Genomic DNA, 71,837 nt, shown 5'->3' with positions numbered 1-71,837 from the left:
ACCCCAAGAGCCACGTTGGATGCGTCCATCTCCACGACGAAGGGACGGTTCGGATTGGGGTGCCTCAGGACGGGTTCCGTGATAAAGGCCTTCTTGAGGGCCTCGAACGCCTATTTCTGCGGGGGACCCCACTATTAAATCATCTCATTAATAATACGGTATCCCCTTTAATAAATCAATGCCATTATATATATTGTCTGGGTCAATCAATAAAGCAAACATATTCATATTTTTTCTTTTGGGTCTAATTTTTTAATAGTAGACAAATCCTTACTTTCAACTAATTTCCAATTTTAAATTTAATGACCCAAATTCCCCTTATCTCAACTTCTCACTTTAACCCTCTAATTGGTAATATGAAATCCCCTCTAATAAATCAAAACCCCAATTTTCTTCAGCCTCGTTCTGGCTTTCTTTGCCAACTAGCCTCCCATGTCAATGCTTTTAGATAATCAAATAGATCTCCCTCTATTATTATACATATTATTTGAAATAAGGGAGATCATTTAGTTGCCAAATATTCAATTTCTTTTATTGTTTAATTAAATTAGTCCTTCGATTGACTATCATGTTATCTCATTTTTCTTATCCACTTTTTCCCTTGCCTTGCGTTTCATTTCTTTCTTCATTCATCCTTGTTTCATTCATCCCTCTTAATCCTTCTTTTTCTAGTTTATTGTTTATTACGTAGGGAATACACCTCAGGAAGATGTGCTTGCAAGGAGGAGACAAGATGGCGACACATTAGCAGCTCCTGTAATAAACGTTCTGGCTTGTGACAGGCCTTATCTCTTCTGGCCTACCTCTATGACCCAAAAATTGTCATTCAGAGGCAAGAATCTGGACTAGCCACAGCAATGATACTGGGACCCATCAATCCATAGATCAGGAATGAACAGAGAAAAACTAAAGTACTAATTCTCCTTTAACTGCAAGACCTGAAGATTCCAATGGTTTGAAGAGATTCTTCTGGATTTGTAGGTGACAATGCAAGAGGGGGAAAAAGAGAGATTTAGCTACAATTAGTGAAAGAAAGAATGTAGATGGAGAGAAAAAAGGGTTTAAAAAGAATTCAGTTTACCTCTCTGCTCTTTTCAGTCTTACTGTCCAGTTTAACACAGAACTGACAATTAAATAAAAAGCTTCAAACATGAGCTTCTCAAATCCTTCCAAAAACTTTCACGTGTTAATACATTTTTAAAGCAACTAAAGAGTTTAATACATGAGTATAATACATGACTCGAACATAACCACAGCATTGATATTTAATTTTATTTAAATCAAATTGACTTCTTCTCAGCCCTCATCACACTATAAAATAGCAAAATGCTTGAAAAAAGATTGCACAATCACTTGTGGGGCTTCTGGTCATTCTGGCTTCGTTTTTGAGAGAGGAATTCTTCATCGTTTCAGTTCTTCCCAGACGCTAAATATTGATGGGCATGTGACAATTCCCTCATACATCTTCAGGCCTTGGAATGAATAATGTTCCCTCTTTCTCCATAGATACTGGTTGACTCAGGTCTCAGTTGTACACTGAGAATGCAAATTTGATTACATTTGGGATCCCCCAGTTCTACACCAAGGGTATACATTTGATTTTTCTTCTATTTTTTCATTTGTGCTTAAGGAAGCAGCACCTTTTGAATGTCTTCACATCCTTTTGAGAGCTATGACCAAGTGGGAGAAACATGTTCTGTACCAGCCTACCGGCCCTGCAGAAAAGGCAGGGACAACCCCTTTACAAAACGGCAAGAGGCTGGAACTAAGCCTGCCAAATTTATTGACATAAAACAGAGCAAAACCAAACACGAACCATGAAACAGGAGCTATTCAAACGGTTGCCTTCAGCCAACCAGCCCTCCCACACATTCCCCTTTTAAACAGTTCAAGGTGTGGCTTCTCTCTGCCTCCTTCTGAGGTGCCTCATTGCCTTCCTCTGTTTATTCCTGATTGACTGCCTCCTGCGTCGGGCGTCCTTGAACAGGGCCAGCTGTGGGTCATCTTCATCCACGCTGTCAGGCTCTGCGAAGCATCAGGGCTATCCTCTGCAGGCTCTCCAACACCCCCCTCCTCCTCCTCTGAATCGTCCGACCCAACTCCCGAACCCACAGGCTGACCCTGAATGACAACAAAACAATTGGGGAGCAGGAAGCGCATATCTAAAAAATAAAATAAAATGAACCTATACACACATAAATTCAAAAACTTATAGATAATAATTATAATGGCACATGCCCATTGTTTTTATTTTCGTTACTAAATTCATCTCTCTAGCCTTCTAAGTTAGAAGGATGAAACAGAAAAAAACCCCAACCCTCTTTTCAGAATTCAGTCTGTGTAAATTGGAAATCCGTAGACTGAGCTCTATAATTAGCATACATTCTCACCCAAATGTATGTTTGTTTTGGGAATTGACTTCTCACATCTACGCATCATGTTATGGGAAGTAAGAGTATGGTGTCGGCCGAAGCCCTTTCCACACTTCATTCATTTATATGGCCTCTCTCCCGTGTGGATTCTTTTATGGGAAATAAGATGACCCTGTCGGGTGAAGCCCTTCCCACACTCCATGCATTTATAGGGCTTCTTCCCTGTGTGAATCCTTTGATGGCATGTACGGCCACCGCTTGTCCTGAAGCCCTTTCCACACTCCATGCATTTATAGGGCTTCTCCCCTGTGTGAATCCTTTGATGGCATGTAAGTTCACTGTTTGTCTTGAATCCCTTTCCACACTCCATGCATTTATAGGGCTTCTCCCCTGTGTGTATCATTTGATGGGATGTAAGTTTATTGTTTGTCTTGAAGCCCTTTCCACACTCCATGCATTTATAGGGCTTCTCCCCTGTGTGTATCATTTGATGGGATGTAAGTTTATTGTGTTGACTGAAGCCCTTTCCACATTCCATGCATTTATAGGGCTTCTCTCCTGTGTGAATCCTTTGATGGCATGTAAGTTCACCGTTTGTCCTGAAGCCCTTTCCACACTCCATGCATTTATAGGGCTTCTCCCCTGTGTGTATCATTTGATGGAATGTAAGTTTATTGTGTTGACTGAAGCCCTTTCCACACTCCATGCATTTATAGGGCTTCTCCCCTGTGTGGATTCCTTTGTGGGAAATAAGAACATTATGTCGGGTGAAGCCCTTTCCACACTCCATGCATTTATAGGGCTTCTCTCCTGTGTGGATTCTTTTATGGGAAATAAGATGAGTATTTCGGGTGAAGCCCTTCCCACACTCCATGCATTTATAGGGCTTCTCCCCTGTGTGAATCCTTTGATGGCATGTACGGCCACCGCTTGTCCTGAAGCCCTTTCCACACTCCATGCATTTATAGGGCTTCTCCCCTGTGTGAATCCTTTGATGGCATGTAAGTTCACTGTTTGTCTTGAATCCCTTTCCACACTCCATGCATTTATAGGGCTTCTCCCCTGTGTGAATCCTTTGATGGCATGTAAGTTCACTGTTTGTCTTGAAGCCCTTTCCACATTCCATGCATTTATAGGGCTTCTCTCCTGTGTGAATCCTTTGATGGCATGTAAGTTCACCGTTTATCCTGAAGCCCTTTCCACACTCCATGCATTTATAGGGCTTCTCCCCTGTGTGTATCATTTGATGGAATGTAAGTTTATTGTGTTGACTGAAGCCCTTTCCACATTCCATGCATTTATAGGGCATATCTCCTGTGTGGATTCCTTTGTGGGAAATAAGAACATTATGTCGGGTGAAGCCCTTTCCACACTCCATGCATTTATAGGGCTTCTCTCCTGTGTGGATCCTTTGATGGGATGTAAGATGACTCTGGTTGGTGAAGCCCTTTCCACACTCCATGCATTTATAGGGCTTCTCTCCTGTGTGGATCCTTTGATGGGATGTAAGATGACTCTGGTTGGTGAAGCCCTTTCCACACTCCATGCATTTATAGGGCTTCTCCCCTGTGTGGATCCTTTGATGGACTGTAAGATGACTGTTTGTTCTGAAGCCCTTTCCACACTCCATGCACTTATATGGCTTTTCACCTGTATGGAGTCTTTTATGGGAAATAAGAACATTATGTTGGGTGAAGCCCTTTCCACACTCTATGGATTTATAGGGCTTTCCCCCCGTGTGAATTTTTTTATGGGAAATAAGATGACAGTGTTGGGTATAGCCCTTTCCACACTCCATGCATTTATATGGTTTCTCTGCTTTCTGAGTCAATTGATGGGATGTAAGATGACAGTGTTTCCTGAAGCCTTTTCCACATTCTATGCACTTAAATGGCTTCTCTCCTGTGTGGATTGTCTCATGGGATACTAGATTACCATGTTGGGTAAAGCCCTTTCCACACTCCATGCAATTATAGGGCTTCTCCCCTGTGTGGACACTTCGATGAGATATAAGATAACTGCTTTTTCTGAACCCCTTTCCACACTCCATGCATTTATAGGGCTTCTCCCCTGTGTGGACACTTCGATGGGATATAAGATAACTGCTTGTTCTAAATCCCTTTCCACACTCCATGCATTTGTACGGCTTCTCCCCTGTGTGGATCCTTTGATGGGATGTAACTTCCCAGCTTGTTCTGAAATCCTTTCCACACTCCATGCATTTATATGGCTTCTCTCCTACGTGGATCCTTTCATGGGATGTAAGATGACCTGGTTTCCTGAAGTCCTTTCCACACTTCCTGCATTTATACAGCTTTTCCCTTGTGCTTATCCTTTTATAAACAGTCTTATTTCCATCCTCAGTGCATTTATTTGGCTTCTCTCCCATGTGAAATCTTTTCTGTGACATAACTGAACAATTTTCTTGAGAAAGTGTGAAAGTCCAATTGTAATTTTTTCCATTGTCTTTGGATATATAATCTTGTCCTTTGCCTTGGGATAGATAGTGCTCATTTATATCTGTTATGTATTTGAATAGTCTTAAACCTTTCCCAATGTATTTTTTCTTTATTTTTCCTCGTTGATCAATAAAGTCCTGCATCTGAGCATCAATGGAAGATGAGCTTTCTTTATTCCAATTATTTGAAGTGTTTCCTTCCTGCCTTTGGAATCCCGTCTGAATTGCAGGCTTCTCCATTACGTCTCTTTGTTTGAACACTTTCATTAATTCTCCAGCGACTTTATTGTCATTATCATTATCACCTTCAAAGGAAAAGAGAAATGAAAGTGATAGAAATGTTAGGGAAAAAGATCACCCTGTCAGAAATCATATTACAGATAATCCCTGAGTTACAAACCTTCCGTTAGTGAACGTTCGAATTTATGCAATAATCACCCAGTAGTGTTTACGAAAAACTCCTGAAATTACGAATGTTTCCACACTACGGCAGTATTCACCCTTACGAATGAATGCAGTAGCACTGCAACATTCACCCTAGCTATTTCCTCCCCCCACCCACCCCAGTCTCCCTAGACACTAGGTCTTTGGATATGCACCTTTGCTTTCTTGGCTGATCTAGGCCTTTGGTGCTTTCATAGAAAATGGAAGCCTAAAGTAACGCAAGATCACGTGCGATCAGTAATGTGAGATCTCACACTACTGATTTCGAATGATCTCACAGTAGTTTAGGCCTCTTTCTCTGCAATAGAGAATGGAAGGTTCTGATTGCCTCTGGAGGCCGAATCTTGGCATCAGAGGCCTTTTCCAGGCTGCTGCTGCCCAAAAAGGAGGCCAGGGGATCTACAGGAGTCCACCGGCAGAACAGAAGCCAGGGGCAGTGGCCATGTGGCTCGAGTTCAGGGTGGGGGAGAGCAGGAGATAGGCACCACAAGCATTGTGAGAGGTCGGGCACCCATTCTCTGCAAAAGAGGATGGGTGCCTGAACTCGCAAGATATTACAGCACACAGGAACTTCCATTGACTCTCCTATCCTTGTAAAGCAGGAACCCGGCAGAGAGGAGATGGATCTTTCAACGTAAGTCAACCTGCCACGGCAGAAATGGAAGTGGAAGCATGAGATATCTTTGTGAATCGTGGAGGCCTTGGGGGCCTGTTCCATCACTAGGCCCTCCATGGCCTTCCCCTCCCTGAGATACTTCATGTGCAAATAATGAACCGCCTATTTGCCCATGCATTCAATTAGCAAATATGTGGGTGAAAGAAGGTGATATTCTTCGAGGTATAAGATTTATTCCCATGAATTTTTGAGTTACGAATGGGCAGTCTCCATTATATTCGTAACACGAGGACTACCTGTAATTGCCTTCAGGTATTTTGCCAGATTCCAATATATTGTATATTTGTATAATGGTTTGGTATAGAAATGATAATATCACTATTCGTGAGGCATAAAAACTTGTAAAAGGCTGTGCTGGACCAGTATGTAACTCTGGTCCATTATGTAGCTAGATTAGGAATTAAGAACTGTGTTAGAGCATTTAGCATTTAAAAAGTTAAACGCTGTCTCCTTAAGAGATGGCCTCTGGGAAATGTAGTCTAGTTGTTAGTCCTATATCTAGTCAGTGGGAGGAGCTTCAAAGTTTATTACAGGATGTCCTGCATATGTGCCACGGTGTCTAATCAAGCATCATGCAAGCATCTATTGGCATCCGTAACCATGCCTAGGTGAGATGGAGAATTATTACTTTTTTACCTACGAGAATGGACAGATATGACTATGACCGGATGTATCTACTGCAAAGTAAGTCCCTGCTTAGAATTCCTGGACAATAAATATTTGTTTAAAACCATTTTCGTGGAGTTTATGCTGTCTGGATCAGAACTATAATGCATCTCGGTTCCCGGTTCCAGAATAAAGCCATTAAGTCAAAAAACGTGAATGGCAATTCTTGATAGGACTGATACAGATGCATCTGGGCCAAAATATTTGAAAACTGTTTGGTAAAGTTTAGTATTACTGCAAACCAAGGAATTACTTTGTTACTAATATGTTTAAATAGAAATAGAAAAACAAATAAAGATTGCCATTGACCTATTTCCTTCGCAGGTGCAGTGGAACAGCATGACTCTTCCTTCTCCCTCTGAAGAGAGGATATCTATTTGGAGATGATTTCATAAGAAGTAATCCGTGGCATCTGACTACAAAGTGTCTTCCTGAACTGCCTGACTGCAGAATAGGAAACCCTTACCAAGAGAGGCCACGTTCTTATAATTATCCACCATGACTTCCCAATGCAGCGTTTTTTGGTGAGGATCCAGCAGAGACCACTCCTCCTCTGAGAAATACAAAGCCACCTCCTCAAAGGGCAGAAGACCCTCCTGAAAGGAAAAAAAGTACAGAACAGATTGAGGAGGGACTATAGGATCTATCCTATTGTTTAGAAATTCCCAAAGCAAAGCTATGAACTAAGGTAAATGGCTATGCTTAGTAGGATTCCATAGTTTAGGTGAGAAAGTGGACAGAAGAAAAAACTTTTGATTGAAGATATGTTTTAGACAGGTTTCATCAACTTGAATGATTTTGTAGGATTTTCAGTGCAATTCAGTTAAGTAACCCCAATTTCCTTTTGGATCAACCTCAGGATCCTTCTGGATTTACCAAATATCCAACCAGCCAGCCAGGATCAATTCATCCATCCTCAATCAAAAAGCACTCAGTGTCAGGAGACAATCAATTGGCAGGTGGCCCTTGGAAAACCCACCAATCAGTGACATTAACTTGTTTAACCTGGGTTTAAAGGCATAAATGTCTCTGCAGAGGAAGGGATTCTTTGTAGAATTTTATGAAGTGGCTAAGAAGGAGCCATCCTATTCATCCTCAACGCCTTCATGAAAGAGCTGGGAGAGATCAGCCATGGATCTGTATTGTGTGCCATCAATATCCAGAGACTCTGCCCCTCCTTCGATTGCAAGGAAACTGCTAGTAGTCTGAGCCATTGACTCGACAGTAAATAAGAAAATGGAGAACATTTTTTGAGGAAGGCATTTCTTAGCCTTTGCAAAGCTGGATAGTTTGGCCTCCAAATCCAGGCACAAATCAGGGGATTAAAAGGTATTTTGCAAGCCAATAGGGCCTTGATTATATGCTCTTTCAGAACAATTTTTATTTGGAGGCATTTTTATATGGCCACTGTCCTGGGATTTTAAAAATCTTTCTTCTTAAATCACGTATTTTCTTATCAATGATGGTAAATAAAACTTTTAAAAATGTTAATATCCCGGTGTGAATATTAAATACTTTTGAGGATCCTTGCACAAATGCAACTCAAAGAATTACAGAAAGAATGGGTGCCATGAAAATATCTGTAAAACATTATTTACTGAAAGGTTGGGAGAATAATTACGGGAAAGAGTTTTGTTTTTAAAGTAGTAGTCTTAAAAGAAAATCCTAAAAAAATCCCCAATCAAAAGCTGAGGGGACAATGGAAGAAGACAGTAGAGATAGTCCTCTACTTACAACAGTTTTTAGTGAGTGTTCAAAGTTACAACAGCACCAGGAAAAATGGCTTATACCCAGTTTTCACACCCACGACTGCTGCAGCATCCCCGTGGCCACATGACCAAAATTCGGATGCTTGGCAACTGACTCATATTTATGACGGTTCCAGGGTCCTTGGGTCATGTGATCACCTTTGTGAAGTTCTCAGAGCAAAGTCAATAGGGGAGCCAGATTCACTTAACAACCATATTACAAACTTAACAACTGTAGTCATTGACGTAACACATGTGGCAAGAAAGGTCGTAAAATGGAGCAAAGGTCAGTTAACAAATGTGTTGTTTAGCAACAAAAATTTGGGTTTCAATTGTGGTCATAAATCAAGGACTACCTCTACTATGTACATCAGCTGATTTCCTGAGGGAAAAGGAAAATACAAATCTAGTAAATGAATGTTTACTCTTACCTGAGCTGGAGGTTCAATCATGGTTTCTGTTCCCCCAAAACAAAACGTCAACTTCCTTCTATTCTGCCCTGTGAGGGAGATAGAATTTCAAGAAGCATGATTAATGAAATGCTATAGAAAACACAGAACATAAGAAATTTAGGATTTATCAGAGGAATGGAAGGACCTTATTATTACCTCTTGAGGTGTCCTGATTTGGATCTTCCTGAGAGATCCTCCTGAAAAACAGTTCTTGAGGGAGATTTGAAGGATGCCTCATTCTTTCAGGATCTCTGATGTCCATTGTAAAGGACTTGACATAGTATGAAGGAGAAAAGAATTAATGGTCATCAAACATCATGAAGTGCTTTTTTACTGCAAAGCTCTCAGTATCGATCAATTAGGCTGAGAAGTAAGAAATAAATGGCTCTGCAAGATCTTTCTTCTAGAAAGGATAAGCAACTATAGAAAGATTAGTGAAGCATGTCCACATAGTGTGAATGCCAGGGAACTCTGGTAAGGAGGTATTAAGAATTTGAATATGTTGATCCAATGGCAAATAATTTTGTGTATAATATAATGCCTGAACAACAGGAAGATATTTGGGTGAAAACTTTAAAATTTCTATTAAATTATAATTTGGAACAATTTTTTTTTAAATTATGTATCAATTCTATTTAATGCATGATAACCGGCCAAAGATGTATAAAGGAAATTCAAATACATGATCAAAATATAAATGTAAACAAGAAACCTTTTTCCATTTTGGTGGACAAACCAAAGAAATACTGGTGTAAGATTTATATTTTACTGCAGAAGGTTCTCAAAGTGGGTATAAAAACAAAACCAGGGACTTTAATAGACAAAGAGATTGAAAAACAATCTCAAACTTTGCTGTTTTATATGTTGAGAGCATTAAGAATGCTTTTTGCATAAAAACGGAAGGATACGTTAATTGCCATAATGGAGAAGTTGCTGGAAAAACTGACGGACCTAGCAGAGACAGCAAAATTAACTGCTTTAGTTAAAGAAAAGAACACATCCAACCTTGTTTCTACTTGGAAATCACTTCTGGATTTTTATCTTGGGATAAAAAAAAAAGTTATAGAATGGCTATATTAAGGATGGAAAAGTAGAAGTCAGAGGCTGTCATGTTACCATTTTATTTGACTGCGGGGGAACCTTTACCTTTACCTTAAAGAGTCAAAGTCAATCTTTTTCCTTTTCCCCTTTACCCTATACGTCTTTCTCTTCAATTCCCACCAGTTCCTACTATTTTCAGTTTTTTGTGTTTTATATTTTGATAAGCTTAATGATATTTTTAAAAGGAAACAAAAATTTGAACTTATTGTTATATTCAAGTCCTTCTGGGCTCCCAAGAGGAAGTCCTCTCACCTGCAACTCAGCCTGCTCCTTCTTCTCTTCCGCCTGGCTCAGGAGGAAGCCTTCCACCAGGGCCACCGCCTGGGAGCTGCTCTCTGCTCCACACTCCCGCACCCAGCTCTCCATCTGCAGGGGCAGAATGGCCAGGAACTGCTCCAGAACAACCAGGTCCAGCATCTGCGCTTTTGTGTGCTTTTCTGGTCTCAACCATTGGCTGCAAAAGTAGTGCAGTCGGCTGCAAAGTCCTCGGGGACCCTCATCCTCCTGATACCGGATGCTCCTAAAATTCCAGGACTGAAGTGGGGAAAGGATGGTTCCATCGTCCAGGATCCTCTGGCCAGTTCTTGCCCAGATCTCCTCACCGATTCCAGACTGAACACTGGAAGGGCCTTTTCCAGTTCCCCCACTTGCTAAAGGAAGGCTCGCCATTCTTTCTCCGTCCTGTAACACAAATCCAAATGAGTTCAAGGAAAACAAATTCTTTTTCATTCATAGCAATCTTCATCTAGCCATGGGAATCAGAACATGCCATTAACCCTCTTTGCCAAAGAGATAACTGTAGGAAGAAAAGTCTCTATCATGGTTCCTCCAAGCGGGGAATAAACATGGCAACTGCTTTGGGAAGAAGGTTCTAGTTTATTCCCCGCTTGGAGGAACCATGATAGAGACTTTTCTTCCTACAATTTGGCACACCAAGATGGGACTCCAAGCTAACCTCTCCAATGGACTGAGACTGGTAAGCCCATCCTGCCGGCAGCAGACCCCTTTGTGTCTGTGGATGGATTTTCCAGGCCCTGCCCATGTGGAGTCAGGGTAGTAAATGGAGTTTTGGGTTTGAGCTCAAGGGCTGCTTTGGAAAGAAGGTGAAGGTCAGTACCTCTAAATTTTAACTTTAAAGCCCAGGGGGGTAAAAGAAATGTGTGTATGTTTTTGTGTGTGTGAGTGAGAAGACCCTTTTTCCAATCACAGTTGGATTTTGCTCCCTCTGGCCTTTCCTAGCCGCAGAAAGGATCTGTTCGAGTTGCAGACCCTGGAAAGTATGGGGGTTTGGCCAGAGCGCAGGACCTTTTGTTAAGGAAAAGGGAGAGACTGTGTGGAAAATGGAATGGAATGAGAGAATTGGATTTGGGCAACTAGCTGGTTAAGCCCTGTAAGCAAAGCAAAGTTAGGAAATTAAGCCCCGGGCAAGGAGCGTCCCTTACCTCTGGAAAGCAAGCAGAGGTCCTCCCAGACATTTGAAGTCTGCAAACAGTGGTGGTGAAAAGTGAAGGTAAAGCCGGTAAGAATGTCCCGTACCTTCTGCAGGGGAGCAGAAGGTCCTCGACAGACCCCTTTTTGGTCTGAAACCATGGTGGTAGATGCCTAAAGGAGCGTCCCAGTACTCTGTGAGGGATCCAGAGTGCTCTTTGGGTCCCTTTTTGACCCAAAAACTGTGGAGGTAGGCGGAAGTCTCACAAGGAGGCTTCAGTGCGCCAAACCCGATAGAACCAAGGGGGGATTCTAGTTAAAGGGTCGAGATAGGCTTCCCGGTAAAGCTTGCTTGAGGCCTGGGACGGGAATCAGCTACCCGTTTAGGCAGGTATGAAAAAGAGGTAGGTAGAGAAATTATATATATAAAGAAAATGGACTTTGCTAGGGCTTTGCTGGGAAACCAATTGGCTAAATAAAGGTACTCAAAGGGAAAATAAGAAATAGTGCCTCTCTCTCTCTCTATGCAACCACGTGGTATGTTTAAAATATGTGCCTTCCCTAATTTAACTGAGATTTATGGTGGGAATGACTAGGATGTGTAAAATTAAGACTTCTGTTTCATTTTCTGTTCTCTTGTCTTTGTGTGTATATGTGTGCCAAAGTCTTTGTGTGTGAGGTAAATGTGACTGACTGTTAACTGTCTCTAATCCAAAGAGAAAAGAATGTTAAACTTCTGCTAGAAATTCTTCTTAAAATAAGCTACCAAAATGAAAATACCCTCACTCTGTCTGTCTGGCCAACAGACAGAGTGAAGAAAAATGTGTTTGTTTGTTTGTTTTTCTTCTCTTTCTCTCTATGTACTCTTAAGAACAGCCCAAAGTTAGCAGGAGGGAATGTTTTTAAGTTCATCTGCTGGAAAAGTTTCACTCTTGCATTTAATAAGAATGATAAAGTTGGAAGGGACCTTGGAGGTCATGTAGTCCAACCCTCTGCTCGGGCAGAAAACCCTATGCCAACTTTATCAAATGCCTTACTGAAGCCCAAGTAAATTGTATCAACAGCATTCCTCTGGTCCACTAATTTTGTCACTTGGTCAAAGAATGCGATAAGATGTGTTTAGCATGATCTGTTTTTGACAAACCCATGTTGGCTTTAAGTAATGACTTTGTTTGCCTCTAGGTATTCGTTGATTTGTTGTCTGATTGTCTTTTCCAGAATCTGCCCAGGTGAGGTCAGGCTGATAGGTCTGTAGTTTCCTGGATCTATTTTTTCTTTCGTTTCTTCTTTTTAAGAGGAAAAAAAAGGGAACTACATCAGCTCTTTTACAGTCCTCTGGTAGTTCCCTAGTGCTCCAGGATGGAACAGCCTTACTTGGATACTGGCTAACATTAATTGGACGTTACAAATTACAAACCTGGATGCACTGAATTAAGAGCTAAGGCAGGAAACAACTCTTGAAAATGGGCAGCCAGTGGTTAGGTACAGAGGCAAACCATGGCTGTGAAGATTTTTGCGAGCAATGTGCAAATCTGACTGGAAGCTAAAGGTGACATCTAACATTTGAAAATAATTGGCACAGAATATTGGTAACTATAAATTTCTTTTCCACCTAATTTTTGCCCTGACTTTTTAGAACTTTATGGGCAGGAATCTTTTTTCTGCTGCCTCCATTAGTGTTTTTCTTTTTGCATTAACAATTTAAACTTTGCTTACCGAGTATCCCTGATCAGACCAATTTTAATCTTGTGCCAGTAAGTGTGTCATTGACACACTTAGGGCACAAGGGGGGGGGGATTGTGGGACGTCAGCTCCCCAGAGAAGGAAATATTAAAAGGGCAGGAAAATATATTTCCTAAAAGGATCTTAAAAAGGCATGCCCAGTTTTTCTTAATAGCCCCAAGTCTCCCTCCCCCAAGCAGAAACCAACTCTATAGAAATGCAGATATAAACCATTCAGGGAGGTTGAAACTAAGAAGACTTCTAAAATCTACATACCCCTGCCCCAGGGAGGTGGGCTGGGACAGACAACCAGCAAGAATCCTAGAGTGGCACACCTAGGCTCAGGACAGAATACGTGACAAAGGAAACACAAAGCTTGAGACAGGAAATAACTCCAGACAATAGAGTCCAGGGGGTGTAAAAACCCACTACCCACATGTGCTCACCCCTTCTTTTCCTGTTGGATCCATCTTTCTGTCTGCCTTTCCTCTGCAATAAACTACAGCCTTCTTCCCAAAGCAGTTGCCATGTTTATTCCCCGCTTGGAGGAACCATGATAGAGACTTTTCTTCCTACATAAATTTCTCTCTAAAGAAGATGAACAAATGACCTCCTTTTGCATCTCTCTGATAGAAAATGAATTCCAACAACTAGAAAGTAGTGGATTGGATCGTTCATCGATACTCCTCCCCATAGAAGGAAGTATTTTTCTGGCCTGGTAAACTGAAGACATCAATCAAGAAGATTCAGTATATTTGGCATTTTGGATCATTTCTATATTGCTTTTACTCACAAGGAAAGACTTGCTTTTTAAAAATATAGATCTACATTTACCTATAAGCAGGGTTCACGCAGCATACAAAAACTCAGAACAGGTTAACAAAGCATGAACATTCAGTTCACAAAAAATGTAATGCCATTCAATTGCACCTGGATTAGGATGTTCCATTTCTCTTCCTTCACACAGGAAGGCAGGTTCACACAATGTGTCCTAAGCACAAAAAGGTCAATCAGATCCAGGGGCTCAGTTCACATGAAACACAAAGGCTTAAATGCACAAAGCTTAACATAATCATCTGTTTATCCTCCTAAAACAAATTGAGCTTCAGAGGAGTCGAACCTAGTTTACTGTCATCCAGCACAGAGTGAGAACGTAGGCACAATCTTTTGCATTTTCAAACCTTTTCTTATTTCCTCCTTGAGGTTTGCCATGCAAGCTCTCCCTCTACCCAGGAGCTTTCCCAAGAAATGGGGCATGAAGGACGATCTAGGTCCCCCCCTTTCCTTTCTGGCATCTGGATTTCTTCCTGAGGGCAACGTACGTGGTCTAGACTAGCACACACAGAGAGAAACATACACACAAACACAGACAAACAACCCCCTTTCTCACCTGTGCCTCTTTCCTTCAAGACTTCCTTGCAGCCTTTTAAACCGCCTGCGAAGTTCAAAGGGTTAAAGAGGGAGAGTCCAGCATCCTAGAAAGGCAAGGCTTACTGACGTCACTTCCTTCCCAACCGGCCACAGCGGCCCAACGCTGAAGTGCGTGGAGTCCCTTTCTCTTTGCAGAGGCCGCCCTCTGGTGGATTTTCTGTGAATGGAAAGCGCTCCTGGAACAAGGAGAGACGGAGCATTTCCCATGCGGGGGCAGGAGGGGGCGCTCACGTTTCCCTTGATCAGGAAGCCGCCTCAACCTGCTTTAGGCAATGTTACACTTCCGAGTGTTGTATTTAAAGTTTATGGTCACTCACACTCTCACAGCCCTGGGAAATAGCCACACTTTTTCACCCACACACTGAGGCACAAATGGTTCTTTAAAATACAGGGAGACACAGTGAATTTAAAATAACAGACGTTTACTGGTACAACATATATATTTGTTCTTTTTCACAAGTACACACACACATCCATGCTCATCCATACTGACCTAAGTCCTTCTGGAGTAGGCTGGCTGTCACTATCCATAGGGACAGAAGCTGCCAGCTGCCAACTCTAGATGAAGAGGAATTCAAAAAGTGTTTGTACTTCAGGATCTTTTCCCTCCAAAAAATTCCTTGCTTTTTGCTGATTCATCAGATGACAGTTATTCTTGTTGATTTTCAAGCCTGGTAGCTATTGGTGGGATTTGGAGAGAGCTTTCATCTCAGCTCTTGTCCAATTTCTTTTGTCTGGATTGAGTGATATTTTTACTTTCTTTCCTTAGTGACTTAGTTCCTTCTTATCTGTTGCTAAGATGAGAACTTGGGATGCATCTCTTCCTTCTTAAGTTCAAGAGCCCTCCCTTCACACTGGAAGAATCTGGCCACTTATCCTGGCCCTTTCTGGATCTCTTTCCTTCAAGAGTTCTGCGCAGCTCAAATGCTCAAGAGAGTGAATACAGCATCCTAAAGACGCAAGACCATTGTGTTGCCTTCTCTTTGCAGAGGAGCCCCTGGTGGATTCTCCGTGCAAGGCAGGTGCTCATGCAAAGCGGGGAGAAAAGGTACATTTCCCATGAGAGGCGAGGAGGAAGGAGGCTGATGTCCGCCCTGAGCAAGAAGCCTTGTGAATCCATGTGCTTTTGACAATATAAGACTCCTCTCCAAATATCTATTTTTAAGAACGATTCTGTAGAAACCACACCCCTGAATAAAGGTAACGGGGGGATCAAAGGAACAGACACAAAATGGAATATAGTGTTCCTTGTACTCAAGAGGGTCACAATAATGCTCTCTTCGTTCTGCATCCCATAAAAGAGATCAGTGGGAAACTTGACAGGCTTTCAACATTCTGTTATTATATCTCACAACAATATCACAGAGCCCCAATAGGCTTTGTGGTGCCCAATTCTTGGCCTTGCTTGCCTGAAAGGGCTGGTACCCTCCCATTGGAGAGATCCTTCAAGGAAGCAAACTGTTGAGCTCCTTGGCAATCACTTTCTGGCCAGGTTGCAATGTAGACATTGCAGTAGTTGCACTTATGCATCATTATGGAAATATCTGTCGAGAGATATATTTATTCTGTGTGTGCTCCGTGGATGTCACAAAGGTGATTTTTCAAGAGGCAGCTGGTCTTTCTTGTTTTTCTTTGGAGACATTTTGCTTCTCTTCCAAGAAGCTTCTTCAGCTCTGACTTACATATTATCATACCTAGTTATAGAGCAGGATGGTGGCTCAGTGGTTTAGACATTAGGCTTGTCAGGTGAGAGCATAATGGTGCTCTGTGACACCATGCTGGCCACTTGACCGCAGAAATGTCTTTTGACAGTAGTGGCTCGATGGGCTTGAAACGCTGATGAGCACCGCCCACCTACCAGAGTGAAATCCACAGGGCCTCCTGTACCCAGTTAATAAACACGTCTCTAGGGAAAACTGGTGATGTGGTGGAATTGCTGACCTAGAGATTAGATGGGAAGCAACAGAAGGGTGATCTCTGTAAGATGGAGTAGTTTTGAGTTTATAGGGCTCATGATTCCAGGGAAATTTCATCTTTGGGTTTGATGTATCAATGCATGATTCAGAATTTAGAGTTCTACCTCCTAGACTCACTGGGTGGTCCTGTTCATCAATTTTTAGCTAATTGCAATATGGTTTTTAATAGAAGTTAGGTTGCACAAAAATGAGAAAATCCATCAGAAGTGACGGCCCTCGGAGATGTAGGCAAAGGAACCTGGATGAGACATAAACTACACAGCAGGACAAAAAAAAATTAGGCAAGAAGAACAATCTGCAGAACAGGGTTTAAAATTAGTTGCAATCCGAGTAACTTTCTCAGTATAATTACAACCTTCAACTATTAAATTTCTTTGGTTCTTGTTTAATTAAATAACAGTCCTCCCATGGATATGTTGTAATCTCGTTTTGTGCTGTTACATCAGCCATAAAGTATTATGCAGTGCATATTGTGCTGCCACCATGTGGTTGTTTGGGAACTACAACATTTATGTTAATTTGTTCAGCAAACCCCTCCCATTTCTGACGTACCTCCTCTTTCTTCTTAAGCCTGAATGTTCTATCCCTTCTGGGGCACCATTCACATGCGGTCTTCTCTCATGGTAGGACAATTACTGTCTTTGACCTTGAAATACCGTCCATTTCATCATCTACTACATCCTGTCTCCTATAATCTTCTCTGCATGCAAATAAAGGTCCTTGTGGATGATAAAAAGGTAATTTCTGGGAGTGCATCTCACTTCAGACAATACCCTCACCACCATGAAGTAAAGGAGAAGCCTCTTGACATCATCCAGGCATCTGATGTTATCCCCATCACATGTGATGATAACTTAGGCAGCACAGTGTTTTATGCCACACATGATGACAAGAAAATAGCCATGTCAGTTGAAGACAGAGAATTCATCAACATAATGGACACTGAATTCTCCAAATATGTCTAACAGCTGGGTTGCACCATTACCTCTTCATGCCTCAGGAGAAAGCACAGCTGAGGTCTTCAATCTTCAAGATCCTGACAACGATCCAGAGATTTGTCCTGACATCAAGACCCTTCTCACCAGATCTGAGCAGAGAGCCATCATTGACTGTCAATGCTTTGAACAGTTCTCCAACTGGACAAAGCTTGTACGCATTATTGCAAGGTTAGTCCATATTGCACAATGCTATCACACCAAATCTAGTGACACTGAATGTCAAGGCTGGCACTTCTGCCAAAAACCTCTCTCTGCAAAAGACAACTGCCTCTGGAATCGATGGAAGATGGAGTGTCTTTCTCTTTTGCAAGGACGCAGAAAATGGCAACATCAGAACCCCAATCTCCAAGTTGGAGACCTTGTTCTGCTCAAGGACCAACAAGCTGAAAGAATTGAATGGCCCAAGGGACTCATTGTGAAAGCTATTCCCAGTGATGATGGGAACATACGTAAAGTGGAGGTAAAGGTTGCAAGGCAAGGCACCATAAACTTTGGTCAGACCCATCACAGGACTTGTCTTGCTTTTGCCCCTTGAAGATTGAACTTGTCGCCTTTCCTTGTTGGATCCTGAGTTCAAGAAGAAAAGTGATTTGAACTTTAATCTAGACTATTTGAGGCCTGAAATTGCAGTTGTTATTGTTGCAATATATGCATGTTCCTCTTTTATGTCTTTCAGGTCTTGAAGACAACAAGCAAATCACAAAATATTTATTTGCATTTGAATAACTATCATAGGATTATATAGTGGTATTTTACAATACCAGACGGGGAGTGTGCTGTTACATCAGCCATAAAGTATTATGCAGTGCATATTGTGCTGCCACCATGTGGTTGTTTGGGAACTACAACATTTATGTTAATTTGTTCAGCAAACTCCTCCCATTTGTGATGTACTTCCTGTTTCTTCTTAACCCTGAATGTTCTATCACTTCTGGGGCACCATTCACATGTGGTCTCCTCTCATGGTAGGACCATTACTGTCTTTGACCTTGAAATACCGTCCATTTCATCATCTACTACATCTTGTCTGCTGTAATCTTCTCTGCATACAAATAAAGGTCCTTGTGGATGATAAAAAGGTAATTTCATGAGTTCTGCTATCTGGCAAAGGCTATTAGCAGTGATAGTATCCACTTATACAGGCCAGGCACAGGGGTCTCAGCAAGGTCTCATCGTTAAACAACCGTCAGAGTCGTTTCTCTTATTCACTTTCTCTCTTGCATTCTCTTTTACCTCCTTCATTCATCCATACTAGACATAATTCTTTTTTTCCATTTGATCGCTTATTCCCTTCACTTTCTGCAGACTGACCATTGCTTCAGAATTCGAGACCCTTCTTGGATTTTCTAGATTTAAGCATGCTAGGACGACAGAGAATGAGGTGGCTAGATGGAGTCACTGAAGCAGTAGGTGTGAGTTTAAATGGACTCCAGAAGATGGTAGAGGACAGGAAGGCCTGGAGGAACGTTGTCCATAGGGTTGTGATGGGTCGGACACAACTTCGCAGCTAACAACAACAAAGGACCTTTGTCTCTAGTGGGCACAACCATCCCAGGAGGCAACCTCAGACTGCATATCAGCAACAGTTGCATAGGTTGATGTACTCCAAGTTTCTAGAGGAGGGCCCCTATATTACTTTCTCAGTCCCAGCACAAACTACTTTTCTTTTCTGTTCTGGCTGCCTCTTGGCCCTTCGGATTATATATAATTATTATTGGTTAATTGTTAATATTTAACCTCTGCATCTTTAACTATTGTAAGTTCACTGGCCCTTACTTAAATTTGAGATACCATTCAAAGTTTATTCAGGCAACTCAAACTGAGGCTTCTTGAGGAAACAGTGCTTTAATTGATCAAAGCAAACAGCTGAGTTGCAAACAATTTGGAACCCTGTCAGACTTACATCCAGAAGTGCCACACCTTAGAAAGTTAGTAGCATTGCTTTATAAACTTTGTTAGCCAATGAAAATCAGACAACAGAGCCATTACATGCTAAGTGTTTAGAATGTGGCTCAAGATCCCAAAACAAACAAAGTCACTTGGAATTCCAGCAACAAAGTTTTATTTAAAAAGAAGCATTTGCAAAGGCTTGGTGAACTGAAACACACACACAGGCGTTCAGTCACACCTTAAACAGCTGTTTGATTCAGTTTTATATCCTGCTCCCGATGCAGATTCCCCCCTCCCCTATCACACTCAACGCCCCTTCCCTAATCATCCAATAAATTATCCAAACCGCCTAAAACCACTGTCCCTCTCATGTTCCAGGAAGCTCCTTTGTACACATATCTATCACCATCTAATTTTCTATTAACCAAGCTCGGCTCCTATAGTTATTTCTGTATTTCCTCTGCTTGTGGTTTAGGTTAGCTACAACTACTTGTCAGAATTTATGACTTTCAGCTGGCTTCTTCTATCGATCTTTAGACTCATTAGAAATTTCTGAATAATAATCTATTCCTTTCATAAAGAAGATATCAATCATTCGTGTACACTCCCTTATTCCTTCCTTCAGTACATCCCATCCATGTACATGTTTCCCACACTTGTGTGAAATTTGTCCCTGACACAAATGCTGATTATAGAAGCGAGATAGAAGTAATTAGGCTAAACAATTTCTTTTTGTTCCAGTTACAGGACCCTTCATTCCTCCCTTTTTAATTTTGTAACAGAATGCGTTCTGTTACTTGGTGACCAATGACATATATTCCTTTGTTATAGTCAGAACATTGGCTGGCTTATGGGGTTTATCACTACTTACAGAGGATGCTATGACCATCATCCCTGAGAGGGTAGAAGCAACTGTTCTTTGGATAACAGGAATCAAACATGGCAAAACCAGAAGACCTCAAAAAGCTAACACAACCAGAACTTTGCCAATCACCAAAGATCTCTCCAAGCCAGCTTGCGTCCAGGGCATCTGTCCAGGTTTCTGAAGAAGCTGGGTGTATTTCCTCAGCATGCAGGCAGCAGTGTGTAAAAGGAAAGCCAGAAACCCCTTGTTCTGTTCCCCCCTCCCGGAGCACAGACAGACAAGCAGGCACGACTCGCAAGAGTTAATGCTACAGACTTTAATTAATTGCCTACTGATAAGGCCTTGGCAGAAAATAGGCTCGTTACCTCAAACTTCAGCTGGAATGAGATAACGTCCAAGCAAACAGTCCAATCAGCAGATGTACAGAACCGTTGCCAAGAATTCAGACCAAAGTTTCAAACAAGAAGCAGAGTTCCAAAGACATGACCAGAAGTTGTTTAAACTATTGTTCGTCACAAAGTTCTGAGAGCAGCCACACCCCCTTTATACCTTATGGGGTGTGGCTCAATGACTCAGCTACTCCCTGGCCCTCCTACCCAACCTACGTTGCTGCAGATGCTTGGCCCTGCGTCTTTCTCGAGGGTCTAGCCATGACTCATCTTCGCTAGACTTCTGCAGCTGTTCGAGCACCGGCTGCTCCTCTTGGGCTCCCGATGGAGACGGAGGCCTTGCCAGAGAGGAGGGCCCCAGAGAGGGAGGCCTTGCCAGTTCCTCCCCATCATCCTCAGAGTCCTCGTCCTCGGTTAGGACAGCCGCGGGGATCGGGGCCACAACGCTATCCCCCACCGCAGGGTCTGATGGTCGGGATGCGGTCGAGATGGGAATTGTTCATGGAACACCCGCACGAGGTCAGGGGCGCGAACTGTGGAAGCGTCGACCCAGGAGAAGTCTTCAGGCCCGTACCCCTTCCACTCGACAAAATATTGGAAATGCCCCTTAAGCCACCGGGAGTCCCGAATACTGGCCACCTCATACTCTGCTGAGCCGTCCTGGCCGGGTGTAGGTGGTGGAGCAGGAACCATCAGGCATCGGAGGGAACACAAGTGGCTTCGGGGACCAACAGGGATTGGTGGAAGACTGGGTGGATCTGCATGGAGCGCGGGAGGGTCAACCAGTAGGCCACAGGTTGATGACCGCTTCGATCGGGAACGGGCCGATGTATCGATGGTCCAGTTTCTTTACCGTTCAGTCGGTCGGGAGATGCCTCGTGGACAACCACACTCGATCTTCGACTGCCAGCGGTGGCGTTGCCCGTCGGGAGCGGTCGGAGAACCATTTATAGTCCTCCTTGGCCTGGATCAATTGGCGCCGTACCAATTGTTGGGCTGCATGCAACTCAGACAGGAAGTCCTGGGTCTCAGGAACCAAGGAATGAGGGAGCCAGAGGGAAGAGCCAAGGATGGTACCCCACGTTGGCATGAAACGGGGTGGTCTGGGTGGAGGTGTGTTGGGAGTTGTTAAAGGCAAACTCCGCTAGGGAGAGGTAATCGGCCCAGTTGTCCTGCTTCTGGTTCACGAAACAGCGCAGGTACTGCTCCAGGATGCCTATTACCTTCTCCGTCCCCCCCGTCGGTCTTGGGATGGTGTGCCGACGACAAGCACACCTGCACCTCCATCAGGCTCTTCCAAAATTGTGCCGTGAATTGCACGCCGCGATCCGACACTACCCTGTCTGGCAAACCGTGGAGATGGAAGACGTGCTGCAGGAACAACCGGACAGTCGTCCGGGCCGTTGGCAGCCCACGACATGTAATAAACTGCGCCATTTTCATTAACATGTCAACCACCACTAGGACGGTGGTAAACCCTGAGGATGGCGGCAAGTCTGTTAAGAAGTCCATGGAGATTGCTCCCCATGGTCTCTCTGGCATTGGCAGGGGTTGGAGGAGGCCAGGAGGTGCGCCCGTGGTGGTCTTTGCTTGTCGGCACGGCACGCAGGGCGTCACGTACGCATGTACATCGTGCCATACCCGAGGCCACCAAAAGGTCCGCGTCACCAAATTGAGGGTTTTGAAAAACCCAAAGTGCCCCGCTGCAGGGTTGTCATAACACTGTGTCATCACAAGGGTTCAAAGCGGCCCCGTGGGTACATAGAGTCGCCCCCGATGTCTCAGCAAGCCCTCCTCCAAAGTCCAAGGGGACACGGGACCAACCTCGGCCTGTCTCTTCTGCGACCAAACATTCAGGCACTGTGCCTCCCGCACCTGAGCCCGCAAGTCCGCCGGCTCATGGACTGCAGCCAAGGATTCCACGGGCAGCACCGTCCATGTGGGCAGTGGGTCCTTGGTGCAGAGGTACTCCGGCTTGTGGGACAGGGCATCTGCCCTCTGGTTGTGACCGCTGGGGATATTAGGTTACACGAAAGTTGAACCGGGCAAAAAACAAAGACCACTGGATCTGCTGCTGGTTCAACTTCCTGGCCATCTTCAGGTATTCTAGGTTCCAATGGTCAATTCGGACATCCATCTGGTGTCGGGCCCCCTTGAGATGATGTCGCCAAGCCTCGAACGCGGCCTTGATAGCCAAGAACTCTTTTTCCCAGATGGTGTAATTGCGCTCGGAAGGATTGAGTTTCCGTGAATAGTAAGCGCAGGGAAAAAGAGTGCCGCCATCCACCGGGGCCTGCAACAAGACCACCCCAAGAGCCATGTTGGACGCGTCCGTCTCCACGACGAAGGGACGGTTCGGTTCGGGGTACCTCAGGACGGGTTCCGTGATAAAGGCCTTCTTGAGGGCCTCGAACGCCTGTTTCTGCAGGGGACCCCACTGGAACGAGACCTTTTTCTTCAGGAGCTGGGTTAGCAGAACTGTCAGCGTAGCGAAACCCGGGATGAAGGTCCAGTAGTACTTGGCAAACCCCAGAAGGCGCTGAATATCCTTCACTTGACGGGGGGTTCCCAACTACATAAGGCCTCCACCTTATGCGGGTCCATGGCGATGCCTTCGGAAAAGATGATGTGGCCAAGGAACTCTATGGAGGTCTGGAAGAAGAGACATTTCTCCAGCTTCGCATAGAGTTGATGCTCCCGAAGGCGCTGCAACACGAGGCGGACGTGCTGCAGATGGCTTTTCCTGGACCGGGAGTATATCAAGATGTTATCCAGGTATACCATCAAAAACCTGTCCAACATGTCCTGAAAAACATCGTTCATCATATGTTGAAAGACTGCGGGGGCATTTGTCAGCCCGAAAAAAGGGGTTAAAAAGAATTCAGTTAACCTCTCTGCTCTTTTCAGTCTTACTGTCCAGTTTGACACAGAATTGACAATTAAATAAAAAGCTTCAAACATGAGCTTCTCAAATCCTTTCCTCAGCATGCAGGCAGCAGTGTGTAAAAGGAAAGCCAGACACCCCTTGTTTTCATAAAACTTTCTTTTTTAAAAAATAGTATTTTATTAATTTTCTAATTTTACATTTAAGTATTTAAAAAGCAATGTGGTGGGTAGGTTAATCAATAGTTCAATAACATACAAAAATCTTTAGTACAAACTTTAAGTTATAACATTAAATATTTCCTCTTTTTCCCTTAATATCTACTATCTCGTATTTAAGCTACTACAGTTCTTATTATATCAACTAACTGAAAACATCATTATTGCATTTATCAATAAATTTTTAGTTTATACATATCTTCATTACTTTTACACTCTTTATAGACTATCAATGTCCTGTTATTGATTTTTCCCAATTTTTAGTTTTCCATCAATATTCAAATTTAACATTTGATATTTTTAATTCCCAGGCTTTAGGTAACCAGTTTCCCTCATCTCAATTCATAACAGAATCTAATATTCAAAATAAACATCTTATCTTTTTGAATATAGTCTTGTTCTATTTCCTAAAAGCTATCTATTTCCCACATTAAATCATCTCATTAATAATACAGTATCCCCTTTAATAAATCAATACCATTATATATATTGTCTGGGTTAATCAATAAAGCAAACATATTCATATTTTTTTCTTTTGGGTTTAATTTTTTAATAGTAAACAAATCCTTACTTTCAACTAATTTCCAATTTTAAATTTAATGACCCAAATTCCCCTTATCTCAACTTCTCACTTTAACCCTCTAATTGGTAATATGAAATCCCCTCTAATAAATCAAAACCCCAATTTTCTTCAGCCTCGTTCTGGCTTTCTTTCTTTGCCAACTAGCCTCCCATGTCAATGCTTTTAGATAATCAAATAGTTCTCCCTCTATTATTATACATATTATTTGAAATAAGGGAGATCATTTAGTTGCCAAATATTCAATTTCTTTTATTGTTTAATTAAATTAGTCCTTCGATTGACTATCATGTTATTTCATTTTTCTTATCCACTTTTTCCCTTGCCTTGCGTTTCATTTCTTCATTCATCCTTGTTTCATTCATCCCTCTTAATCCTTCTTTTTCTAGTTTATTGTTTATTACATAGGGAATACACCTCAGGAAGATGTGCTTGCAGGGAGGAGACAAGATAGCGACACATTAGCAGCTCCTGTAATAAAAGTTCTGGCTTGTGACAGGCCTTATCTCTTCTGGCTTACCTCTATGACCCAAAAAATTGTCATTCAGAGGCAAGAATCTGGACTAGCCACAGCAATGATACTGGGACCCATCAATCCATAGATCAGGAATGAACAGAGAAAAACTAAAGTACTAATTCTCCTTTAACTGCAAGACCTGAAGATTCCAATGGTTTGAAGAGATTCTTCTGGATTTGTAGGTGACAATGCAAGAGGGGGAAAAAGAGAGATTTAGCTACAATTAGTGAAAGAAAGAATGTAGATGGAGAGAAAAAAGGGTTTAAAAAGAATTCAGTTTACCTCTCTGCTCTTTTCAGTCTTACTGTCCAGTTTGACACAGAACTGACAATTAAATAAAAAGCTTCAAACATGAGCTTCTCAAATCCTTCCAAAAACTTTCATGTGTTAATACATTTTTAAAGCAACTAAAGAGTTTAATACATGAGTATAATACATGACTCGAACATAACCACAGCATTGATATTTAATTTTATTTAAATCAAATTTAGACTTCTTCTCAGCCCTCATCACACTATAAAATAGCAAAATGCTTGAAAAAAGATTGCACAATCACTTGTGGGGCTTCTGGTCATTCTGGCTTCGTTTTTGAGAGAGGAATTCTTCATCGTTTCAGCTCTTCCCAGACGCTAAACATTGATGGGCATGTAACAATTCCCTCATACATCTTCAGGCCTTGGAATGAATAATGTTCCCTCTTTCTCCATAGATACTGGTTGACTCAGGTCTCAGTTGTACACTGAGAATGCAAATTTGATTACATTTGGGATCCCCCAGTTCTACACCAAGGGTATACATTTGATTTTTCTTTTATTTTTTCATTTCTGCTTGGGGAAGCAGCACCTTTTGAATGTCTTCACATCCTTTTGAGAGCTATGACCAAGTGGGAGAAACATGTTCTGTACCAGCCTACTACCGGCCCTGCAGAAAAGGCAGGGCCAACCCCTTTACAAAACGGCAAGAGGCTGGAACTAAGCCTGCCAAATTTATTGACATAAAACAGAGCAAAACCAAACACGAACCATGAAACAGGAGCTATTCAAACGGTTGCCTGCAGCCAACTAGCCCTCCCACACATTCCCCTTTTAAACAGTTCAAGGTGTGGCTTCTCTCTGCCTCCTTCTGAGGTGCCCCATTGCCTTCCTCTGTTTACTCCTGATTGACTGCCTCCTGCGTCGGGCGTCCTTGAACAGGGCCAGCTGTGGGTCATCTTCATCCACGCTGTCAGGCTCACACAGCTGGGTCTGCGTCGTGACCAGATGGGAGGGGCCTGGCTGAGGGCTCTGCGAAGCATCAGGGCTATCCTCTGCAGGCTCTCCAACACCCCCCTCCTCCTCCTCTGAATCGTCCAACCCAACTGCCGAACCCACAGGCTGACCCTGAATCACAACAAAACATGACAATTGGGGAGCAGGAAGTGCATATCTAAAAAATAAAATAAAATGAACCTATACACACATAAATTCAAAAACTTATAGATAATAATTATAATGGCACATGCCCATTGTTTTTATTTTCGTTACTAAATTCATCTCTCTAGGCTTCTAAGTTAGAAGGATGAAACAGAAAAAAAAACCCAACCATCTTTTCAGAATTCAGTCCGTGTAAATTGGAAATCCGTAGACTGAACTCTATAATTAGCATACATTCTCACCCAAATGTATGTTTGTTTTCGGAATTGACTTCTCACATCTACGCATCATGTTATGGGAAGTAAGAGTATGGTGTCGGCCGAAGCCCTTTCCACACTTCATTCATTTATATGGCCTCTCTCCCGTGTGGATTCCTTTATGGGAAATAAGATGACCCTGTTGGGTGAAGCCCTTCCCACACTCCATGCATTTATAGGGCTTCTCCCCTGTGTGAATCCTTTGATGGCATATACGGTCACCGCTTGTCCTGAAGCCCTTTCCACACTCCATGCATTTATAGGGCTTCTCCCCTGTGTGAATCCTTTGATGGCATGTAAGTTCACTGTTTGTCCTGAAGCCCTTTCCACACTCCATGCATTTATAGGGCTTCTCCCCTGTGTGTATCATTTGATGGGATGTAAGTTTATTGTGTTGACTGAAGCCCTTTCCACATTCCATGCATTTATAGGGCTTCTCTCCTGTGTGGATTCCTTTGTGGGAAATAAGAACATTATGTCGGGTGAAGCCCTTTCCACACTCCATGCATTTATAGGGCTTCTCCCCTGTGTGAATCCTTTGATGGCATGTACGGCCACCGCTTGTCCTGAAGCCCTTTCCACACTCCATGCATTTATAGGGCTTCTCCCCTGTGTGAATCCTTTGATGGCATGTAAGTTCACTGTTTCTCTTGAAGCCCTTTCCACACTCCATGCATTTATAGGGCTTTCCCCCCGTGTGAATTTTTTTATGGGAAATAAGATGACAGTGTTGGGTATAGCCCTTTCCATACTCCATGCATTTATATGGCTTCTCTGCTTTATGAGTCAATTGATGGGATGTAAGATGACAGTGTTTCCTGAAGCCTTTTCCACATTCTATGCACTTAAATGGCTTCTCTCCTGTGTGGATTCTCTCATGGGATACTAGATTACCTTGTTGGGTAAAGCCCTTTCCACACTCCATGCATTTATAGGGCTTCTCCCCTGTGTGGACACTTCGATGGGATATAAGATAACTGCTTGTTCTAAATCCCTTTCCACACTCCATGCATTTGTACGGCTTCTCCCCTGTGTGGATCCTTTGATGGGATGTAACTTCCCAGCTTGTTCTGAAATCCTTTCCACACTCCATGCATTTATATGGCTTCTCTCCTACGTGGATCCTTTCATGGGATGTAAGATGACCTGGTTTCCTGAAGTCCTTTCCACACTTCCTGCATTTATATAGCTTTTCCCTTGTGCTTATCCTTTTATAAACAGTCTTATTTCCATCCTCAGTGCATTTATTTGGCTTCTCTCCCATGTGAAATCTTTTCTGTGACATAACTGAACAATTTTCTTGAGAAAGTGTGAAAGTCCAATTGTAATTTTTTCATTGTCTTTGGATATATAATCTTGTCCTTTGCCTTGGGATAGATAGTGCTCATTTATATCTGTTATGTATTTGAATAGTCTTAAACTTTTCCCAATGTATTTTTTCTTTATTTTTCCTCGTTGATCAATAAAGTCCTGCATCTGTGCATCAATGGAAGATGAGCTTTCTTTATTCCAATTATTTGAAGTGTTTCTTTCCTGCCTTTGGAATCCCGTCTGAATTGCAGGCTTCTCCATTACGTCTCTTTGTTTGAACACTTTCATTAATTCTCCAGCGACTTTATTGTTATTCTCATTATCACCTTCAAAGGAAAAGAGAAATGAAAGTGATAGAAATGTTAGGGAAAAAGATCACCCTGTCAGAAATCATATTACAGATAATCCCTGAGTTACAAACCTTCCGTTAGCAAACGTTCGAATTTATGCAATAATCACCCAGTAGTGTTTACGAAAAACTCCTGAAATTACGAATGTTTCCACACTACGGCAGTCATTCACCCTTACGAATGACCGCAGTAGCACTGCAACATTCACCCTAGCTATTTCCTCCCCCCCACACACCCCAGTCTCCCTAGACACTAGGCCTTTGGATATGCACCTTTGCTTTCTTGGCTGATCTAGGCCTTTGGTGCTTTCATAGAAAATGGAAGCCTAAAGTAACGCAAGATCACGTGCGATCAGTAATGTGAGATCTCACACTACTGATTTTGAATGATCTCACAGTAGTTTAGGCCTCTTTCTCTTCAACAGAGAATGGAAGGTTCTGATTGCCTCTGGAGGCCCAATCTTGGCATCAGAGGTGTCTAATCAAGCATCATGCAAGCATCTATTGGCATCCGTAACCATGCCTAGCTGAGATAGAGAATTATTACTTTTTTACCTACGAGAATGGACAGATATGACTATGACCGGATGTATCTACTGCAAAGTAAGTCCCTGCTTAGAATTCCTGGACAATAAATATTTGTTTAAAACCATTTTCGTGGAGTTTATGCTGTCTGGATCAGAACTATAATGCATCTCGGTTCACGGTTCCAGAATAAAGCCATTAAGTCAAAAACGTGAATGGCAATTCTTGATAGGACTGATACAGATGCATCTGGGCCAAAATATTTGAAAACTGTTTGGTAAAGTTTAGTATTACTGCAAACCAAGGAATTACCGTATATACTTGAGTATAAGCCGACTCGAGTATAAGCCGAGACCCCTAATTTTACCCCAAAAAACTGGAAAAAGTTATTGACTCGAGTATAAGCCGAGGCTGGGAAATGCAGCAGCTGGAGGCTGGATCCCCCGAAAGACGTCTCTGCTGAGATGAGAGAACGGGGTGGCAAGCCGCCGAGAGAATGGGGCGGCCTGCTGTTCTCTCGGTGCAGCACGGCAGAGGCTGGATCTCGCGAAAGAAGTCTCTGCCGAGAGAATGGGCGGCAAGCCTCCACCACCCCATTCTCTCAGCGGAGCGCTCCACTGCCCCATTCTCTCGGCAGCTTGCCACCCCGTTCTCTCATCTCAGCAGAGACGTCTTTCGGGAGATCCAGCCTCTGCCGTGCTGCACCGAGAAAACAGCAAGCCGCCCCATTCTCTCGGCAGCTTGCCACCCCGTTCTCTCATCTCAGCAGAGACGTCTTTCGGGAGATCCAGCCTCTGCTGTGCTGCACCGAGAAAACAGCAAGCCGCCCCATTCTCTCGGCAGCTTGCCACCCCGTTCTCTCATCTCAGCAGAGACGTCTTTCGGGAGATCCAGCCTCTGCCGTGCTGCACCGAGAAAACAGCAAGCCGCCCCATTCTCTCGGCGGAGCGCTCCACTGCCCCATTCTCTCGGCGGCTTGCCACCCTGTTCTCTCATCTCGGTGGAGAATTCTTTCGGGGGATCCAGCCTCTGTCACCCCCTTCTCTCAGCTGGGCAGCTGAGAGAAGGGGGCGGCAGAGGCTGGATCCCCTGAAAGAAGTCTTCGCCGCTGAGAGAATGGGCGGCAAGCTTCCCCGCCCCATACTTCGCGGAGTGCTCCAACGCCTCGTTCTCTCGTCTCAGCGGAGACTTGTTTCGGGGGATCCAGCCTCTGTCACCCCCTTCTCTCAGCTGGGCAGCTGAGAGAAAGGGGCGGCAGAAGCTGCATCCCCCGAAAGAAGTCTTCGCCGAGAAAATGGGTGGCAAGCTTCCACCGCCCCATTCTCTCAGCGGAGGCTTGCAGAGGTGGCGGCGGAGCTGCGCGCGCAGCTCTCCAAACCGCCGCAGCCCGTTTGGAGAGCTGCTGCCTTCGTCCATGTTTGATGAAAGCAGCAGCTCTCCAAACTGGGGGGTGGAAGTTCTTTTTTTTGTTCACTGGAGTATAAGCCGAAGTGGATTTTTCAGCCCAAAAAGTGGGCTGAAAAATTCGGCTTATACTCAAGTATATACGGTACTTTGTTACTAATATGTTTAAATAGAAATAGAAAAACAAATAAAGATTGCCATTGACCTATTTCCTTCGCAGGAGCAGTGGAACAGCATGACTCTTCCTTCTCCCTCTGAAGAGAGGATATCTATTTGGAGATGATTTCATAAGAAGTAATCCGTGGCATCTGACTACAAAGTGTCTTCCTGAACTGCCTGACTGCAGAATAGGAAACCCTTACCAAGAGAGGCCACGTTCTTATAATTATCCAGCATGACTTCCCAATGCAGCGTTTTTTGGTGAGGATCCAGCAGAGACCACTCCTCCTCTGAGAAATACAAAGCCACCTCCTCAAAGGGCAGAAGACCCTCCTGAAAGGAAAAAAAGTAAAGAACAGATTGAGGAGGGACTATAGGATCTATCCTATTGTTTAGAACAGACATGTCAAACACAAGGCCCGGGGGCCACATCCGGCCCGCGAAGTGGTTTCATGTGGCCCGCAAAGCCATCCTGGAAACAGTGAGGGAACGGCCCCCACTGCCTTGGCCCTGGCCCAGAGACCCGCCTTCTGCCAGAGACCCTCAGATCTGTCCCACTCCTGCCCAGGCCCCGATAGGCACCCTTGATGCGAACGATGTAGAGTTGGCCATGCCCACCCAGTAGGCCATACGCACTCTAGCCACGCCCACCCAGTAGGCCACGCCCACCCAGGCCATACCCACCCGGCCCCCTGAGGGCAACCGCAATGCTAATGCAGCCCTCAGTGAAATTGAGTTTGACAACCCTGCTATGCTTAGTAGGATTCCATAGTTTAGGTGAGAAAGTGGACAGAAGAAAAAACATTTGATTGAAGAAATGTTTTAGACAGGTTTCATCAACTTGAATGATTTTGTAGGATTTTCAGTGCAATTCAGTTAAGTAACCCCAATTTCCTTCTGGATCAACTTCAGGATCCTTCTGGATTTACCAAATATCCAGCCAGCCAGCCAGGATCAATTCATCCATCCTCAATCAAAAAGCACTCAGTGTCAGGAGACAATCAATTAGCAGGTGGCCCTTGGAAAACCCACCAATCAGTGACACTAACTTGTTTAACCTGGGTTTAAAGGCATAAATGTAGAGGAAGGGATTCTTTGTAGAATTTTATGAAGTGGCTAAGAAGGAGCCATCCTATTCATCCTCAACGCCTTCATGAAAGAGCTGGGAGAGATCAGCCATGGATCTGTGTTGTGTGCCATCAATATCCAGAGACTCTGCCCGTCCTCCGATTGCAAGGAAACTGCTAGTAGTCTGAGCCATTGACTCGACAGTAAATAAGAAAATGGAGAACATTTTTTGAGGAAGGCATTTCTTAGCCTTTGCAAAGCTGGATAGTTTGGCCTCCAAATCCAGACACAAATCAGGGGATTAAAAGGTATTTTGCAAGCCAATAGGGCCTTGATTATATGCTCTTTCAGAACAATTTTTATTTGGAGGAATTTCTATATGGCCACTGTCCTGGGATTTTAAAAATCTTTCTTCTTAATCACGTATTTTCTTATCAATGATTGTAAATAAAGCTTTTAAAAATGTTAATATCCTGGTGTGAATATTTAAATACTTTTGAGGATCCTTGCTCAAATGCAACTCAAAGAATTACACAAATAATGGGTGCCATGAAAATATCTGTAAAACATTATTTACTGAAAAGTTGGGAGAATAATTAGGGGAAAGAGTTTTGTTTTTAAAGTAGTAAAAAAAAATCCTAAAAAAATCCCCAATCAAAAGCTGAGGGGACAATGGAAGAAGACAGTAGAGATAGTCCTCAACTTACAACAGTTTTTAGTGATTGTTCAAAGTTACAACAGCACCGGGAAAAATGGCTTATGCCCAGTTTTCACACCCATGACTGCTGCAGCATCCCCGTGGCCACATGACCAAAATTCGGGTGCTTGACAACTGACTCATATTTATGACGGTTCCAGGGTCCTTGGGTCATGTGATCACCTTTTGTGAAGTTCTCAGAGCAAAGTCAATAGGGAAGCCAGATTCACTTAACAACCATATTACAAACATAACTGCAGTCATTGACTTAACACATGTGGCAAGAAAGGTCGTGTTGTTTAGCAACAAAAATTTGGGTTTCAATTGTGGTCATAAATCAAGGACTACCTGTACTATGTACATCAGCTGATTTCCCGAGGGAAAAGGAAAATACAAATCTAGTAAATTAATATTCTTCTGTTACCTGACCTGGAGGTTCAATCACGGTTTCCGTTCCCCCAAAACAAAGAGTCAACTTCCTTCTATTCTTCCCTGTGAGGGAGATAGAATTTCAAGAAGCATAATTAATGAAATGCTATAGAAGGGAAAACACAGAAGATAAGAAAGTTAGGATTTATCAGAGGAATGGAAGGACCTTATTATTACCTCTTGAGGTGTCCTGATTTGGATCTTCCTGAGAGATCCTCCTGAAAAACAGTTCTTGAGGGACATTTGAAGGATGCCTCATTCTTTCAGGATCTCTGATGTCCATTGTAAAGGACTTGACATAGTATGAAGGAGAAAAGCATTAATGGTCATCAAACATCATGAAGTGGTTTTTTACTGCAAAGCACTCAGTATCATTTAATTAGGCTGGGAAGTAAGAAATAAATGGCTCTGCAAAAATCTTTCTTCTAGAAAGGATAAGCAACTATAGAAAGATTAGTAAAGCATCTCCACATAGTATGAATGCCAGGGAACTCTGGTAAGGAGGTATTAAGAATTTGAATATATTGATCCAATGGCAAAGAATTTTGTGTATAATATAATGCCTGAACAACAGGAAGATATTTGGGTGAAAACTTTAAAATTTAAAATTTCTATTAAATTATAATTTGGAACACATTTTTTATAAAATGATGTATCAATTCTATTTAATGCGTGATAACTGGCCAAAGATGTATAAAGGAAATTCAAATACATGATCAAAATATAAATGTAAACAAGAAACCTTTTTCCATTTTGGTGGACAAACCAAAGAAATACTGGTGTAAGATTTATATTTTACTGCAGAAGATTCTCAAACTGGGTATAAAAACAAAACCAGGGACTTTAATAGACAGAGATTGAAACATAATCTCAAACTTTGCTGTTTTATACAGTATGTTGAGAGCATTAAGAATGCTTTTTGCACAAAAACGGATCCAACCTTGTTTCTACTTGGAAATCACTTCTGGATTTTTTTTCTTGGAATAAAAAAAATGAAATTTAGTGTTTCTTGTTATAGAATGACTAGTTCCAGTACATATTAAGGATGGAAAAGTAGACGTCGGAGGCTGTAATGTTACCATTTTATTTGACTGCACTAAAGAGTCAAAGTCAATTATTTTCCTTTTCCCCTTTCCCCTATACGTCTTTCTCTTCAATTCCCCCCAGTTCCTACTATTTTCTTTTTTTGGTTTTATATCTTGATAAGCTTAATGATATTTTTAAAAGGAAACAAAAATTTGAACTTATTATTATATTCAAGTCCTTCTGGGCTCTCACCTGCAACTCAGCCTGCTCCTTCTTCTCCTCCGCCTGGCTCAGGAGGAAGCCTTCCACCAGGGCCACCGCCTGGGAGCTGCTCTCTGCTCCACACTCCCGCACCCAGCTCTCCATCTGCAGGGGCAGAATGGCCAGGAACCGTTCCAGAACAACCAGGTCCAGCATCTGCGCTTTTGTGTGCTTTTCTGGTCTCAACCACTGGCTACAAAAGTAGTGCAGTCGGCTGCAAAGTCCTCGGGGACCCTCATCCTCCTGATACCGGATGCTCCTAAAATTCCAGGACTGAAGTGGGGAAAGGATGGTTCCATCGTCCAGGATCTTCTGGCCAGTTCTTGCCCAGATCTCCTCACCGATTCCAGACTGAACACTGGAAGGGCCTTTTCCAGTTCCCCCACTTGCTAAAGGAAGGCTTGCCATTCTTTCTCCGTCCTGTAACACAAATCCAAATGAGTTCAAGGAAACCACATTCTTTTTCATTCATAGCAATGTTCATCTAGCCATGGGAATCAGGACATGCCATTAACCCTCTTTGCCAAAGAGATAACTGTAGGAAGAAAAGTCTCTATCATGGTTCCTCCAAGCGGGGAATAAACATGGCAACTGCTTTGGGAAGAAGGTTCTAGTTTATTCCCCGCTTGGAGGAACCATGATAGAGACTTTTCTTCCTACAATTTGGCACACCAAGATGGGACTCCAAGCTAACCTCTCCAATGGACTGAGACTGGTAAGCCCATCCTGCCGGCAGCAGACCCCTTTGTGTCTGTGGATGGATTTTCCAGGCCCTGCCCATGTGGAGTCAGGGTAGTAAATGGAGTTTTGGGTTTGAGCTCAAGGGCTGCTTTGGAAAGAAGGTGAAGGTCAGTACCTCTAAATTTTAACTTTAAAGCCCAGGGGGGTAAAAGAAATGTATGTTTCTGTGTGTGTGAGTGAGAAGACCCTTTTTCCAATCACAGTTGGATTTTGCTCCCTCTGGCCTTTCCTAGCCGCAGAAAGGATCTGTTCGAGTTGCAAACCCTGGAAAGTATGGGGGTTTGGCCAGAGCGCAGGACCTTTTGTTAAGGAAAAGGGAGAGACTGCGTGGAAAATGGAATGGAATGAGAGAATTGGATTTGGGCAACTAGCTGGTTAAGCCCTGTAAGCAAAGCAAAGCAAAGTTAGGAAATTAAGCCCCGGGCAAGGAGCGTCCCTTACCTCTGGAAAGCAAGCAGAGGTCCTCCCAGACATTTGAAGTCTGCAAACAGTGGTGGTGAAAAGTGAAGGTAAAGCCGGTAAGAATGTGCCGTACCTTCTGCAGGGGAGCAGAAGGTCCTCGACAGACCCCTTTTTGGTCTGAAACCATGGTGGTAGATGCCTAAAGGAGCGTCCCAGTACTCTGTGAGGGATCCAGAGTGCTCTTTGGGTCCCTTTTTGACCCAAAAACTGTGGAGGTAGGCGGAAGTCTCACAAGGAGGCTTCAGTGCGCCAAACCCGATAGAACCAAGGGGGGATTCTAGTTAAAGGGTCGAGATAGGCTTCCCGGTAAAGCTTGCTTGAGGCCTGGGACGGGAATCAGCTACCCGTTTAGGCAGGTATGAAAAAGAGATAGGTAGAGAAATTATATATATAAAGAAAATGGACTTTGCTAGGGCTTTGCTGGGAAACCAATTGGCTAAATAAAGGTACTCAAAGGGAAAATAAGAAATAGTGCCTCTCTCTCTCTCTATGCAACCACGTGGTATGTTTAAAATATGTGCCTTCCCTAATTTATCTGAGATTTATGGTGGGAATGACTAGGATGTGTAAAATTAAGACTTCTGTTTCGTTTTCTGTTCTCTTGTCTTTGTGTGTATATGTGTGCCAAAGTCTTTGTGTGTGAGGTAAATGTGACTGACTGTTAACTGTCTCTAATCCAAAGAGAAAAGAATGTTAAACTTCTGCTAGAAATTCTTCTTAAAATAAGCTACCAAAATGAAAATACCCTCACTCTGTCTGTCTGGCCAACAGACAGAGTGAAGAAAAGTGTGTTTGTTTGTTTGTTTTTCTTCTCTTTCTCTCTATGTACTCTTAAGAACAGCCCAAAGTTAGCAGGAGGGAATGTTTTTAAGTTCATCTGCTGGAAAAGTTTCACTCTTGCATTTAATAAGAATGATAAAGTTGGAAGGGACCTTGGAGGTCATGTAGTCCAACCCTCTGCTCGGGCAGGAAACCCTATGCCAACTTTATCAAATGCCTTACTGAAGCCCAAGTAAACTGTATCAACAGCATTCCTCTGGTCCACTAATTTTGTCACTTGGTCAAAGAATGCGATGATAAGATGTGTAGCATGATCTGTTTTTGACAAACCCATGTTGGCTTTAAGTAATGACTTTGTTTGCCTCTAGGTATTCATTGATTTGTTGTCTGATTGTCTTTTCCAGAATCTGCCCAGGTGAGGTCAGGCTGATAGGTCTGTAGTTTCCTGGATCTATTTTTTCTTTCGTTTCTTCTTTTTAAGAGGAAAAAAAAGGGAACTACATCAGCTCTTTTCCAGTCCTCTGGTAGTTCCCTAGTGCTCCAGGATGGAACAGCCTTACTTGGATACTGGCTAACGTTAATTGGACGTTACAAATTACAAACCTGGATGCACTGAATTAAGAGCTAAGGCAGGAAACAACTCTTGAAAATGGGCAGCCAGTGGTTAGGTACAGAGGCAAACCATGGCTGTGAAGATTTTTGGGAGCAATGTGCAAATCTGACTGGAAGCTAAAGGTGACATCCAACATTTGAAAATAATTGGCACAGAATATTGGTAACTATAAATTTCTTTTCCACCTAATTTTTGCCCTGACTTTTTAGAACTTTATGGGCAGGAATCTTTTTTCTGCTGCCTCCATTAGTGTTTTTCTTTTTGCATTAACAATTTAAACTTTGCTTACCGAGTATCCCTGATCAGACCAATTTTAATCTTGTGCCAGTAAGTGTGTCATTCACACACTTAGGGCACAAAGGGGGGGGGATTGTGGGAAGTCAGCTCCCCAGAGAAGGAAATATTAAAAGGGCAGGAAAATATATTTCCTAAAAGGATCTTAAAAAGGCAGAAAAGCATGCCCAGTTTTTCTTAATAACCCCAAGTCTCCCTCCCCCAAGCAGAAACCAACTCTATAGAAATGCAGATATAAACCATTCAGGGAGGTTGAAACTAAGACGACTTCTAAAATCTACATACCCCTGCCCCAGGGAGGTGGGCTGGGACAAACAACCAGCAAGAATCCTAGAGTGGCACACCTAGGCTCAGGACAGAATACGTGACAAAGGAAACACAAAGCTTGAGACAGGAAATACCGTATTTATCGGCGTATAACACGCACCGGCGTATAACACGCACCTCATTTTAAAAAGGAAATTTCAGGTAAAAAACCTCCGCGCGAACGGGCAGAGGTGCCGCTCTTTGAGGAAGCTGTAGCGGCCCGTCTCCGAAGCTGCCGCTTTTGGCAGCTTTGCAGACGGGCCGCGGCAGCTTCTTCAAAGAGCAGCGCCCCTGCCCATTCTGAGAGGTGCGCGTGCACCTCTCCGAACGACCGGAAGTGCGCGCGCACCTCCCCAAACCTTTGGAGAGGTGCGCACGTACCTCCGCGCGAACGGGCAGAGGTGCCGCTCTTTGAGGAAGCTGTAGCGGCCCGTCTCCGATGCTGCCGCTTTTGGCAGCTTTGCAGACAGGCCGCGGCAGCTTCCTCAAAGAGCAGCGCCCCTGCCCATTCTGAGAGGTGCGCGCGCACCTCTCCGAACGACCGGAAGTGCGCGCGCACCTCCCCAAACCTTTGGAGAGGTGCGCGCGTACCTCCGCGCAAACGGGCAGAGGTGCCGCTCTTTGAGGAAGCTGTAGCGGCCTGTCTCCACTTGCTTATATTAATGACACATTCCAGTGTAGCAGAGGAAGGCTGCCGGGGACTGCAATGCGCGCCGATCACATCCATTCGCGCTGCTATGCGGTATTTACTATGGGTCATTAACATTATATCGGCGTATAACACGCACACATCATTTGCCTCCTATTTTCAGGAAGAAAAAGTGCGTGTTATACGCCGATAAATACGGTAACTCCAGACAATAGAGTCCAGGGGGTGTAAAAACCCACTACCCACATGTGCTCACCCCTTCTTTTCCTGTTGGATCCATCTTTCTGTCTGCCTTTCCTCTGCAATAAACTACAACCTTCTTCCCAAAGCAGTTGCCATGTTTATTCCCCGCTTGGAGGAACCATGATAGAGACTTTTCTTCCTACATAAATTTCTCTCTAAAGAAGATGAACAAATGACCTCCTTTTGCATCTCTCTGATAGAAAATAAATTCCAACAACTAGAAAGTAGTGGATTGGATCGTTCATCGATACTCCTCCCCATAGAAGGAAGTATTTTTCTGGCCTGGTAAACTGATGACATCAATCAAGAAGATTCAGTATATTTGGCATTTTGGATCATTTCTATATTGCTTTTACTCACAAGGAAAGACTTGCTTTTTAAAAATATAGATCTACATTTACCTATAAGCAGGGTTCAGGCAGCATACAAAAACTCAGAACAGGTTAACAAAGCATGAACATTCAGTTCACAAAAAATGTAATGCCATTCAATTGCACCTGGATTAGGATGTTCCATTTCTCTTCCTTCACACAGGAAGGCAGGTTCACACAATGTGTCCTAAGCACAAAAAGGTCAATCAGATCCAGGGGCTCAGTTCACATGAAACACAAAGGCTTAAATGCACAAAGCTTAACATAATGATCTGTTTATCCTCCTAAAACAAACTGAGCTGCAGAGGAGTCGAACCTAGTTTACTGTCATCCAGCACAGAGTGAGAACGTAGGCATAATCTTTTGCATTTTCAAACCTTTTCTTATTTCCTCCTTGAGATTTGCCATGCAAGCTCTCCCTCTACCAGGAGCTTTCCCAAGAAATGGGGCGTGAAGGACGATCTAGGTCCCCTCCTTTCCTTTCTGGCATCTGGATTTCTTCCTGAGGGCAACGTACGTGGTCTACACTAGCACACACAGAGAGAAACATACACACAAACACAGACAAACCACCCCCTTTGTCACCTGTGCCTCTTTCCTTCAAGACTTCCTTGCAGCCTTTTTAACCGCCTGCGAAGTTCAAAGGGTTAAAGAGGGCGAGTCCAGCATCCTAGAAAGGCAAGGCTTAGGTATGTCACTTCCTTCCCAACCGGCCACAGCGGCCCAACGCTGAAGTGCGTGGAGTCCCTTTCTCTTTGCAGAGGCCGCCCTCTGATGGATTTTCTGTGAATGGAAAGCGCTCCTGAAACAAGGAGAGATGGAGCATTTCCCATGCGGGGGCAGGAGGGGGCGCTCACGTTTCCCTTGATCAGGAAGCCTTCTCAACGTGCTTTAGGCAATGTTACACTTCCGAAGAGTGTTGTATTTAAAGCTTATGGTCACTCACACTCTCACAGCCCTGGGAAATAGCCAGTTTCACCCACACACTGAGGCACAAATCGTTCTTTAAAATACAGGGAGACTGAATTTAAAATAACAGACGTTTACTGGTACAACATATATATTTGTTGTTTTTCACATGTACACGCTCATCCATACTGACCTAAGTCCTTCTCTTTTTTTTTTATTGAAAGGTTTTACAATACATTTTATCTTTAACAATCCCTACCCCCCTCCCTCCACCCACCCCTACCTAACCCTCCCCCCCTTCCCAGAGCTAAGTACAAGGTATAAAAACAAAAAACAATCATAAACAACCATATGCTAACAACAATAAACTATTAAGTCTATCGCACTCTAGCTCATATGAAATGACTACAAGCAATACTAATATACAAAGGAAAAAAAACTTATTCAAATGCTAAATGAAACTTTTTAGTCCCATATTTGTTCTGGATATAATCAATCCACTTTTTCCACTCCATAATATAACGTTGTTGCGAGTGATCTTTCAAATAAGCCGAAATCTTTGCCATTTCGGCCAGGTTAGAAACTTTTAAAGTCCATTCTTCTATAGTCGGGAGTTCCTCCTTCTTCCAATATTGACCTATTAAGAGTCTTGCTGCTGTAATTAAATTCAACATCAACTTAATGTCCACAACAGTAGCATCTGTAATTATGCCCAATAAGAACAATTGCGGACAAAACTTTATCCTTTGCTTGAAAATCTTCTGCATATTCCACCAAATTTTTATCCAAAAAGCCTTAACCTTTTTACAGGTCCACCATATATGAAAATACGTTGCATCTTCGCCACCACATCTCCAACATTTAGGTTGATAGTTCGGATACATACTTGCAAGCTTTTTAGGATCTAAATGCCACCTATAAAACATTTTATAAAAGTTCTCTCTTAAATTTTGGGCTTGCGTAAATTTTACGTTCCTCACCCAGATCTTTTCCCAAGTGTCCATTGTAATAACTTCTTGAATATTCTGAGCCCATTTTATCATGCAGTCTTTAACAAGTTCTGTTTCTGAATCAATGTCTATCAATGCAAGATAAATCCGTTTGATATGTGCTGGACCCTGGTTTCTAATTTGCTTTACCAAGTTTTGATCAGTCATTGAGAAACCAATTTTCTGGTCTTCTTTCCACCTGGCCCGTAATTGACCATATTGAAACCAAGTTTGAACGATCTTCTCATCTCGCAAAAGATTGTACGGCTTCAAACACCAGACGTTCCTCTCCAAGCTTAAGATCTCCTTATACGTAGTCACATCATGTTTGAAGCCAACATTTATGTTTTCTATTGCATGTTTCGGGATTGCCCACAACGGTATCTTGTAGTCTAACTTGTGTCTATACTTCTTCCAAACTCTCAGCAATGCCTGTCTTAAAATATGCACTTTAAACACATTATCTACCTTCTTATCATATAGTAAATATGCATGCCAGCCAAATAACAAGTTGTGGCCCTCAAGATTTAATAATCTCCCTTGTGTCAAATTAATCCAATCACTTATTCCTGACAACGCAGCAGCTTCATAATATAATTTAAGATTGGGCATTTTAAGACCACCTTTTTCACGCGTATCCTGCATAATCTTAAGTTTAACTCGTGGCCTTTTCCCCTACCCATACAAATTTATTGATACCCCGTTGCCATTCTTCCAGATTAGAGTCTTTTTTAAAAATCGGTATCATTTGGAATAAAAATAAAAATTTAGGCAGGACATTCATTTTCCCTGCTGCAATTCTTCCCAGTAAAGACAATTGCATTTTTTCCCAGCTCTCCAATTCTTTTTGAATTTTTCCCCATAACTTTTCATAATTATTTTTATATAACTTTGCATTTGAGGGTGACAAATACACCCCTAAATATTTGACCCTTTTAACAATCTCAAATCCAGTTAATCCTTCTAAAAGGGCCTTTTGCGATACTGTCATGTTTTTGGCTAATATTTTAGTTTTTTGTACATTAACCTTAAATCCAGAAACCTTCCCATATTGCATTATTATCTCCATCAGGTCCACAACAGAATTTTCTGGCTGGGTCACCGTAACAACCAGATCGTCTGCAAATGCCCTCAATCTATAATCCTGATCTCTAATTTGAATACCCTTAATTTTTTCCAAATTCCGTATTTTTATCAATAATATCTCCAATGTTAGCACAAATAATAGAGGTGATAACGGACACCCTTGTCTTGTGCCCTTTTCAATATTGCATACTTCAGTCAAGCTATTATTTACTATTATTCGGGCAGTTTGCTTTTGATATAATGCCCTAATTGGTTGTAAAAATTTATCCCCAAAATTCATTTTATCTAGAACTTTCTTCAAAAATTGCCAATCCAATTGATCAAAAGCTTTTTCAGCATCTAGAAAAATTAGCGCCGCAGGGATCTGGTTGTTCCTTTCCAAAAACTCCACCACGTCAACTATATGCCTCACATTATTTTTCATTTGTCTACCACTAATAAACCCAGTTTGATCCCCATGAATCATCTGTTGGAAAACCCTCATCAATCTATTAGCTAAAACCTTGGCAAATATCTTGTAGTCCGTATTTAAAAGTGATATTGGTCTGTAGTTTCTTACTTGGGTAGCATCCTGATCTTCCTTCGGAATCAAGGAAATAAAAGCAGTTCTCCAAGACGGAGGCACCCTTCCTCCCCTTTGAATTGTCTGAAACAATTCCCTTAATGGCTTTATCAGCTCCAATTGTAGATTTTTGTAATAGACCGCAGTCAGTCCATCCGTACCTGGCGCTTTGTCCACCTTCAGTTGCTTAATTGCTAAAAGAATTTCTTCTTCTGTTATCAATTGATTAATCTCTTCCTTTTGTTCTTGTGTAAGAACCGGGATGTTAGCATTCTTCAAATATACATCAATGTCCGTTTCATTAATCTTATCTTTAGCATATAATTTGGAATAAAAGTCCACAAAGGCTTCCTTAATAAGATCCTGTTGAAACACAACCTTGCCTTTATGTTCTATTTTATCTATATTAGAAGCCCTTTGTTTTTTCCTTAACCTGTAAGCTAACCACCTACCTGGTTTATTGGCATTGCAAAAAGTGTTATGCCTAGCAAACCGTAAGTTAGTTGCCACCTGATCAGCCATCAACTTATCAAATTGTCCTCTTAGCAAATTAATAACCTCTTTAATCTTCACATCCGATGGATTCAAAATTAGGGCCTTTTCTTTTTCCCTAATTTCATTCTCCAGTTCTTTCCTCCTGACTTCCAAATTACGTCTGTATTTATTATGCATATATATTAACACCCCTCTCATATAGGCTTTGCTAGCATCCCAAACCATGTCCATAGAAGTATCCTTGTTCATATTAGTTTCAAAAAAGTCCTTCATCTGCTTTTTACATTCTTCCACATTACTCTGATTTCTAAACAAATTCTCATTTACGCGCCAGGAGCGCCTATCTCTATTGTCCTTGTTGATCTCTAACCAGACTGGACTATGGTCAGATATAGTTCTTGCACAAATCTTTATCTTCTTAATCCTAGAAAAAAAAATCATTAGTCAGTAATATAAAATCAATCCTAGAAAAAGATTGGTGTCTATCAGAAAAAAAAGTATAATCCTTTTCATGTAAATGTGTTTCTCGCCAAATGTCTCGCAGTTCCAGATCATCCTTCATTTCAAAAAAAGATTTAGGCAATCTAGCATGACTCGGGGCATGTTTAAAAAAACCAGATTTGTCCAGTTGTACATCCAAGACACCATTCCAATCTCCCATAAAAATAAAAGATTTATAATCCAACTGGGTAATCTTTATATGTAGTGAACTGTAAAAGTCAGCTTGTTGTTGATTAGGAGCATACAGTCCAACTAAAAGCGTTTTTTTGCCTTCTAAGAGCAAATCTATCATAACATATCTTCCTTGTTTATCTGCTTCAATTAGTTCCGCTGTCAGAGTATTCTTGACATAAATAACCACTCCATTTTTCTTATTCATTGCAGAAGCAATAAATTGCGTGCCCTAAGTCCTTCTCGATTAGGCTGGCTGGCACTTGCCAGAAGGACAGAAGCTGCCAGCTGCCAACTGTAGATGAAGAGGAATTCAAAAAGGGTTTGTACTTCAGGATCCTTTCCCTCCAAAAAATTCCTTGCTTTTTGCTGATTCATCAGATGACAGTTATTCTTGTTGATTTTCAAGCCTGGTAGCTGTTGATGGGATTTGGAGAAAGCTTTCATATCAGCTCTTGTCCAATTTCTTTTGTCTGGATACTTTCTTTCCTTAGTGACTTAGTTCCTTCTTATCTATTGCTAATACGAGAACTTGGGATGCATCTCTAACTTCTTCAGTTCAAGAGCCCTCCCTTCACACTGGAAGAATCTGGCCACTTATCCTGACCCTTTCTGGATCTCTTTCCTTCAAGAGTTCTGCACAGCTCAAATGCTCAAGAGAGCGAATACAGCATCCTAAAGACGCAAGACCCGTTGATGTCAATGCCTTTCAATCTCCCTTCTGGAAAGCAATGTGTGGCGTCCGCCCTCCAGTGGCTCAATGATGGAGGCCCATTGTGTTGCCTTCTCTTTGCAGAGGAGCCCCTGGTGGACTCTGTGTGCAAGGCAGGTGCTCATGCAAAGTGCGAAGAAAAGGTACATTTCCCATGAGAGGCGAGGAAGAAGGAGGCTGTTACATCCGCCCTGATCAACAAGCCTTGTCAATCCATGTGCTTTTGACAATATAAGATTCCTCTCCAAACATCTATTTTGAAGAACGATTCTGTAAAAACCACACCCCTGAATAAAGGTAACAGGGGGATCAAAGGAACAGACACAAAATGGAATATAGTGTCCTTTGTACTCAAGAGGATCACAATAATGCTCTCTTTGTTCTGCATCCCATAAAAGAGTTGCACCATTACCTCTTCATGCCTCAGGAGAAAGCACAGCTGAGGTCTTCAATCTTCAAGATCCTGACGATCCAGAGATTCGTCCTGACGTCAAGACCCTTCTCACCAGATCTGAGCAGAGCACCATCATCGAATGTCAATGCTTTGAATGGTTCTCCAACTGGACAAAGCTTGTACGCATCATTGCAAGGTTAGTCCATATTGCACAATGCTATCACACCAAATCTAATGACACTGAATGTCAAGGCTGGCACTTATGCCAAAAACCTCTCTCTGCAAAAGACAACTGCCTCTGGAATCGATGGAAGATGGAGTATCTTTCTCTTTTGCAAGGACGCAGAAAATGGCAACATCAGAACCCCAATCTCCAAGTTGGAGACCTTGTTCTGCTCAAGGACCAATAAGCTGAAAGAATTGAATGGCCCAAGGGACTCATTGTGAAAGCCATTCCCAGTGATGATGGGAACATACGTAAGGAGGAGGTAAAGGTTGCAAGGCAAGGCACCATAAACTTTCAACAGACCCATCACAGAACATGTCTTGCTTTTGCCCCTTGGAGACTGAACCCGTCGCCTTTCCTTGTTGGATCCTGAGTTCAAGAAGAAAAGTGATTTAAACTTTAATCTAGACTATTTGAGGCCTGAAATTGCAGTTGTTATTGTTGCAATATATGCATGTTCCTCTTTTATGTCTTTCAGGTCTTGAAGACAACAAGCAAATCACAAATATTTATTTGCATTTGAATAACTATCATTATAGGATTATATAGTGGTATTTTACAATACCAGATGGGGAGTGTGCTATTATATCAGCCATAAAGTATTATGCAGTGCATATTGTGCTGCCACCATGTGGTTGTTTGGGAACTACAACATTTATGTTAATTTGTTCAGCCAACTCCTCCCATTTGTGACGTACTTCCTGTTTCTTCTTAACCCTGAATGTTCTATCACTTCCAGGGCACCATTCACATGCAGTCTCCTCTCATGGTAGGACCATTACTGTTTTTGACTTTGAAATACCATCCATTTCATCATCTACTACATCTTGTCTGCTGTAATCTTCTCTGCATGCAAATAAAGGTCCTTGTGGATGACAAAAAGGTAATTTCATGAGTTCTGCTATCTGGCAAAGGCTGTTAGCAGTGATAGTATCCACTTATACAGGCCAGGCACAGGGGTCTCAGCAAGGGGATTCATCATTAAACAACAGAGTCAGAATACGTTTCTCTTATTCACTTTCTCACTTGCATTCTCTTTCACCTCCTTCATTCATCCATACTAGACATTATTCTTTTTTCCATTTGATTGCTTATTCCCTTTACTTTCTGCAGACTGACCATTGCTTCAGAATTCGAGACCCTTCTTGGATTTTCTAGATTTAAGCATGTTAGGACCTTTGTCTCCAGTGGGCAGAACCATCACAGGAGGCGACCTCAGACCGCTTATCAGCAATAGTTGCATAGGTTGATGTACTCCCAAGTTTCAAGAGGAGGGCCCTTATATTACTTTCTCAGCCCCAGCACAAACTACTTTTCTTTTCTGTTCTGGCTGCCTCTTGGCCCTTTAGATTATTGATAATTATTATTGGTTGATTGTTAATAATGAGCCTCTGCATCTTTAACTATTGTAAGTTCACTGGCCCTTACTTAAATTTGAGATACCATTAAAACTTTATTCAGGCAACTCAAGCTGAGGCTTCTTGAGGAAACAGTGCTTTAATTGATCAAATAAAACAGCTGGGTTGCAAACAATCTGGAACCCTGGAAGAGTTACATCCAGAAGTGCCGCACCTTATAAAACATTGCTTTATAAACTTTGCTAGCCAATGAAAATCAGACAACAGAGCCATTACATGATAAGTGTTTGGAACGTGGCTCAAGATCCCAAAACAAACAAAGTCACTTGGAATTCCAGCAACAAAGTTTTATTTAAAAAGAAGCATCTGCAAAGGCTTGGTGAACTGAAACACACACACAGGAGTTCAGTCACACCTTAAACAGCTGTTTGACACATTTTTATATCCTGCTCCCGACGCAGATTCCCCCCTCCCCTATCACACTCAACGCCCCTTCCCTAATCATCCAATAAATTATCCAAACCGCCTAAAACCACTGTCCCTCTCATGTTCCAGGAAGCTCCTTTGTACACATCATATCTATCACCATCTAATTTTCCATTAACAAAGCTCGGCTCCTATAGTTATTTCTGTATTTCCTCTGCTTGTGGTTTAGGTTAGCTACAACTACTTGTCAGAATTTATGACTTTCAGCTGGCTTCTTCTATCGATCTTTAGACTCATTAGAAATTTCTGAATAATCTGTTCCTTTCATAAGGAAGACATCAATCATTCTTGTACACTCCCTTATTCCCTCCTTCTGTACATCCCATCCATGTACATGTTTCCCACACTTGTGTGAAATTTGTCCCTGACACAAATGCTGATTATAGAAGCGAGACAGAAGTAGTTAGGCTAAACAATTTCTTTTTGTTCCAGTTACAGGACCCTTCATTCCTCCCTTTTTAATTTTGTAACAGAATGCGTTCTGTTACTTGGTGACCAATGACTTATATTCCTTTGTTATAGTCAGAACATTGGCTGGGTTATGGGGTTTATCACTACTTACAGAGGATGCTATGACCATCATCCCTGAGATGGTAGAAGCAACTGTTCTTTGGATAACAGGAATCAAACATGGCAAAACCAGAAGACCTCAAAAAGCTAACACAACCAGAAAAATTTCCCTTCGCCAATCACCAAATATCTCTCCAAGCCAGCTTGCGTCCAGGGCATCTGTCCAGGTTTCCGAAGAAGCTGGGTGTATTTCCTCAGCATGCAGGCAGCAGTGTGTAAAAGGAAAGCCAGACACCCCTTGTTTTCACAAAACTTTTTTTCTTTCTTTTTTAAATAGTATTTTATTAATTTTCTAATTTTACATTTAAGTATTTAAAAAGCAACGTGGTGGCTGGGTTAATCAATAGTTCAATAACATACAAAAATCTTTAGTACAAACTTCAAGTTATAACATTAAATATTTCCTCTTTTTCCCTTAATATCTACTATCTTGTATTTAAGCTACTACAGTTCTTATTATATCAACTAAGTGAAAACATCATTATTACATTTATCAATAAATTTTTAGCTTATACATATCTTAATTACTTTTACATTCAATCTTTATAGACTATCAATGTCCTGTTATTGATTTTTCCCAATTTTTAGTTTCCCATCAATATTCAAACTTAACATTTGATATTTGTAATTCCCAGGCTTTAGGTAATAGTTTCCCTCATCTCAATTCATAACAGAATCACATCTTATCTATTTGAATATAGTCTTGTTCAATTTCCTAAAAGCTATCTATTTCCCACCACATTAAATCATCTAACAATACAGTATCCCCTTTAATAAATCATATTATTTGAAATAAGGGAGATCATTTAGTTGCCAACTATTCAATTTCTTTTGTTGTTTAATTAAATTAGTCCTTCCATTGACTATCATGTTATCTTGTTTTTCTTATCCACTTTTTCCCTTGCCTTCTTCATTGTTTCAGCTCTTCCCAGACGCTAAACATTGATGGGCATGTGACAATTCCCTCATACATCTTCAGGCCTTGGAATGAATAATGTTCCCTATTTCTCCATAGATTCTGGTTGGCTCATGTCTCAGTTGTACACTGAGAATGCAAATTTGATTACATTTGGGATGCCCCAGTTCTACACCAAGGGTATACATTTGATTTTTCTTTTATTTTTTCATTTGTGCTTGGGAAAGCAGCACCTTTTCAATGTCTTCACATTCTTTTGAGAGCTATGACCAAGTGGGAGAAACATGACAGTTGGGGAGCAGGAAGCGCATTACTAAAAAATAAAATAAAATGAACCTATACACACATAAATTCAAAAACTTATAGATAATAATTATAATGGCACATGCCCATTGTTTTTATTTTCGTTACTAAATTCATCTCTCTAGGCCTCTAAGTTAGAAGGATGAAACAGACAAAAAAAAACCAACCTTCATTTCAGAATTCAGTCTGTGTACATTGGAAATCCACAGACTAAGCTCACTAAGTCTATAATTAGCATACATTCTCACCCAAATGTATCTTTGTTTTGGGGATTGACTTCTCACGTCAAAACATCATGTTACGGGAAGTAACAGTATGGTGTCGGCCGAAGCCCTTTCCACACTTTATAGGGCTTTTCCCATGTGTATCGTTTGATGGGATGTAAGTTTATTGCGTTGACTGAAGGCCTTTCCACATTCCATGCATTTATATGGCTTTTCTCTTGTGTGGACACCTTCACCTATGTTCGGCGAAGCCCTTTCCACGCTCCATGCATTTATATGGCCTCTCTCCCGTGTGGATTCTTTTATGGGAAATAAGATAAGTATTTCGGGTGAAGCCCTTCCCACACTCCATGCATTTATAGGGCTCCTCCCCTGTGTGTATGGTCACTGCTTCTCCTAAAGACCTTTCTACACTCCATGCATTTCTATGGCCTCTCCCCTGTGTGTATCCTTTGATGGGTTGTAAGATGATAATGGCTGATGAAGCCCTTTCCACACTCCATGCATTTATAGGGCTTCTCCCCTGTGTGTATCTTTTGATGGCAAGTACGGTCACCGCTTCTTCTGAAGCCCTTTCCACACTCCATCAATTTATAGGGCTTCCCTCCTGTGTGGTTCCTTTGATGGGATGTAAGTTCACTGCTTGTTCTGAAGCCCTTTCCACACTCCATGCATTTATATGGCATCTCCCCTGTGTGTATCCTTTGATGGGATGTAAGTTCACTGCTTGTCCTGAAGTCCTTTCCACACTCCATGCATTTATAGGGCTTCTCTCCTGTGTGGATCCTTTGATGGAGTGTAAGATGAGTGTTTGTTCTGAAGCCCTTTCCACACTCCGTGCATTTATATGGCTTTTCCCCTGTGTGGATCCTTTGATGGGATATAAGTTCACTGCTTGTTCTGAAATCCTTCCCACACTCCATGCATTTATATGGCCTCTCCCCTGTGTGTATCCTTTGATGGGATGTAAGTTCACCGCTTGTCCTGAAGTCCTTTCCACACTCCATGCATTTATAGGGCTTCTCTCCTATGTGGATCCTTTGATGGGATGTAAGAGGACCGTTTGTTCTGAAGGCCTTTCCACACTCCGTGCATCTATATGGCTTCTCCCCTGTGTGGATCCTTTGATGGCATTTTAAATTACTCTGGTTGTTGAAGCCTTTTCCACACTCCATGCATTTATATGGCTTCTCCCCTGTGTGGATCCTTCTATGGGATGTAAGATCTCTGCGTGCTGTGAAGCTCTTTCCACATTCTATGCATTTATATGGCCTTTCTCCTGTGTGGATTCTTTTATGGGAATTAAGATGACATTGTTGGGTAAAGCCCTTTCCACACTCCATGCATTTATAGGGCTTCTCCCCTGTGTGGATCCTTTTATGAGATGTAAGATTACTTTGTTTGCTGAAGACCTTTCCACACTCCGTGCATTTATAGGGCTTCTCTCCTGTGTGGAACCTTTGATGGATTGTAAGTTGACTGTTTGTTCTGAAGCCCTTTCCACACTCCGTGCATTTATAGGGCTTCTCCCCTGTGTGTATCATTTGATGGGATGTAAGATGACTTGGTTTACTGAAGTCCTTTCCACACTCCCTGCATTTATATAGCTTCTCCCTTGTGCTTATCCTTTTATAAACAGTTTTATTTCCATTCTCAGTGCATTTATTTGCCTTCTCTCCCATGTGAACACTTTTCTGTGACGTAAGAGACCCATTTTCTTGAGAAAGTGTTAAAGTCCAATTGTAATTTTTACCTTTGTTTTTGGATATATTATCTTGTTCTTTGGCTTTGGATAGATATTGCCCATTTACATCCAATATTTCTTTGAATAGTCTTAAACCCTTCCCAATATATCTTTTTTTTATTTTTCCGTGTTGATCAATAAAGTCCTGCATCTGTGCATCAATGGAAGATGAGCTTTCGTTATTCCAATTATTTGAAGGGTTTCTTTCCTGCCTTTGGAATCCCGTTTGAATTACAGGCTTCTCCATTACGTCTCTTTGTTTGAACACTTTCATTAATTCTCTAGCAACCTTATTGTCATTCTCATTATCACCTTCAAAGGGAAAAAGAAATGAAAGTGATAGAAAAGTTAGAGGGAAAAAATCACCCTGTCAGAAGTCATATTACAGATAATCTCCGAGTTACAAACTTTTCCTTAGCAAATGTTTGACGTTATGTGATAATCTCCCAGTAGTACTTATGAAAAAGTCCTGAAATTGCAAATGTTGCCACCCTATGGCAGTCGTTCACCCTTACAAACAACCACAGTAGCACTGCAACATTCACCCTAGCTATTCCCTCCCTCCCCCCGCCCCCAGTCTCCTTAGGCACTAGACCTGTGGGTGCTCACCTTGCGAAAATCAAGACATCCTTTACTTCCTTGGCTGTTCCCGGCTTTCGGTGTATTCGCAGAGAATAGAAGTCTAAAGTAATGCAAGATCACGTGGGATCAGTGATACGAGATTTCACGCTACTGATCTTGAGCGATGTCACAGAACTTTAGGCCTCTGTTCTCTGCAACAAAGAGTGGAACGGAAGCTGAGGGAGCTTTCCACATGCCTCTGGGGGCCCGATCTGGAGATTGTAGCCCTTTTCCAGGCTCTGCTGTCTGGAACAGAGGCTTGGGGATGCTTCCGTGGGCCTTCAGAAGCCCAATCTGGGAGTTGGTGCCATTTTACAGGCCTCTGCCACTAGAACAGAAGCTGGGACAGTGGCCATGTGGCTTCAGAGTTGTGGGGAGCAGGAGATATGCACCACAAGCACTGCAGGAGTTCAGGCACCCATTCTCTTCAAAAGAGGATGGGTGCCTGAGCTCACATGATATTATAGCACACAGGAGCTTCCATTGAGTCTCCCCTCCCTGAAAAGCAGGAACCCGGCAGAGAGGAGATGGATCTTTTCAAGGTAAGACAGTCCAGCATGGCAGAAATGGAGGGGGAAGCATGAGGTATCTTTGTGAACTGTGGAAGCCTTGGAGGCCTGTTCCATCACTAAGCCCTCCATGGCTTCCCCAACCTGAGATACCTCATGTGCAATTAATGAACCGCGTATTGGCCCATGCATTCAATTAGCAAATACGTGGGTGAAAGCAGGGAGTCATCTTCCTCGAGGTACGAGATTCACTCCTACGAATTTTTGAGTTACGAATGGAATGGGCAGGCTCCATTATATTCATAACTCAAGGACTACCTGTAATTGCCTCCAGGTATTTTGCCAAATTCCAATATATTGAATATTTGTATAATTATAATGACTTGGTATAGAAACGATAATATCTATTCATGAGGCATAAAAACTTGTAAAAGGCATTAACTCAAAAAACCTGAGTGGCAATTCTTGATAGGACCGATACGGAAGTATCTGGGCCAAAAATAGTTGAAAACTGTTTGATGGAGTTTGGCATTAACACAAACTAAGGAATTGTCACTAATATGTTTAAATAGAAATAGAAAAACAAATGGGATAGAACGTATTTAAGCAGAATGCCATTGACCTATTTCCTTCATAGGAGCAGTGGAACAGCATGACTTTTCCTTCTACCTCTGAAGAGAGGATATCTATTTGGAGATAGATATCCTCTCTTCAGAGGTAGAAGGAAAAGTCATGCTGTTCCACTGCTCCTATGAAGGAAATAGGAGATCATTTCATAAGAAGTAATCCATGGCATCTGACTACAAAGTGTCTTCCTGAACTGCCTGACTGCAGAATAGGAAACCCTTACCAAGAGAGGCCACGTTCTTATAATTGTCCAGCATGACTTCCCAATGCAGTGTTTTCTGGTGAGGATCCAGCATAGACCACTCCTCCTCTGAGAAATACACAGCCACCTCCTCAAAAGGCAGAAGACCCTCCTGAAAGGCAAAAAAGTACAGAACAGATTGAGGAGGGACTATAGGATCTATCCTATTGTTTAGAAATTCCCAAAGCAAAGCTATGAACTAAGGTAAATGGCTATGTTTAGTAGGATTCCATAGTTTAGGTGAGAAAGTGGACAGAAGAAAAAGCTTTTGATTGAAGAAATGTTTTAGACAGGTTTCATCAACTTGAATGATTTTGTAGGACTTTCAGTGCCATTCAGTTAAGTAACCCCAATTTCTTTCTGGATCAACCTCAGGATCCTTCTGGATCTACTAAATATCCAGCCGGCCAGCCAGGATCAATTCATCCATCCTCAATCAAAAAGCACTGTGTCAGGAGAGAATCAATTAGCAGGTGACCCTTGGAAAACCCACCAATCAGTGACACCAACCTGTCCTGGGTTTAAAGGCATAAATGTCTCTGTAGAGCAGACATGTCAAACATAAGGCCCGGGGGCCAGATCCGCCCTGCGAAGTGGTTTCATGTGGCCTGCGAAGCCATCCTGGAAACAGTGAGGGAATGGCCCCCACTGCCATGGCCCTGGCCCAGAGACCCTCCTTCTGCCAGAGACCCTCAGACCTGTCCCACTCCTGCCCAGGCCCCCAAAGGCACCCTTGATGCGAACGATGTAGAGCTGGCCACGCCCACCCAGTAGGCCATACGCACTCTAGCCACGCCCACCCAGTAGGCCACGCCCACCCTGGCCATACCCACCCGGCCCCCTGAGGGCAACCGCAATGCTGATGCGGCCCTCAATGAAATTGAGTTTGACACCCCTGCTGTAGAGGAAGGGATTCTTTGTAGAATTTTATGAAATGGCTAAGAAGGAGCCATCCTATTCATCCTCAACGCCTTCATGAAAGAGCTGGGAGAGATCAGCCATGGATCTATGTTGTGTGCCATCAATATCCAGAGACTCTGCCCCTCCTCAGTTTCCAAGGAAACTGGTAGTAGTCTGAGCCATTGACTCAATGAATGTTCTTCTAGTAAATCTAGTAAATGAATGTTCTTACCTCACCTGGAGGTTCAATCACAGTTTCCGTTCCCCCAAAACAAATCAACTTCCTTCTATTCTTCCCTGTGAGGGAGATAGAATTTCAAGAAGCATAATTAATGAAATGCTATAGAAGGGAAAACACAGAAGATAAGAAAGTTAGGATTTATCAGAGGAGTGGAAGGACCTTATTGTTACCTCTTGAGGTGTCCTGATTTGGATCTTCCTGAGAGATCCTCCTGAAAAACAGTTCTTGAGGGAGATTTGAAGGATGCCTTATTCTTTCAGGATCTCTGATGTCCATTGTAAAGGACTTAACATAGTATGAAGGAGAAAAGCATTAATGGTCATCAAACATCATGAAGTGGTTTTTTACTGCAAAGCACTCAGTATCGATCAATTAGGCTGAGAAGTAAGAAATAAATGGCTCTGCAAAATCTTTCTTCTAGAAAGGATAAGCAACTATAGAAAGATTAGTGAAGCATCTCCACATAGTATGAATGCCAGAGAACTCTGGTAATGAGGTATTAAGAATTTGAATACATTGATCCAATGGCAAAGAATTTTGTGTATAATATAATGCCTGAACAACAGGAAGACATTTGGGTGAAAACTTTAAAATTTCTATTAAATTATAATTTGGAACAAATTTTTTATAAAATGATGTATCAATTCTATTTAATGCGTGATAACCGGCCAAAGATGTATAAAGGAAATTCAAATACATGTTCAAAATATTAATGTAAACAAGAAACCTTTTTCCATTTTGGGGGACAAACCAAATAAATACTGGTGTAAAAACGGAAGGATACGTTAATTGCCATAATGGAGAAATTGCTGGAAAAACTGACGGACCTAGCAGAGATGGCAAAATTAACTGCTTTAGTTAAAGAAAAGAACACATCCAACCTTGTTTCTATTTGGAAATCACTTCTGGATCTTTTTCTTGGGATAAAAAAAAATGAAATTTAGAGCTTCTTGTTATAGAATGGCTAGTTCTAGTACATATTAAGGATGTAAAAGTAGAAGTCGGAGGCTGTAATGTTACCATTTTATTTGACTGCGGGGGAACCTTTACCTTTACCTTAAAGAGTCAAAGTCAATCATTTTCCTTTTCCCCTTTACCCTATACGTCTTTCTCTTCAATTCCCACCAGTTCCTACTATTTTCATTTCTTTGCGTTTTATATTTTGATAAGCTTAATAATATTTTTTAAAGGAAACAAAAATTTGAACATATGATTATATCCAAGTCCTTCTGGGCTCCCAAGAGGAAGTCCTCTCACCTGCAACTCAGCCTGCTCCTTCTTCTCCTCCGCCTGGCTCAGGAGGAAGCCTTCCACCAGGGCCACCGCCTGGGAGCTGCTCTCTGCTCCACACTCCCGCACCCAGCTCTCCATCTGCAGGGGCAGAAGCGCCAGGAACCGCTCCAGAACAACCAGGTCCAGCATCTGCGCTTTTGTGTGCTTTTCTGGTCTCAACCATTGGCTGCAAAAGTAGTGCAGTCGGCTGCAAAGTCCTCGGGGACCCTCATCCTCCTGATACCGGATGCTCCTAAAATTCCAGGACTGAAGTGGGGAAAGGATGGTTCCATCGTCCAGGATCTTCTGGCCAGTTCTTGCCCAGATCTCCTCACCGATTCCAGACTGAACACTGGAAGGGCCTTTTCCAGTTCCCCCACTTGCTAAAGGAAGGCTTGCCATTCTTTCTCCGTCCTGTAACACAAATCCAAATGAGTTCAAGGAATCCAAATTCTTTTTCATTCATAGTAATGTTCATTTAGCCATGGGAATCAGAACATGCCATTAACCCTCTTTGCCAAAGAGATAACTGTAGGAAGAAAAGTCTCTATCATGGTTCCTCCAAGCGGGGAATAAACATGGCAACTGCTTTGGGAAGAAGGTTCTAGTTTATTCCCCGCTTGGAGGAACCATGATAGAGACTTTTCTTCCTGCAATTTGGCACCCCAAGATGGGACTCCAAGCTAACCTCTCCAATGGACTGAGACTGGTAAGCCCATCCTGCCGGCAGCAGACCCCTTTGTGTCTGTGGATGGATTTTCCAGGCCCTGCCCATGTGGAGTCAGGGTAGTAAATGGAGTTTTGGGTTTGAGCTCAAGGGCTGCTTTGGAAAGAAGGTGAAGGTGAGTACCTCTAAATTTTAACTTTAAAGCCCAGGGGGGTAAAAGAAATGTGTGTATGTTTCTGTGTGTGTGAGTGAGAAGACCCTTTTTCCAATCACAGTTGGATTTTGCTCCCTCTGGCCTTTCCTAGCCGCAGAAAGGATCTGTTCGAGTTGCAGACCCTGGAAAGTATGGGGGTTTGGCCAAAGCGCAGGACCTTTTGTTAAGGAAAAGGGAGAGACTGTGTGGAAAATGGAATGGAATGAGAGAATTGGATTTGGGCAACTAGCTGGTTAAGCCCTGTAAGCAAAGCAAAGCAAAGTTAGGAAATTAAGCCCCGGGCAAGGAGCGTCCCTTACCTCTGGAAAGCAAGCAGAGGTCCTCCCAGACATTTGAAGTCTGCAAACAGTGGTGGTGAAAAGTGAAGGTAAAGCCGGTAAGAATGTGCCGTACCTTCTGCAGGGGAGCAGAAGGTCCTCGACAGACCCCTTTTTGGTCTGAAACCATGGTGGTAGATGCCTAAAGGAGCGTCCCAGTACTCTGTGAGGGATCCAGAGTGCTCTTTGGGTCCCTTTTTGACCCAAAAACTGTGGAGGTAGGCGGAAGTCTCACAAGGAGGCTTCAGTGCGCCAAACCCAATAGAACCAAGGGGGGATTCTAGTTAAAGGGTCGAGATAGGCTTCCCGGTAAAGCTTGCTTGAGGCCTGGGACAGGAATCAGCTACCCGTTTAGGCAGGTATGAAAAAGAGATAGGTAGAGAAATTATATATATAAAGAAAATGGACTTTGCTAGGGCTTTGCTGGGAAACCAATTGGCTAAATAAAGGTACTCAAAGGGAAAATAAGAAATAGTGCCTCTCTCTCTCTCTATGCAACCACGTGGTATGTTTAAAATATGTGCCTTCCCTAATTTAACTGAGATTTATGGTGGGAATGACTAGGATGTGTAAAATTAAGACTTCTGTTTCGTTTTCTGTTCTCTTGTCTTTGTGTGTATATGTGTGCCAAAGTCTTTGTGTGTGAGGTAAATGTGACTGACTGTTAACTGTCTCTAATCCAAAGAGAAAAGAATGTTAAACTTCTGCTAGAAATTCTTCTTAAAATAAGCTACCAAAATGAAAATACCCTCACCAACAGACAGAGTGAAGAAAAATGTGTTTGTTTGTTTGTTTTTCTTCTCTTTCTCTCTATCTACTCTTAAGAACAGCCCAAAGTTAGCAGGAGGGAATGTTTTTAAGTTCATCTGCTGGAAAAGTTTCACTCTTGCATTTAATAAGAATGATAAAGTTGGAAGGGACCTTGGAGGTCATGTAGTCCAACCCTCTGCTCGGGCAGGAAACCCTATGCCAACTTTATCAAATGCCTTACTGAAGCCCAAGTAAACTGTATCAACAGCATTCCTCTGGTCCACTAATTTTGTCACTTGGTCAAAGAATGCGATAAGATGTGTTTAGCATGATCTGTTTTTGACAAACCCATGTTGGCTTTAAGTAATGACTTTGTTTGCCTCTAGGTATTCGTTGATTTGTTGTCTGATTGTCTTTTCCAGAATCTGCCCAGGTGAGGTCAGGCTGATAGGTCTGTAGTTTCCTGGATCTATTTTTTCTTTCGTTTCTTCTTTTTAAGAGGAAAAAAAAGGGAACTACATCAGCTCTTTTCCAGTCCTCTGGTAGTTCCCTAGTGCTCCAGGATGGAACAGCCTTACTTGGATACTGGCTAACATTAATTGGACGTTACAAATTACAAACCTGGATGCACTGAATTAAGAGCTAAGGCAGGAAACAACTCTTGAAAATGGGCAGCCAGTGGTTAGGTACAGAGGCAAACCATGGCTGTGAAGATTTTTGGGAGCAATGTGCAAATCTGACTGGAAGCTAAAGGTGACATCCAACATTTGAAAATAATTGGCACAGAATATTGGTAACTATAAATTTCTTTTCCACCTAATTTTTGCCGACTTTTTAGAACTTTATGGGCAGGAATCTTTTTTCTGCTGCCTCCATTAGTGTTTTTCTTTTTGCATTAACAATTTAAAGTTTGCTTACCGAGTATCCCTGATCAGACCAATTTTAATCTTGTGCCAGTAAGTGTGTCATTCACACACTTAGGGCACAAAGGGGGGGGGGATTGTGGGAAGTCAGCTCCCCAGAGAAGGAAATATTAAAAGGGCAGGAAAATATATTTCCTAAAAGGATCTTAAAAAGGCAGAAAAGCATGCCCAGTTTTTCTTAATAGCCCCAAGTCTCCCTCCCCCAAGCAGAAACCAACTCTATAGAAATGCAGATATAAACCATTCAGGGAGGTTGAAACTAAGACGACTTCTAAAATCTACATACCCCTGCCCCAGGGAGGTGGGCTGGGACAGACAAACAGCAAGAATCCTAGAGTGGCACACCTAGGCTCAGGACAGAATACGTGACAAAGGAAACACAAAGCTTGAGACAGGAAATAACTCCAGACAATAGAGTCCAGGGGGTGTAAAAACCCACTACCCACATGTGCTCACCCCTTCTTTTCCTGTTGGATCCATCTTTCTGTCTGCCTTTCCTCTGCAATAAACTACAACCTTCTTCCCAAAGCAGTTGCCATGTTTATTCCCCGCTTGGAGGAACCATGATAGAGACTTTTCTTCCTACATAAATTTCTCTCTAAAGAAGATGAACAAATGACCTCCTTTTGCATCTCTCTGATAGAAAATAAATTCCAACAACTAGAAAGTAGTGGATTGGATCGTTCATCGATACTCCTCCCCATAGAAGGAAGTATTTTTCTGGCCTGGTAAACTGATGACATCAATCAAGAAGATTCAGTATATTTGGCATTTTGGATCATTTCTATATTGCTTTTACTCACAAGGAAAGACTTGCTTTTTAAAAATATAGATCTACATTTACCTATAAGCAGGGTTCACGCAGCATACAAAAACTCAGAACTGGTTAACAAAGCATGAACATTCAGTTCACAAAAAATGTAATGCCATTCAATTGCACCTGGATTAGGATGTTCCATTTCTCTTCCTTCACACAGGAAGGCAGGTTCACACAATGTGTCCTAAGCACAAAAAGGTCAATCAGATCCAGGGGCTCAGTTCACATGAAACACAAAGGCTTAAATGCACAAAGCTTAACATAATCATCTGTTTATCCTCCTAAAACAAATTGAGCTGAGAGGAGTCGAACCTAGTTTACTGTCATCCAGCACAGAGTGAGAACGTAGGCATAATCTTTTGCATTTTCAAACCTTTTCTTATTTCCTCCTTGAGATTTGCCATGCAAGCTCTCCCTCTACCAGGAGCTTTCCCAAGAAATGGGGCTGAAGGACGATCTAGGTCCCCCCCTTTCCTTTCTGGCATCTGGATTTCTTCCTGAGGGCAACGTACGTGGTCTACACTAGCACACACAGAGAGAAACATACACACAAACACAGACAAACAACCCCCTTTGTCACCTGTGCCTCTTTCCTTCAAGACTTTCTTGCAGCCTTTTTAACCGCCTGCGAAGTTCAAAGGGTTAAAGAGGGCGAGTCCAGCATCCTAGAAAGGCAAGGCTTACTGACGTCACTTCCTTCCCAACCGGCCACAGCGGCCCAACGCTGAAGTGCGTGGAGTCCCTTTCTCTTTGCAGAGGCCGCCCTCTGGTGGATTTTCTGTGAATGGAAAGCGCTCCTGGAACAAGGAGAGACGGAGCATTTCCCATGCGGGGGCAGGAGGGGGCGCTCACGTTTCCCTTGATCAGGAAGCCTTCTCAACGTGCTTTAGGCAATGTTACACTTCCGAAGAGTGTTGTATTTGAAGCTTATGGTCACTCACACTCTCACAGCCCTGGGAAATAGCCACACTTTCACCCACACTCTGAGGCACAAATGGTTCTTTAAAATACAGGGAGACACAGTGAATTTAAAATAACAGACGTTTACTGGTACAACATATATATTTGTTCTTTTTCACAAGTACACACACACATCCATGCTCATCCATACTGACCTAAGTCCTTCTGGAGTAGGCTGGCTGTCACTATCCATAGGGACAGAAGCTGCCAGCTGCCAACTCTAGATGAAGAGGAATTCAAAAAGTGTTTGTACTTCAGGATCTTTTCCCTCCAAAAAATTCCTTGCTTTTTGCTGATTCCTCAGATGACAGTTATTCTTGTTGATTTTCAAGCCTGGTAGCTATTGGTGGGATTTGGAGAGAGCTTTCATCTCAGCTCTTGTCCAATTTCTTTTGTCTGGATTGAGTGATATTTTTACTTTCTTTCCTTAGTGACTTAGTTCCTTCTTATCTGTTGCTAAGATGAGAACTTGGGATGCATCTCTTCCTTCTTAAGTTCAAGAGCCCTCCCTTCACACTGGAAGAATCTGGCCACTTATCCTGGCCCTTTCTGGATCTCTTTCCTTCAAGAGTTCTGCGCAGCTCAAATGCTCAAGAGAGTGAATACAGCATCCTAAAGACGCAAGACCCGTTGATGTCAATGCCTTTCAATCTCCCCTCTGGAAAGCACCGTGTGGCGTTCGCCCTCCAGTGGCTCAATGATGGAAGGCCATTGTGTTGCCTTCTCTTTGCAGAGGAGCCCCTGGTGGATTCTCCGTGCAAGGCAGGGGCTCATGTAAAGCGCGAAGAAAAGGTACATTTCCCATGAGAAGCGAGGAGGAAGGAGGCTGATGTCCGCCCTGAGCAAGAAGCCTTGTGAATCCATGTGCTTTTGACAATATAAGACTCCTCTCCAAATATCTATTTTTAAGAACGATTCTGTAGAAACCACACCCCTGAATAAAGGTAACGGGGGGATCAAAGGAACAGACACAAAATGGAATATAGTGTTCCTTGTACTCAAGAGGGTCACAATAATGCTCTCTTCCTTCTGCATCCCATAAAAGAGATCAGTGGGAAACTTGACAGGCTTTCAACATTCTGTTATTATATCTCACAACAATATCATAGAGCCCCAATAGGCTTTGTGGTGCTCAATTCTTGGCCTTGCTTGCCTGAAAGGGCTGGTACCTTCCCATTGGAGAGATCCTTCAAGGAAGCAAACTGTTGAGCTCCTTGGCAATCACTTTCTGGCCAGGTTGCAATGTAGACATTGCAGTAGTTGCACTTATGCATCATTATGGAAATATCTGTCGAGAGAGATATCTATTCTGTGTGTGCTCCGTGGATGTCACAAAGGTGCTTTTTCAAGAGGCAGCTGGACTTTCTTGTTTTTCTTTGGAGACATTTTGCTTCTCTTCCAAGAAGCTTCTTCAGCTCTGACTTACATATTATCATACCTAGTTATAGAGCAGGATGGTGGCTCAGTGGTTAAGACATTAGGCTTGTCAGGTGAGAGCATAATGGTGCTCTGTGACACCATGCTGGCCACTTGACCGCAGAAATGTCTTTTGACAGTAGTGGCTCGATGGGCTTGAAACGCTGATGAGCACCGCCCACCTACCAGAGTGAAATCCACAGGGCCTCCTGTACCCAGTTAATAAACACGTCTCTAGGGAAAACTGGTGATGTGGTGGAATTGCTGACCATTAGATGGGAAGCAACAGAAGGGTGATCTCTGTAAGATGGAGTAGTTTTGAGTTTATAGGGCTCATGATTCCAGGGAAATTTCATCTTTGGGTTTGATGTATCAATGCATGATTCAGAATTTAGAGTTCTACCTCCTAGACTCACTGGGTAGTCCTGCTCATCAATTTTTAGCTAATTGCAATATGGTTTTTAATAGAAGTTAGGTTGCACAAAAATGAGAAAATCCATCAGAAGTGACGGCCCTCGGAGATGTAGGCAAAGGAACCTGGATGAGACATAAACTACACAGCAGGACAAAAAAAAATTAGGCAAGAAGAACAATCTGCGGAACGGTTTAAAATTAGTTGGAATCCGAGTAACTTTCTCAGTATAATTGCAACCTTCAACTATTAAAATTCTTTGGTTCTTGTTTAATTAAATAACAGTCCTCCCATGGATATGTTGTAATCTCGTTTTGTGCTGTTACATCAGCCATAAAGTATTATGCAGTGCATATTGTGCTGCCACCATGTGGTTGTTTGGGAACTACAACATTTATGTTAATTTGTTCAGCCAACCCCTCCCATTTCTGACGTACCTCCTCTTTCTTCTTAAGCCTGAATGTTCTATCCCTTCTGGGGCACCATTCACATGCGGTCTTCTCTCATGGTAGGACAATTACTGTCTTTGACCTTGAAATACCGTCCATTTCATCATCTACTACATCCTGTCTCCTGTAATCTTCTCTGCATGCAAATAAAGGTCCTTGTGGATGATAAAAAGGTAATTTCTGGGAGTGCATCTCACTTCAGACAATACCCTCACCACCATGAAGTAAAGGAGAAGCCTCTTGACATCATCCAGGCATCTGATGTTATCCCCATCACATGTGATGATAACTTAGGCAGCACAGTGTTTTATGCCACACATGATGACAAGAAAATAGCCATGTCAGTTGAAGACAGAGAATTCATCAACATAATGGACACTGAATTCTCCAAATATGTCTAACAGCTGGGTTGCACCATTACCTCTTCATGCCTCAGGAGAAAGCACAGCTGAGGTCTTCAATCTTCAAGATCCTGACAACGATCCAGAGATTTGTCCTGACATCAAGACCCTTCTCACCAGATCTGAGCAGAGAGCCATCATTGACTGTCAATGCTTTGAACAGTTCTCCAACTGGACAAAGCTTGTACGCATTATTGCAAGGTTAGTCCATATTGCACAATGCTATCACACCAAATCTAGTGACACTGAATGTCAAGGCTGGCACTTATGCCAAAAACCTCTCTCTGCAAAAGACAACTGCCTCTGGAATCGATGGAAGATGGAGTATCTTTCTCTTTTGCAAGGACGCAGAAAATGGCAACATCAGAACCCCAATCTCCAAGTTGGAGACCTTGTTCTGCTCAAGGACCAACAAGCTGAAAGAATTGAATGGCCTAAGGGACTCATTGTGAAAGCTATTCCCAGTGATGATGGGAACATACGTAAGGAGGAGGTAAAGGTTGCAAGGCAAGGCACCATAAACTTTGGTCAGACCCATCACAGAACTTGTCTTGCTTTTGCCCCTTGAAGATTGAACTCGTCGCCTTTCCTTGTTGGATCCTGAGTTCAAGAAGAAAAGTGATTTGAACTTTAATCTAGACTATTTGAGGCCTGAAATTGCAGTTGTTATTGTTGCAATATATGCATGTTCCTCTTTTATGTCTTTCAGGTCTTGAAGACAACAAGCAAATCACAAAATATTTATTTGCATTTGAATAACTATCATAGGATTATATAGTGGTATTTTACAATACCAGACGGGGAGTGTGCTGTTACATCAGCCATAAAGTATTATGCAGTGCATATTGTGCTGCCACCATGTGGGTGTTTGGGAACTACAACATTTATGTTAATTTGTTCAGCCAACTCCTCCCATTTGTGACGTACTTCCTGTTTCTTCTTAAGCCTGAATGTTCTATCCCTTCTGGGGCACCATTCACATGTGGTCTCCTCTCATGGTAGGACCATTACTGTCTTTGACCTTGAAATACCGTCCCTTTCATCATCTACTACATCTTGTCTGCTGTAATCTTCTCTGCATACAAATAAAGGTCCTTGTGGATGATAAAAAGGTAATTTCATGAGTTCTGCTATCTGGCAAAGGCTATTAGCAGTGATAGTATCCACTTATACAGGCCAGGCACAGGGGTCTCAGCAAGGTCTCATCGTTAAACAACCGTCAGAGTCGTTTCTCTTATTCACTTTCTCTCTTGCATTCTCTTTCACCTCCTTCATTCATCCATACTAGACATAATTCTTTTTTTCCATTTGATCGCTTATTCCCTTCACTTTCTGCAGACTGACCATTGCTTCAGAATTCGAGACCCTTCTTGGATTTTCTAGATTTAAGCATGCTAGGACGACAGAGAATGAGGTGGCTAGATGGAGTCACTGAAGCAGTAGGTGTGAGTTTAAATGGACTCCAGAAGATGGTAGAGGACAGGAAGGCCTGGAGGAACGTTGTCCATAGGGTTGTGATGGGTCGGACACAACTTCGCAGCTAACAACAACAAAGGACCTTTGTCTCTAGTGGGCACAACCATCCCAGGAGGCAACCTCAGACTGCATATCAGCAACAGTTGCATAGGTTGATGTACTCCAAGTTTCAAGAGGAGGGCCCCTATATTACTTTCTCAGTCCCAGCACAAACTACTTTTCTTTTCTGTTCTGGCTGCCTCTTGGCCCTTCGGATTATATATAATTATTATTGGTTGATTGTTAATATTTAACCTCTGCATCCTGAGAGATGGCCGGGAAAGGCCAGGGGCTCTCGATATAAACCTAATAAGAGGCCCCTGGTTAATTTTTTAGCTAAATTTTTTAGGGGGTTGGGGAGGGGGGTGGGGGGTAGTGGTTGTCTGGCGGTGGGGGGTAGCCAAACAACTTTGTTGCAGGCCAGGCCTGGGTCTGACGGCGTTCGGGGGGAGCGGGTTGTGGTTACATCTGGGGCTCTTGAGCGGGTCGTGGGACTACCAATTCCCACGACGGGGAAAGGCAGCAGGCGGATAGACAGGGGGCCATATCGTTACCGGGAGGGCCGTCTCCGCTGTCTTCAAGCGGTGAGGCGCTCCGACCCTCTGGTTCTTCCCCGAGGTCCCGGGAGCGGGGATGTGCAGCCTCCTGAGCTCCGGCTGGTGTACCTGAATGCCAGGTCCGTGGTTAATAAAGCTCCCCTCGTTAGGGATTTAGTTGAGGGTGAGCATGCGGACCTGGCTTGCATCACGGAGACTTGGTTGGGCCCAGAGGGTGGGGTCCCTTTGGTTGACCTCTGCCCACCAGGTTTCCGGGTGCTACACCGGCCACGAGCTCAAGGTAGGGGTGGGGGAGTGGCGGTTACCATTAGGGAGACCTTATGTCCGCGGGAGGCCACCGTTTCTCAGATAGTCGGGTGTGAGTCTCTCTTCATGAGATTTGGTCCTGGGGCGCAGTTGGGCTTGCTGCTGGTGTACATTTCGCCTAGTTTCACAGCGGCAGCCCTGCCCGAGCTGCTCGATATCCTCTCGGGTTTGGTGGTTGAGTTTCCCAAACTTATAGTTTTGGGAGACTTCAATCTACCATCCCTGGGAGGTTCATCTGAGCTAGCTCGGGAGTTCATGGCTTCCATGGCGGCCATGGACCTGACGCAAGTAATTTCAGAGCCAACTCATGAGGGAGGCCACACCCTTGACCTGATTTTTTTATCTAGACGGTGGTTGGATGATCTAGGTGGGGGCTCTCCATTTATTATGCCCCTGTCATGGACCGATCATCATCTCCTGCGGCTGGTCTTCCGCTTTGCCACCCCCCGCCGTGGGGGTACGGAGCCAATTAGATGGTACCGCCCCAGACGCTTAATGGATCCTGATAGATTCCAAGCGGCGCTGGGGTCCCCACCTGCCTCCACTGCTCACAGCTCGGCTGATGCCTTAGTGGAAGCCTGGGGAAGGGCAGCCACTGAGGCACTTGACCGGGTTGTACCCTTGCGGCCCCTGACCCGGCGCAGATCCCAGCGAGCTCCATGGTTTTCCGCGGAGCTCCGGGAGATGAAGCGCCGGAAACGGGGCCTAGAGAGCTGCTGGAGGTCTAGCCGATCCGAACCCGACCGGTTGCGGTTAAGAACCTATATTAGGTCTTATCTCGCAGCGATGAGGGTGGCGAGGTGTAATTACTTCTCCACCCTCATCGCGTCCGCAGATAATCGCCCGGCCGCCTTGTTTAGGGTGACTCGCTCACTTCTCAATCAGGAGGTGAGGGAGGATCCCTTGCAAGGTCGTGCCGAGGAATTTAGTCATCATCTGTCGGATAAAATCGCTCGGATTCGGACCGGTTTGGACTCCAGCTGGGCAGAGTCAGGCGATCAGGACACGGGCGGTCTTGTCAATGTTATCTGGGAAGAGTTTGATTCTGTGACCCCTGATGAAGTGGACAGGATTATGGGGAGGCTGAGCTCCTCCACATGTTTGTTGGACCCGTGCCCTTCCTGGCTGGTTTATGCAGCTAGGGAGAGGACACGAGGCTGGCTCCAGGCGGTTATATCTGCTTCTTTGAGTGAGGGTTATTTCCCCACCGTCTTGAAGGAGGCGGTGGTGAGACCTCTCCTCAAGAAGCCTGCCCTGGACCCAGCCGTTTTGAACAACTTTCGTCCAGTCTCCAACCTTCGCTTTCTTGCGAAGGTTGTTGAGAGTGTGGTGGCGCATCAGCTCCCTCTGGTCCTGGATGAAGCGGATTATCTGGACCCCTACCAATCGGGTTTCAGGCCCGGGTACAGCACGGAGACGGCATTGGTCGCTCTGGTGAATGATCTCTGGAGGGCGCGGGATAGGGGACATTCCTCTGTCCTAGTCCTATTAGACCTCTCAGCGGCTTTCGATACCATCGACCATGGTATCTTGCTGCGGCGTCTCAGGGGATTGGGAGTGGGAGGCACAGTTCTTCAGTGGTTCTCCTCCTATCTCCTGGGACGCTCGGAGTCGGTGTTGGCAGGGGGGCAGAGATCGGCCCCTAGGTCTCTCGTTTGTGGAGTTCCTCAGGGGTCGGTTCTCTCGCCTCTCCTGTTCAACATCTATATGAAACCGCTGGGTGAGATCATTCGTGGTTTTGGAGTTGGGTATCATCAGTATGCCGATGATACCCAACTTTTCTTTTCGACCCCAAACCACCCCAGTGATGCCCTCGCCGTGATGTCCCGTTGCCTGGAGGCGGTTCGGGTCTGGATGGGGAGGAACAGACTTCAGCTCAACCCTGACAAGACTGAGTGGCTGTGCATTCCGGCATCCCGGGACATTCCAAATGTTCCATCTCTTTCTATGGGGGGTGAGCTCTTACCCCCCGTGGATAGGGCTCGCAACTTGGGAGTCCTTCTAGATTCACGGCTTACTTTGGAAGAGCATATAGTGGCCGTGACTAGGGGGGCTTTCGCCCAGGTTCGCCTGGTGCGCCAGTTGCGGCCCTATCTGAACCGGGATGCCCTGTGTACAGTCACTCATGCGCTCGTGACCTCTCGCCTTGACTACTGTAATGCTCTCTACATGGGGCTTCCCTTGAAGACCACTCGGAGGCTCCAACTGGTACAGAATGCGGCCGCGAGAGTTGTCTTGGGAGTTTCCCGGTACTCCCATGTTACACCTTTGCTCCGCGAGCTGCATTGGTTACCAGTTGTCTTTCGGGTGAGGTTCAAGGTGTTGGTCACGATCTTTAAGGCCCTACATGGCATGGGTCCGGGTTACCTCAGGGACCACCTGCTGCCGGCATCGACTCCCCTCCGCCCTGTGCGTTCCCACAGAGAGGGCCTCCTCAGGGTGCCGCCAGTCAGGGAATGTCGACTGGTGGCCCCCAGGGGGAGGGCCTTCTCTGTGGGGGCTCCGGCTTTATGGAATCAATTGCCGGTGGAGCTCCGGATGGCACCAGACCTTCGAACTTTCCGTCGGGGCCTGAAGACCCATCTGTTCGAATTAGCTGGTCTGGCCTGATGGGGGATTATGGGCTTTTAATTGTTTTTAATCTGTACTTCTGTTTTAATTGGGCATGGATTTAATTCTTTTTAATTTTTGTATAGTGTTTCTTATGTATGCCCTGTGAACCGCCCTGAGTCCCACCAAGGAGAAGGGCGGTATATAAATCAAATAAACTATAAACTATAAACTATCTTTAACTATTGTAAGTTCACTGGCCCTTACTTAAATTTGAGATACCATTCAAACTTTATTCAGGCAACTCAAACTGAGGCTTCTTGAGGAAACAGTGCTTTAATTGATCAAATCAAACAGCTGAGTTGCAAACAATTTGGAACCCTGGCAGACTTACATCCAGAAGTGCCACACCTTAGAAAGTTAGTAGCATTGCTTTATAAGCTTTGTTAGCCAATGAAAATCAGACAACAGAGCCATTACATGCTAAGTGTTTAGAATGTGGCTCAAGATCCCAAAACAAACAAAGTCACTTGGAATTCCAGCAACAAAGTTTTATTTAAAAAGAAGCATTTGCAAAGGCTTGGTGAACTGAAACACACACACAGGAGTTCAGTCACACCTTAAACAGCTGTTTGATACAGTTTTATATCCTGCTCCTGATGCAGATTTCCCCCTCCCCTATCACACTCAACGCCCCTTCCCTAATCATCCAATAAATTATCCAAACCGCCTAAAACCACTGTCCCTCTCATGTTCCAGGAAGCTCCTTTGTACACATATCTATCACCATCTAATTTTCTATTAACAAAGCTCGGCTCCTATAGTTATTTCTGTATTTCCTCTGCTTGTGGTTTAGGTTAGCTACAACTACTTGTCAGAATTTATGACTTTCAGCTGGCTTCTTCTATCGATCTTTAGACTCATTAGAAATTTCTGAATAATAATCTATTCCTTTCATAAAGAAGATATCAATCATTCGTGTACACTCCCTTATTCCTTCCTTCAGTACATCCCATCCATGTACAAGTTTCCCACACTTCTGTGAAATTTGTCCCTGACACAAATGCTGATTATAGAAGCGAGATAGAAGTAATTAGGCTAAACAATTTCTTTTTGTTCCAGTTACAGGACCCTTCATTCCTCCCTTTTTAATTTTGTAACAGAATGCGTTCTGTTACTTGGTGACCAATGACATATATTCCTTTGTTATAGTCAGAACATTGGCTGGCTTATGGGGTTTATCACTACTTACAGAGGATGCTATGACCATCATCCCTGAGATGGTAGAAGCAACTGTTCTTTGGATAACAGGAATCAAACATGGCAAAACCAGAAGACCTCAAAAAGCTAACACAACCAGAACTTTGCCAATCACCAAAGATCTCTCCAAGCCAGCTTGCGTCCAGGGCATCTGTCCAGGTTTCTGAAGAAGCTGGGTGTATTTCCTCAGCATGCAGGCAGCAGTGTGTAAAAGGAAAGCCAGAAACCCCTTGTTCTGTTCCCCCCTCCCGGAGCACAGACAGACAAGCAGGCACGACTCGCAAGAGTTAATGCTACAGACTTTAATTAATTGCCTACTGATAAGGCCTTGGCAGAAAATAGGCTCGTTACCTCAAACTTCAGCTGGAATGAGATAACGTCCAAGCAAACAGTCCAATCAGCAGATGTACAGAACCGTTGCCAAGAATTCAGACCAAGGTTTCAAACAAGAAGCAGAGTTCCAAAGACATGACCAGAAGTTGTTTAAACTATTGTTCGTCACAAAGTTCTGAGAGCAGCCACACCCCCTTTATACCTTATGGGGTGTGGCTCAATGACTCAGCTACTCCCTGGCCCTCCTACCCAACCTACGTTGCTGCAGACGCCTGGCCCTGCGTCTTTCTCGAGGGTCTAGCCATGACTCATCTTCGCTAGACTTCTGCAGCTGTTCGAGCACCGGCTGCTCCTCTTGGGCTCCCGATGGAGACGGAGGCCTTGCCAGAGAGGAGGGCCCCAGAGAGGGAGGCCTTGCCAGTTCCTCCCCATCATCCTCAGAGTCCTCGTCCTCGGTTAGGACAGCCGCGGGGATCGGGGCCACAACGCTATCCCCCACCGCAGGGTCTGATGGTCGGGATGCGGTCGAGATGGGAATTGTTCATGGAACACCCGCACGAGGTCAGGGGCGCGAACTGTGGAAGCGTCGACCCAGGAGAAGTCTTCAGGCCCGTACCCCTTCCACTCGACAAAATATTGGAAATGCCCCTTAAGCCACCGGGAGTCCCGAATACTGGCCACCTCATACTCTGCTGAGCCGTCCTGGCCGGGTGTAGGTGGTGGAGCAGGAACCATCAGGCGTCGGAGGGAACACAAGTGGCTTCGGGGACCAACAGGGATTGGTGGAAGACTGGGTGGATCTGCATGGAGCGCGGGAGGGTCAACCAGTAGGCCACAGGTTGATGACCGCTTCGATCGGGAACGGGCCGATGTATCGATGGTCCAGTTTCTTTACCGGTCAGTCGGTCGGGAGATGCCTCGTGGACAACCACACTCGATCTTCGACTGCCAGCGGTGGCGTTGCCCATCGGGAGCGGTCGGAGAACCATTTATAGTCCTCCTTGGCCTGGATCAATTGGCGCCGTACCAATTGTTGGGCTGCATGCAACTCAGACAGCCTGGGTCTCAGGAACCAAGGAATCTGAGGGAGCCAGAGGGAAGAGCCAAGGATGGTACCCCACGTTGGCATGAAACGGGGTGGTCTGGGTGGAGGTGTGTTGGGAGTTGTTAAAGGCAAACTCTGCTAGGGAGAGGTAATCGGCCCAGTTGTCCTGCTGCTGGTTCACGAAACAGCGCAGGTACTGCTCCAGGATGCCTATTACCTTCTCCGTCCCCCCGTCGGTCTTGGGATGGTGTGCCGACGACAAGCACACCTGCACCTCCATCAGGCTCTTCCAAAATTGTGCCGTGAATTGCACGCCGCGATCCGACACTACCCTGTCTGGCAAACCGTGGAGATGGAAGACGTGCTGCAGGAACAACCGGACAGTCGTCCGGGCCGTTGGCAGCCCACGACATGGAATAAAGTGCGCCATTTTCATTAACATGTCAACCACCACTAGGACGGTGGTAAACCCTGAGGATGGCAGCAAGTCTGTTAAGAAGTCCATGGAGATTGCTCCCCATGGTCTCTCTGGCATGGGCAGGGGTTGGAGGAGGCCAGGAGGTGCGCCCGTGGCGGTCTTTGCTTGTCGGCACGGCACGCAGGGCGTCACGTACGCATGTACATCGTGCCGTACCCGAGGCCACCAAAAGGTCCGCGTCACCAAATTGAGGGTTTTGAAAAACCCAAAGTGCCCCGCTGCAGGGTTGTCATGACACTGTGTCATCACAAGGGTTCAAAGCGGCCCCGTGGGTACATAGAGTCGCCCCCGATGTCTCAGCAAGCCCTCCTCCAAAGTCCAAGGGGACACGGGACCAACCTCGGCCTTTCTCTTCTGCGACCAAACATTCAGGCACTGTGCCTCCCGCACCTGAGCCCGCAAGTCCGCCGGCTCATGGACTGCAGCCAAGGATTCCGCGGGCAGCACCGTCCATGTGGGCAGTGGGTCCTTGGTGCAGAGGTACTCCGGCTTGTGGGACAGGGCATCTGCCCTCTGGTTGTGACCGCTGGGGATATTAGGTTACACGAAAGTTGAACCGGGCAAAAAACAAAGACCACTGGATCTGCTGCTGGTTCAACTTCCTGGCCATCTTCAGGTATTCTAGGTTCCGATGGTCCATTCGGACATCCATCTGGTGTCGGGCCCCCTTGAGATGATGCCGCCAAGCCTCGAACGCGGCCTTGATAGCCAAGAACTCTTTTTCCCAGATGGTGTAATTGCGCTCGGAAGGATTGAGTTTCCGTGAATAGTAAGCGCAGGGAAAAAGAGTGCCGCCATCCACCGGGGCCTGCAACAAGACCACCCCAAGAGCCATGTTGGATGCGTCCGTCTCCACGACAAAGGGACGGTTCGGATCGGGGTACCTCAGGACGGGTTCCGTGATAAAGGCCTTCTTGAGGGCCTCGAACGCCTGTTTCTGCAGGGGACCCCACTGGAACGAGACCTTCTTCTTCAGGAGCTGGGTTAGCAGAACTGTCAGCGTAGCGAAACCCGGGATGAAGGTCCAGTAGTAGTTGGCGAACCCCAGAAGGCGCTGAATATCCTTCACTTGACGGGGGGTTCCCAACTACATAAGGCCTCCACCTTATGCGGGTCCATGGCGATGCCTTCGGAAAAGATGATGTGGCCAAGGAACTCTATGGAAGTCTGGAAGAAGAGACATTTCTCCAGCTTCGCATAGAGTTGATGCTCCCGAAGGCGCTGCAACACGAGGCGGACGTGCTGCAGATGGCTTTTCCTGGACCGGGAGTATATCAAGATGTTATCCAGGTATACCATCAAAAACCTGTCCAACATGTCCTGAAAAACATCATTCATCATATGTTGAAAGACTGCGGGGGCATTTGTCAGCCCGGAAAAAGGGGTTAAAAAGAATTCAGTTAACCTCTCTGCTCTTTTCAGTCTTACTGTCCAGTTTGACACAGAATTGACAATTAAATAAAAAGCTTCAAACATGAGCTTCTCAAATCCTTTCCTCAGCATGCAGGCAGCAGTGTGTAAAAGGAAAGCCAGACACCCCTTGTTTTCATAAAACTTTCTTTTTTAAAAAATAGTATTTTATTAATTTTCTAATTTTACATTTAAGTATTTAAAAAGCAATGTGGTGGGTAGGTTAATCAATAGTTCAATAACATACAAAAATCTTTAGTACAAACTTCAAGTTATAACATTAAATATTTCCTCTTTTTCCCTTAATATCTACTATCTCGTATTTAAGCTACTACAGTTCTTATTATATCAACTAACTGAAAACATCATTATTGCATTTATCAATAAATTTTTAGCTTATACATATCTTAATTACTTTTACACTCTTTATAGACTATCAATGTCCTGTTATTGATTTTTCCCAATTTTTAGTTTTCCATCAATATTCAAATTTAACATTTGATATTTTTAATTCCCAGGCTTTAGGTAACCAGTTTCCCTCATCTCAATTCATAACAGAATCTAATATTCAAAATAAACATCTTATCTTTTTGAATATAGTCTTGTTCTATTTCCTAAAAGCTATCTATTTCCCACATTAAATCATCTCATTAATAATACAGTATCCCCTTTAATAAATCAATACCATTATATATATTGTCTGGGTTAATCAATAAAGCAAACATATTCATATTTTTTTCTTTTGGGTTTAATTTTTTAATAGTAAACAAATCCTTACTTTCAACTAATTTCCAATTTTAAATTTAATGACCCAAATTCCCCTTATCT

General features: G+C 43.4%; 2 protein-coding genes across 3 annotated transcripts; both read right to left on the bottom strand.

Annotated features, from left to right (window-relative positions):
- Positions 1-1,258: 1,258 nt before the first annotated feature.
- Positions 1,259-9,056, bottom strand: LOC308661878 (uncharacterized protein). 2 transcript variants are annotated; one of them, XM_081317096.1, is made up of 4 exons: positions 8,973-9,056; positions 8,796-8,863; positions 7,083-7,212; positions 1,259-5,135 (listed from the first exon to the last, which is right to left on the bottom strand). In XM_081317096.1, the coding sequence occupies exons 1-4, from the start codon at positions 9,052-9,054 to the stop codon at positions 2,491-2,493; spliced, it is 2,925 nt and encodes a 974-aa protein (XP_081173222.1). In that variant the 5' UTR covers positions 9,055-9,056; the 3' UTR covers positions 1,259-2,490. The 2 variants fall into 2 exon arrangements, with proteins under 2 accessions (XP_081173222.1, XP_081173223.1); XM_081317097.1 differs by lacking the exons at positions 8,796-8,863; positions 8,973-9,056 and having other exon boundaries at positions 6,926-7,189.
- A 42,747-nt stretch (positions 9,057-51,803) lies between these two features.
- On the bottom strand, positions 51,804-55,480 carry LOC308664158 (uncharacterized protein). Its single transcript, XM_081321179.1, has 5 exons — positions 55,410-55,480; positions 54,215-54,643; positions 53,128-53,242; positions 52,954-53,013; positions 51,804-51,928 (listed from the first exon to the last, which is right to left on the bottom strand). The coding sequence occupies exons 1-5, from the start codon at positions 55,440-55,442 to the stop codon at positions 51,909-51,911; spliced, it is 657 nt and encodes a 218-aa protein (XP_081177305.1). The 5' UTR covers positions 55,443-55,480; the 3' UTR covers positions 51,804-51,908.
- Between the last annotated feature and the right edge of the window lie 16,357 nt (positions 55,481-71,837).

Source organism: Vipera berus, assembly GCF_964194415.1.
Source record: "Vipera berus genome assembly, chromosome: 2".
NCBI lineage: Eukaryota > Metazoa > Chordata > Lepidosauria > Squamata > Viperidae > Vipera > Vipera berus.
This window is presented reverse-complemented; position numbering and strand designations above follow the sequence as displayed.

Coding starts and splice junctions, on each gene's coding strand:
- LOC308661878 (XM_081317096.1), bottom strand. CDS start 9,054: ATGAGGCATCCTTCAAATCTCCCTCAAGAACTGTTTTTCAGGAGGATC. Junction 8,864..8,972: donor AAATCAGGACACCTCAAGAG/GTAATAATAAGG, acceptor TCTCCCTCACAG/GGCAGAATAGAAGGAAGTTG. Junction 5,136..7,082: donor TAAGAACGTGGCCTCTCTTG/GTAAGGGTTTCC, acceptor TTTCCTTTGAAG/GTGATAATGATAATGACAAT.
- LOC308664158 (XM_081321179.1), bottom strand. CDS start 55,442: ATGTCTGGGAGGACCTCTGCTTGCTTTCCAGAG. Junction 53,243..54,214: donor AGGAGCAGGCTGAGTTGCAG/GTGAGAGGACTT, acceptor TACTATGTTAAG/TCCTTTACAATGGACATCAG. Junction 51,929..52,953: donor AACTGTGATTGAACCTCCAG/GTGAGGTAAGAA, acceptor TTTGCCTTTCAG/GAGGGTCTTCTGCCTTTTGA.